This window comes from Triticum aestivum, chromosome 6B (assembly GCF_018294505.1).
Source record: "Triticum aestivum cultivar Chinese Spring chromosome 6B, IWGSC CS RefSeq v2.1, whole genome shotgun sequence".
In the NCBI taxonomy this organism is placed as follows: Eukaryota; Viridiplantae; Streptophyta; class Magnoliopsida; order Poales; family Poaceae; genus Triticum; species Triticum aestivum.
In genome coordinates, this window is record NC_057810.1 from 206,917,897 (window position 1) to 206,989,985 (window position 72,089).

Here is a 72,089-nt window from a genome sequence, read left to right on the forward strand (position 1 = left end):
CGCCATCAACCACTAGCAATCTTATGTTGTACTCATTGGCCAGAATGGTCTTGTACTACATATTATGTAATTTTTCTTGGAGTTTCTGTATCAAGTTGGTGCCTCATCAGCTAATAGTAATCCTGGGGCTGGTGAGCACAAAGGCCATTTTCTGGGAAATTAATACCCGGAAAACCGGTCGTGACATTAGTTGATGATGTTAATGTAGTTGTCGTGGCTGCCGGCGGTGGGGAAGAAGATCTAAGGCGGCGAAAGACAGCCTAGAGAGCGGATCCCTGTTGTGGTGAACCCTTTCGTCGTTGGAGCAGCTGAGCTAGGGTGGAACACAGCGCCGCAGGAGCATGACAAACCACACAAGGTTTTCTTTGACACATATCTGTAACAGAAGTAATTGTGTAAGGGATTGTTTGAATTTGAGGATTCTAACAATGCAGGGATATGAAATAGATAGGAATATTATAGGAATGCACGTGCAAAACAGAGAATTTAAAAACACAGGATTTCTGCCAATCTGGGTGTTTGATTCACAACAATTGGAAGATCACAGGATGCAAAGAAGCATGGTGAGATTAAGTCAAACCACAAGAAAATGTAGGGTTATAATGCTATTATGCTACTATCTCTTTGTCTTATGCTTCATGAATAGGAATATGAAAATGAGGACAAGTGGAAATTAGAATTCCTATGGTTTTTCTTTCAAGGAGACACTAAAGGAACAAATCCTACAGTTTTCCTTTGCTCCATTGATTTCACCAAATTCATGAAAAGTAGTACCATAGAAACTTTCCAATTCCAATGTTTTTCATTCACTTTTCCTTTAAAGCACTGGCGATTCTAGTAGGCAGGCTTGAGCAAGGAAAATCCTATACTAAAAAATGTTTTTGTGCTAGTTCTATTACTTTGGACCCAGGCCACTGCCCTACTAGCTCAACTCCCAGGACCATCGACAAATGCACAGCTCAAACACGCAGAGATAAATAATGATGGCATTCAAGAGAGTCCATCACGGATAGCTAAGTTGCCTGGTACCTCACTACTTGTCATATAGTAGGATAAAATAATCGTATTTCACGTTACTACGTGTGCTCAGTGGACAATATATATAACTTGTAGACTAAAAAAGAGATGCAACAAGTGTACAACCTCTTTGGCGAAGCCATGTCGATCTCAGCGTGATTGGGTTGGCCGGTGAGTTTGGTCTAGTTGACTTGGCTGTTGGAGGAGGGGAAGAAGATCTTAGGCGTCTCGAGATGGAGCCCGAGGTACAGCTCTGTTGTGATGGAGGGTTTCGTTGTTGGAGTAGCTCCGGTGATTTGTACGACGTCGAGGCTGAAGCAGGACAAGAGAGACAACGTTAACCTTCATGGAATTCTAATAGCATCTCCAATAGATGATGTAAAATACATAACCACAAAGTGCTAGATGTAAAATACATCAGCCCCTTATATTTGAACTTAACTGTCGAAACTGAATTTAACTGTCGAAACTGAACTTAACTGTCGAAACTGAATTTTGTTGTCAAAACTGAATTTTACTGTCAAAACTGAACGCACTAGAGGTGAGGCTACACGTCAGTCGACTGACTTTTTCATCTCTGGTCAGTCGATTTCGCAGCCGTTGGATACGAAATCAAGGGCCTGCAGTTCATCTTCAACCTCCACCCCCCTGAGCCGCCAGCCACCACCGCCAAACAGCCACCCCAGCCGCCCGCGGCTGGTGGTGCGCCACCCCGCCCGCCCCAAAAACACTCCCCACCGCCAGTCCGCCGCTGCCCCGGCCATCCCTCTAGCCCCCCCCCCCCCGCCCCGTGCCGAGCTTTTTCTTCGGCGATCCCCATGCCACCACCCCACCACCGCCGGCGACCACCGCCCCCACCCTGAACCCTAAGATAGATAGTGGGGTACCTCTCTAGCAAGCCCCCGTCCCCGCTACGGCAGGTTCTTCCTTAACTCCGACGAGCCCCCACCCCCTAAAAATCGACTGACGCAAAAGTCGATTCAGTCGACTGAAGTGTAGCTAAATTGGAGCAGCATCGCAAGCAAGAGCATGAGCGAGAGCAGCAGCGCGAGCAAGAGCAAGAGCAAGAGCAGACCAGGCAGGGGACCAAGAGCAAGAGCAGAGCAGAGCAGCAGCTCCTACTGATGTGGACGTCGCCACCGAGGGAGAGACGCCGTGGAGGAAGTGGCCGGCGATGCTGCCGTGGATGGAGCCGCACCATGTCGGCTCGGGACCGAGCGCTGATAGCAACGTGAGATCGAATCAAGAAGAAAATTCGGTGATTAGTGTACAACCTCTTTGGTGGCGCCGATTAGGCTGCAGCTTCATCCGAGGAAACGGTGATGATGATGCTCTTCCGGTGGTGCAGGTGAAGACGGTGGTGTGGGAATGGAGGTGGCGCGAAAGACAAGGGGAACATGGGGGAAGCTCCTTGGAGGTGGAGGACGGGGTGGCTGAACCGGCGATACGACGAGATCGACGATGGATCCTCATCCGGTACGATGGATGAGGGACGTCGAGGTGTTATTGTGGTCGACGTCGTCGGGGAAGAGGCTCCGGCTGGGTGGCGGATGAAGGAGGGTGTGGAGCTTCGCGGGTTTTCCCGGCCTCAGTGTACGAATGTGTGGGCAGATGGGATGGGAGTGGGGAACCATGTCTTAGGGACGCGCTTGTCCGAAATGTGGGGTAAGTTACAAAAGTACCCCCACCGATTTGAGGTGGTTCTTTCGGTTCAGGGGTACCACGGGCATTTCGTGTGTCGGGATTTCACAGGAGGTGGGAGTTTTCATGCGCGTTGTAATTTTGGAATAGCAAGGCGTGAGTTGAGATGGAGGGAGTTCTCGGAGCACAACGAGACAAAGATATATCTTCAATATTTCGGGCTAACAAGGCGTGGGTTGAAGAGGCAGGAGTTTCGCAGCACAATAGATAGAGACGCTAGCTTGAAATTTCGGCATAACAAGGCGCGGCTTGAAATTTTGGGAGAACAAGCTTAATGTGTACCCAAAAAAAGACAGTTTGCACCTCAACACGCACAACACACACACAAACACCATTTAGACTAGTAAGGTACACGTGCATTGCACGCATGAGATTTGGCAAACAAATTATGAATAAATACCACATTATAGCATATAAGCTTTGAGTCATATATGCATGACGTAGATGTTCATTTAATTCTTATAGTTCATTTCATTCAAAATCATCTAGTTTTTATAAGAAAGCTAATCTATTTTAAGATTCATGGAATTGTGCGTTGTAAGACATAAAATAAAAACAAATAATGGCAAATCATGTAGAAAAGCATTTGGGCAATTCTGATACGGAAGATTATAGAACAAAGAAGAAGTGCTTGTGTTTCGAGGTTTGTGCATTATGCTTAAGTTCAACCATGGAGTCTTCTAGATTGTACATGTGGTGAAATCTGGTGGAATCTAGATGATATCCAACGGCCAGTAGTGCTCAAATTTGCCATCTCTCCACCATCGGATTCGCCTCATCCAACGACCATCTTTCAAAGTTAAAGTTACCTGCACACAATATAAAAATATAAAATATTATATATATAGGGGTATAGATATAGATATGTGATGCGACAGCCACCCATCATCTCCAATTAGAATAGTGTGTCCATGCACGGATGCAATGTGGCCAAACGATGTCTGAAATCGGTATCTCAAATTCAAATCCGTCTGACCTTGTTCAATGTGTATACATTACAACATGCTCGTTTCCAAACCACACTGCGCAGATCTCTGTTATATTCATCCATGCATGGGTTTCAAACATCATGATCTCTTATTAAAATATTTAAATTCAACTTTACATTGATTATGACCTCACCTAGTCTTTTACACCCACATAGTCATCTTCTCTTTATAATTGTACCACTAACTTCCTCTCATGCATGCATGCACACACACTACTAGTCGGCATTATACATCACACACATGCAATCTTTTTCTTTAGGTCGGTCTCCCATGAAGGCACACACCACACACATCCCCTCTCCATCATATCGGGCATTCTTTATCTCTCACGCGTGCATGCGCAACGATCGATGTTCCTCTATGTGTGTGTGTGTATAGCTAGGTCTTTCATAGTTTTCCACACAAACCGATCAATCTATATATCTAGTGAGGTCTATATATATCTAGTGAGGTCTCACCCTCTTTCCCACGTCCACATCGATCAATCTATACCTCTCTATATAGGATTACGGGGTTGTTTGGTTTGAGACTAAGTTTTCCAATGCTTGCCACACCTAAGGTTAGGCGAATTTGACCAACTTAGGTGTGTGTTTGGTTCAAGCCACATCTTAGGCAAGCCACACTATGGTCCACATCACATACACACAACAAGTGTGGCAAGATTCCCTTAGGCTTGCCAACTTGTGGCTCTCATTTTGAAGAACTAACCTTAGGCAAGTTTGGCAACATTGTATGGCAAAGTGTGGCACTCCTAGGCCTAGAACCAAACAACCCCTATATATATAGCTACACCCACATTAATTATATATCCAACTTCCCCCTCGCATCATTCATGCCTTCCGCTTCATCTCTCAGATGCGCGCACAATGGCAAAGATAGGGGGCAGCAAGGGCCCTGCCCCCCCCCCTAACATCACTATATATCGAGGCTAATCTGAATGTGATCATTAGACAATTGCTGGTAAAAATTGTTTAAGTTCATGAATTTGCCATCCTCGTAAAGGATTAGCAATGCTTGGCCTAGCTCATTTATTTTTCATGGCTCCGCCACTGCGCACAATAGCGCACGTTCTCGCCCCCTCTCTCTAAATATCGATCCCGCACTTGTGCAATCCTTCATAGTCTCCCTCCACTCGGCCCCTCGCACCATCTTCTAGCCCCCTACTGGATTTTGCCACATGTACAATCTAACAGACTCCATGGTTGAACTTAAGCATAATGCACAAACCTCAAAACAACAGTGGTTCTCCTTTGTTCTAGAATCTTCTGTATCATAACTGCACAAACTTTTTTTCTAGTTGAATTGCCATTATTTGTTTTTACTTCATGCTTTACAATGCACAATTCCATGAATCATAAAATAGATTAAGGGCTTCTTTGATTCAAAGGATTCTCAAAGGAATTTTGGAGGATTCTAATCCTTAGGAATTTTTCCTATCTTGGTTGTTTGAATCATAGGATTGTAAACCATAGGAATTTTTCCATATGATTCATTTGCACTAGATTTCATAGGAAACAACCCATCCACTCAAACCTCTTTGAAAGAATTCTGCGTTTTTTCTATGCACAATCAAACACACGTACAATCCTGTAGGATTCAAGACGAGATTCCACTATAATCCCATGTTTTTCCTATTCCCGCGTTTTGGAAATCCTACGAATCCAAGAGGCCCTAGATTTTTTATAAAAACTAATTGATTTTGAATGAGATGAACTATAAGAATTAAACAAAGGTCTACATCAGGCATACATGACTCAGAGCTTACATGCTATGGTGTGGTATTTATTCATAATTTGGTTGCAAAATCTAACGCGTGCAATGCACGTGTACCTTACTAGTACTTCGAGTATGTGCAAAACACGTAAATTAGAATTCCAGTGGAACGCTACACAGTGTCTCTCTTACAGTTCATGGAGCCATGTTGCACATGTGGAGGCGTTGTCGTGACCTCCTTGTGTGGATTGATCACAGTGACGTGCTGCTGGTTCAAGAAGAATGTATTCGTTCTCCTTGAGCCACACTGGCGGTACATGCACGAAGCGAAGATGTGCACACACGCCACGCACGCACTCATTCCCTCGCACGCACACGCGGGTTCACGGGCGGAAGCAATTTTTTACCAAGATCTACCCCATGTGATAATTTGGCATGTGTAAAGTCCTTCACTTCATTGATGGTCAACTAATACAGCGCATGCAAATTGAGTGGACATGAGGGCGGAAGAAAGACATTACTACTCCACTGCGTGCATGCGAGTAGTTAAATCATGGGTTGCTAGTAGTACTATCATTGGTCTCCTTCGTATTTTGTGCCAATTTTCAAGAGTAACATAATATTTACGCATTTGAGCAGTGTAGTCTACTTGAAATTTAGGTTCCACTAAACTCATTGGGAGCCGTTTCGGGCCTCGAAACCAAAACCATCAATTAATATTTACCATGTTCCCATCACATTCGAAAGCTTGCTCACACCTACTAGTACGTACCAAACCTGAACGTGTTCCCACTATGCAGGTATTAGTACTAGTGCTAGTACTTAGGTTATAAAAAGGGGAACTACCTAACCGAAAATTACTCTACCTTTCCTCCTCATAAGTGCTTCTTCTTCGTCCGTCCTTGCCATGGCCGGTGAGCAGAGCTCTAGGTCGAGAACTACTCGTAACAAGGGAGCGGCAACCAAGGCTGCGGAAAAGAGAGGGCTAGCCACCACGCAGAGACCTCGAAAGATCTCTCATGGGCAGGCGATGGCTCCCAGGAGCGACCTAGCCGTGGAGGCGAACAAGCTGAGCCGACGGCGCTGGAGTCGTTATCCCTCGACGGCATGCCCGATCAGCTCAATAAGGACCTCAATAAGCAGAAGGAGTTCATCCATGACTTGGTGGAGCTGCTGAAGGAGAGCCTCGACGACATGCCCGCTGAGCTCAATAAGCAGGGGGAGTTGACCGCCGGCTTGGTGATGCTTCTGAAGAAGAGCATTGCCTCGGAGAAGAAGGCGACCGGCGAAATCCTGCAACTTCAGGAGGATAAGGCGAAGCTCTACCACGAGCTCGACCTGTTGAAGGAGAAGAACGTCGGCTGGAAGAAGCTGCATGAGAATAGTAGTTCCTCGATTAAGATGTTGTAGGCCCTCGTCATGGAACAGAAGGAGGAGTTGGCGAAGCTCAGCATCGAGCACCCGGTTGCTGTCAAGGTACATAATGCGGCCGTGGAACAGATGTTGAAGGCTCGCGTCGAGAAATCCCACGTCATGGACAGAATGAAGAAGATGGCGGAGGAGACGCGCAATGAGATGGAGGTCGTGGAGGCGATGAGGAAGCAGTTACGACTCCACGACAAATTAGATCATTTGGGGTGATAATCTTCCTTCTTATTTTGCTCTTGTGTTTCATCTTTTGCTTCGGGTGTTTCGCCGCACGTGTCACATTCTCTGCAAGGCATGAATAGAAAAATGCTAACAATGAGATGACTAGCAAATTAGATCATTTTTTATAACCATATGGCACTGGGCTGCTGTGTTTCGTGCTCCCCCATCGTAGTACTACTCAAGTGGAAAACTTGACTATACCGCACGGTTCTTTGCTCCTGCTCGGGTCGTTGGCACATTTATATGAACAGTAAATCACAAGGCCCTGCCTTCCAGCAGTAATGAGCCGTCAAATCACAAAGGCCCTCGCCTCTCGTGAAACCAACCAAGCTAGACTACCCCGCCCTCTAGCCTTTAAAAAATGTATACTTTTGTACAGTAGTAGTATCGATGGATTGCGCCATGGAGCAAAACTTGAAATTAAAAAAAGGTGGTACATATAGAGAGCGCTCGTCGCCAAATTATGCATATAGTACTATTTAAAAAGCTACTCACAATAATGGTGTCCAGCACAACTCACCCCTAAAATAAAACTAAGCACCGTGAAATTCTTTGACAAACTAAGCACCCTGAAATTCTTTGACAACTAAACTGCTGGCTATATGATGTTGGCCATATATATTGTACCTATATAATGTGAAGAAATGAGTGGTAGTACTATACCAACTAAAAGATGAAATGTAAGAAATACTAGTATGTACGTACTAAAGAGTTAAAGTAACGAGAAGAAACATAACACAGTTCTGCTGGGGGCTCAGCACAACACACCCCTCAAATTAAACTAAGCACACCTGAAATTAAACTATGCAATAGAACCACCATGAGCAACAACACTACCACCTTACTCGGAGTCCTCGTCCACGTCCTCGACTTCGTCCTTGTCCCTCTTCCTCTTGGCCGATACTTGTTTGCTTGAACCGCACACTTGGCTCTTGCTCTTCATCCAACCCTTGTAGATATTGAAACAAAGGTAGCCATCCATTGCAGCATAGTGGATGTGGTCTATATCTAGTACATTCCTCTACCATGCATGACAATGAAACATGTAATGAGGTTTCTCCAGTTTACCATACGAAGGATGAACCATGGCTCCTGCCAGGGTCATCATTGAAGGCTGACCACTAGAGGGCAGCAACCGATTCTTTTGGAGGTCGAAGGGGTTACCTACAACGAGGCCTATCCGACCTAGGACTCTTTTGTCGTTCGTAAAGTCTATAGTGACGAATTTGACTAGGTCGCTCTTGAGGAAGTTCTTAAAATCCTGGCATTCAACGTCGACATGGCATATGTGGTAGACCAAGCATAAGTCATGCATGCAAACCTGGATCACAGCGGGCTTCTTCCTCTCTTTCTCCTTTAGATCCTTCTGGCGTCCCAGGACTGTGGTGTACTCAATGTATAGCCCAGCGACCCACTCATCATCTGAGTTTTCGAACATGCATCTAAAGCGAGCAAGGCATCCTTTCACCGTCGCGGAAGAACGGGTCTAGATGACGTCGAACTCATCACTGGTGATGGTTCTAACCTTGTACTCACCGCCGATCATTGAGATTTGGGACGCCATGGAATGTTAGGATTAGTGGAACTGCCGTAATGTGAAAGGACGGGACGACTAGGAGCGAACCGCTGTAATATTAAAGGACGTGTGGGGACGAGTGGGAGCGAACTGCCAGCGTGCGAACGGCGGGGTAGTGTCTTTCCGTTCTCCCATGATACGGGCTTCCGAGAGCCCTTGGATCTGAGATCGAACGGTTGCATAGCGTGATTGTAGACCTATGGGTGAATATCCTATCCTGGAGGGTTATTCTGCAAATTTTCAGCAACTTAGCATGTGACCATTCGATCTCAGATCCAAGGGATGCCAGCCGCTCGTATCATGGTCGCGCCTACCATGACCATCGCGTCGCTCGCGCGGTCGCGTCCTTGAAGATTTAACACGGTGCGTTAGGCTATCTGATGTTGGCATGTCATACATAGTCATCACTTAGTGACTCATACCACAACAAGGTTAGCTATAAGGTTGGTTGTAAGTGTATTTTTTTACTTCTCTCTATCTCTTTCTTTGTACTCCCTCCATCCCATAATATAAGAATGTTTTTGACACTCAAAAACGTTCTTATATTATGGGATAGAGGGAGTAGTTTTTATTGCATTTGCCAAGGAGTGACCTCTTCCAATGAAATGGTGCTTAGATGAGCTGCTAAGGGCATTAAATGGCTTAGCAATCAAGTCCCCAATGCATAGGTGCTTATTAGTTTTTTGTTGCTAAGTTTGCTTCATTTAATTAGCTATAGACTCAAAATTGTGTTTTCACCTAGGTACACAAGCTTAGCACCGTTTCTTCCATGGGTCACCAAACTAGTCTCTCTCTTCTGAATTAACTTGCCACATCAGACTTTATGCCTATGTGGCAAGCTTAGCACATGTAGGAGCAAGTAAGTACAATAGTGGGCTATAAGCCCGCTTTACATGGCATTTTTGCATATGTGGAAGAAAGAGAGGCAAGGAAAAAGTGGAGAAGTGGGCTCTCATGCAAGAGCCAGCCTCTACTACATGGTGGAGCTAGCATTGGGAGAGGCACCTGTATGGAGGTGGTTAAGTATCAGGAGACTCACGTCAATCGTAGCGTCATAGTTAAAATGATAATGGGAAGTCAAATCACGGGGCGCCACCTGTCCAGCAGTAACTCGCTGTCAAATCACACAGCCCAACATTTGCAGTAGCCTACTCCCTCATCTTCTCGCGTCTTTGTCAAACCGACTAGGCGGAACTGCCCCGCCTACCGCGCAGGAAAAGCCCCGCCCTCGACTTTCAAATAGTACATCATCCATGGATTGCGCCATGGAGCAAAGCCTCAAGAAAACGGCGGTACACATGTACGAGTATACAACACGCCCTCGCGTTCGCGTCGCACCCCAGACAGTCGATCGGTCTGGCACGCTGCTCTCCGAATGGAACACACGTCATATTGTGTTTGCACACACATGTGGGACCACAATTGAGAACCGACCATAGGAACACTCCCCGGCCGCGCAAGTCGGGTGACTTAATAGAAGAAAGAGGCGAGCGATAGTACTAGATAAGTGTTGTACTACGTTGGTGCCTGAACGATCCCTACAAGAAACGGAAGATCAGTTCATCCATGCATGTGACCAGACTCCAGCAGACACGTCTGGATTGGCTATCGTCTACATATCGTGCAAGCTCTGTTGTACAGGGCTGTAGTTCTTGTGATAAATCTAAAAAAAGGTTTCTTGTCATCTCGCAAAATTAGGTGTCATGTGCTTCGGATCACTGCGAGGGTTAAATAGCGACAACTGAGTTGGGCTAGTCATTGGGGGCACATGCATGAAGACTACTCGGCTGCCATCTAGGTTGAGCCGGCTATGTTAATTAGGACATCTATCAACGGACCCTTTTTATATAAGCTTATCTTTAATTTGAGCTTTGATCCTCGTCTAGTTTGTCCGTCGGGATTCATGTTGTCTCCTTTGGGCAGTGAGGTTATGATTTCTTATCATGTGGCATTTTTTTCATGTTATATGTTATTATCTGGTGCTTCAGATCAAAATGACGACAACTGCGCCTACGGGCCACGTGCATGAAGACTTCTCGACGGTCATTGACGAGGTCAAGCCAGCTCCGGTAGACAAAAGAAAACTAGTACTCCACTATATAGGCAGGAGCCTCCGCGCTTGCTTGCTAGTGTTGCTCTCTTCACACTGTCTCGTCCTCTCCAGATCTAAACACGACAGCGGTGGCCACACACTCTCTCTCTCTCTCTGCTCACCGCTGGTCACAGATCTAGCCGGACCCTCTCCGTCGGGGAAGGTGAGAAGGAGCAATGTTCACGCGGTCGTCCTCGACAACGGCTCTTACCCACTACCGGCGCGTCCCGATCAGCATGCCTTGCAGTTCTCTCCCAAGCACCTCTGGCAAGGGAGGGCATCCGACCCCTTCTTCCTCGCTGTTGTAGTGTGGGCAGATCTGGCCTCCTGCTGCCCTCCTAGCGACATCCTGGCGACCCTCGGGTATAACTTCCTTCGAAACCGGCCTTGCTCTACTTCCGAGCTCCTGACATCATTGCATTTGTATCTTTTACTATTTCTCAGGCCCCCTCGTAGATAGGATCGATCGGTTGTTCGAAAACCACCTAAATGTTTACGGTTAAGAGGTAAAACTAGTTCATGCACTCGAATCTAGTACTACTTGGTTCAAAGAAGGAGGAAAGGGGGTGGGGGTGGGGGAAGATTTGTTACCTAAATCTAGGACTTGGTCAAAATAGGAAATAATAGGGGCGAAAAGTAGCGGCAACTGGCTATCCAACTGGTCTCTAGGTCTAATAGGGAAATAAAGGGAAATGCAATACAAACTCAATATAAACCCGGTCTATTGGTTGAAAAAGGAAAGAAAGTGGGGACTGGGGGACAAGTCAACAGAGTAAGTCCAGCACTAGATTTGCTAGCCTCACACAGTATAAGGTGGCTATACCGAACAAAAATGGGACCAACCCAGATATCCTGTTCTGATGTTTGTTGCCTCGAAACACTCTTATGTAATACCACTGGTAAAATGTAGGAGTCGCAGATTTAAAAGTAAGGACACGTTAAACCAATGTTGTTTTCAATGTAATGCCCCCAGTAATATGAATCAATGGCACTTTTTTACATGTCCTGCTAAATTTCTCGTTAAGATAGGTTGCTTCTTTTCGTTAGAAATGCAACTGTCCTAGTCCGCCTACTCTCCCGTGCCCAAATACCGACTCTGTAGAAGCTGTTAATGTAATGTTGCTGGTAAAATGAAGCAATGACACCATTAAAGTAATGTCATACTAAACGGTTGTCATAGTTAATCCTAATGCCCACACTAATATCTAGCAGTGTTGCTGCTTTAGAAATTGCTACTGTCCCTGTAGGATTGCCATTCAGATAAGGAACATGCTTCTTTTCATTTGATGCATGTTTCATCACTTGTTAGTCACCCTCCTTTCCACCTTTTTTGTGCAAACAGAGATATACATTTCACGCTCGATCTTAGTTGAACTGCACAAATGATATCCAAATTATAGTTGAACATTCCAGGAGCTTCACAACCAACCTTGATGTTGCTCAATTTTATTGCAACTAATGAAAAAGAAGCTCTATGGGTTTCGTTTTCTGATGGAAATGGACCCGGGGCTAGAGCCTTTTTCTTAAAAAAATGAAGAAGAAGCTGCTAGTTCACGAGACATTGCTTCATTTTAGGTGAACTGCACCAAAAGGTCCCATGAATTGAATCATCCATGTTGGTGACTGAAAGAGACAGTTTCAGCATCCCAGTCTAAGCACCCCCAGCCTCCATCCTTGCGATGCACGGTATACCTCGTTTGCCACCTGCTCGACCCTAGTGTCACTGATAAAAAAGTGCTTCTCTTTGTTAATGTATGTTTCATCAACTAGTCCAATTGTTAATGTTTAAGCGTTTCTGCAAACTGGGGTGCTTAATTTTAGTTGATCTGCACAAAAATAGATATTTGAATGTGTCAAGGCGCCTCCTTGTTCATCACTGGCAGAAGGTATATCTGGGAGACTTGGGATGATTTCCAGTATGAGACGTACCGCATGAGGCATCACAGGGCCCATCTCGCCCTCGCAGCATGGCATACTATGATACTATCGCAATATTTTCTTCTATTTATTTTGTGTGTTTCATCAACTAGTGCCACTATAATGTAATCACGCTTTTTCATTATCTGTGCAAACAGGGTTATTCAGCTGCATTTTGGTGGAACTGCACAAATGTACGCATGGAAACGGCATATATGCAGGGCCCAAGTAAAAATTACCGACACCAACCATGCTCCATGCACGCATTGGCATCCACCACCACCAGTGGGATGTGTGGCGCTCTCTGTGGATGGATCTTTCTCGGCAACAAATCCTCTTAGCCAAATACTAGTAGCTTATATTGGCAGTTTTCTAGGGAGTACTCTTTTCTGAAAGAAGCACCAATCTATTTTTCTTTATTTGTACATTGTGTCACAACTTTGACCCAAAGGTCCAGAGCTATTTTAGGGTGATTGGCGTAGTACTCGGAGACTGATTGTAAGCATGATTTTCATTAGCTGTCACACTGATTGTAGGCATGAGCAGGTGGAAGATTAGGTTAGTGCGAAGCTTACCTTAAACCCTACCATTGCCGTTGAAACGAGGCAAACGTCGAGGGAACCGTGGAGAATGGCGGGAAAGCGACGTCGCGCCATCCAGCCTCCTCTTGCGGTGGGAGAACGAATACTCCTATGCTCCAGCTGGCTCTGCACCCTCACGAACGGCACACCATACTCGATCGGTTCTTTATTCATGTTCGACCTTCGACCTGTATGCCCACCACCTCCGCCTGACTGTCGCCTCGGGCGAATCTGTCTGCTCCATCGCCCAGAGGAGATACTAGACGAACTCGAAGGACTGCGGCATGACTGCCGTCGAGGAGTACATGTACATCGCCGCCCTCATCGCCGTCATCTCGCTCTTTCGCATACATTGCCACATGGACCTCACGGTCCTTGAAATCTCCCACTCATTGTCAAACCAAGTAAGGATCTCCTTCAACCTGGCTAACTTTGCCTGGTCGCCGTCGGTGATCTGCCTGATTCGCTGTTGCATCCTCTCCATAGATGTCCTTCTGAGTGGTCTGGTGCTAGCTTTGGAAGATGGAAGGAGAGATGGTGGTCTTGCAATAGAGAAGAGGGAGAGGCGAGACAGTGGTTTTGGAATGGAGATGATGGAGAGGAGAGGAGGTGGTTTTGCAATGGAGAAGAGGGAGAGGCGAGATGGTGGTTTGGAATGGAGATGATGGAGAGGAGAGGAGGTGGTTTTGCAATGGAGAACATGGAGAGGAGCGTGCGGCAGTGATTTAGGATTGAACGAGAGGGCCGGCGTGCAGTGAGTGGATCAAAATCGAAATCAATTTACCCTTCAATTAAGAAAGCGACCCCACATTAACTAGTCTCCTTTTATTCTGGGTCATAATTGACCATGATTTTCGCAAATAAAATATATGTTATACGTTGCAAAAATAATATAATTTGAAAGTACATTCAGATACGAACCAAACGATACAATTTTTGGTGACATGCATTCACATTTTTCTTGTCAAATACAGTATGTGGTCAAACTTTGACCCAAAATACGCAAACAAAAAAAATACTTAGAAGACCAGCGCCGCTCTTCCGCTCTTCTCCTCTTAAACCACCGCCGCTCCCCTCCTGTTACAATCTAAATCCAGCGCCGCTCCTCTCCTCTTCCATTTCAAAACCACCACCCCTCCTCTCCTGTTCCAATCCAAAACCAGTGTCGCTCCTCTCCCATTCTAATCCAAAACCAGCGCTGCTCCTCTCCTCTTCCATTCAAAAACCACCGCCGGCGAGTGAAGGTGCTGTGGAGAAGTAGATCGATGGAGGAGTACAACCGATACGTGAGGATCGTAGACGGCGACCCTGTGAAGCTAGCTAGGATGTTGGAGATACAGTCTTGGTTTGACAACAAGGACCAACTAGCAGCGATGGCGACATCCATGGCCAAATATCTGCTATAGAGCGAAAAGGCGGCGATACTCCCGGAGGGAGTCGCGCGGGAGTACATAGAGCTGCTCCTCTGGGCCATGGAGCAAACAGTTTCACCGAATCCGGTCGTGAGGGAGCGGTTGTGGGAGTATCGATCCCAGATGGAGCATCCATCAGATATTGAAGGATCGAGCATCTACAGGGTGCTATTTGTGAGGGTGTCATGCCAGAGTGAGCCGGTGGAGTCTTTGTCGACCGAACCCAACTGCAGGAGAAGAAAAGAAGTTGGCCCGATGACGCTTCCCCGCCATCCTCTCCCTCACCGTTCACATCGTCTCACGGGGCGGCTGTCGGCCGCCGAGGAATAGGAGAGGACTCCCCCCCCCCCAGCCTAATAGTCGGGTAGGTTGTGAATTGTCAGGAGGAGCTTAGGGTTGTCAGTATTTGCAGGTTGTGAATTGTGTTTTGTGTTGTGTATTTTGAGAGTACTTTCAGATATGAATGCCTTTTGAATTTCAGATTTGCAGTATTGAGCATATGAAGTATTTTATGAATTATAGAGATCTATTTTTAGCACTTAAAAATGTAGTTTCATAGGAGTATAAAAGTGCAGACAATGTGATTCTCAGAGAAGAAACTGCAAGTTTCAGTTTCAGCTAAGAAACTGCAAGTTCAATTTCAGATAAGAAACTGCAACTTTCAGAGACAGAGCATTTATATTAACACGGCCTTTTCAAACAGGGTTAACATCATGTTGGAAGTTTTATTCATGGTCGAAAATGGAACTACCAGCCAGTTAACACCATGTTGATCAACATTCATGCATAGCACATCTTCATATGATGCACAGTCAAAAAGATATGCTATTTTTAAAATGCCCACACAATGTCGAGTGTGCAAAACATAGAGAAAACGAGGGATGAAGTTTTGGCAAGCCCATCGACCTGGTGTGCATACATGACAATGGGGACCCACATGTCAATAAAGGCAGAGGCAAAAAAATTTGAGATATTTTCCCTGCACAGGTGGAATAGAACCCGGGTGGAACAGCTGTTAGGTAGTGTCACTTGGCCACCAGGCTAGTTCAGTAGTTTCATTAATAATAAGGCACTTCCTCAGGTGGTCGGATCCCCTCCTGCGCCTTTGTGCGCTCACCGCGACGCCGCTGTCTGCCGTTGTGAACATGCTGAACAAACGAGAGGAATCTGGAGAGGACTGTACGTGGAGAGGCGGACAGTCGGGACCCACCAGGTCTATGGACGTACGCAAGCAAGTGCCTCATCAAAAAAATACTTCCTCCTAATGCAATACTGACGTTGGGGCCCACGGGTTTGTCAACATAGCTACATTTTTTAGGTGCTTCAACATAGTTACTATAGGAGATAAATTCACAACGAAGCCGGGGAGCTTTTTTTTTAGGGGAAAGCCAAGTTTTATTCATCAAAAACCACAAATTGTGGGATACATCTTGGATCAAGAGGTTGGCCAAACCAAACGTGGCGCGCCGAACCCAGTGAAAGCGATGACTTGGTTGGACTATGTGCCTCCATATTGGATGCACGAGACTCGAAAATGAAATTACAATGGAATGAGTTTGCTAGAATTTGAATTTCGCTAATGACAGCTCCAGTACTGCCTCTACAACCCTTGTTGATGTTGCTGATAACTTGCTTGGAGTCAGAAGAGATCACAAAATTTGGTAGTTGGAGATCTGCCGCCAGTGCCAAACCCTCTCGGCAGGCGATCGCTTCCAGAGCTTCCGGGTCGTCCAATCCTGCAATCACCAAAGATGAGCTGCTAAGATACGCGCCGGTTTCATCCCTGCACACCGCCGCAGCTGACCCCCTGTTGCCCCTATGGACCCCAGCGTCCACGTTGATCTTTGCATGGCCTTGAGGAGGGGCTTTCGGCCTTCAGCTCCTTCTCGTTGTTCCCGCTCTAGTCACCTGGGGTGGTTTGACCTTCAGTATGTCTAGCTCATCAATAAAACTGGTGATGAAGCCGTGTGTAGAGTGAGGCTTTGAAAAATCCCTTCATGAATTGCCTTCCGTCTCGCTGCCCAGATTGCCCATAGCATAACTGTGAGCCTCACAAAAAGCTCGTGTGACATTGTCTCCATCAAAGTGAACAGCCATTGTTTGGCGTTTGGTTCAGTTATCGCTGCAAGATTTTCCGTGATCTCCACGTCCATCAGTGACCATATGCATCTGGACATTGAACACTCTATTAGGGAATGCCTCCAGGAGTCTTGCGCGCCATGAAGCCGGGGAGCTGGCAGGTATCATTTATTATCACTGGGGCAACAAGTATTAGTTGGGTTTTGGGCTGCCCCGTCTAGGCTTTCTTTTTTAACATGCGCAGCCCACGACCTCGGATGGGAGGTCCATAGGCTTGTTTGTATTTTCTTGAGGGCCGTCATGTATCAACCAGCCTATGGACAGCCTATGGACCTCCCATCCGAGGTTTTATTTTTCCTGAAACATCGGCATCCCAATTTATGTTTTTTTAAGAAAACGCACAGGTTTGTTCTATTTTTCTATATAAGAATAGGAACGCCTGGTCCAACTTATGTTTCCCTTCTAACTATATTATATATATTTAAATTATTTTATATATTATTATATATTATTTTTATTGTCATCATATATTTAACAGATACTTACATATGTAAGAAAACAATATCCCACATCTAATTAACTTATAAAAATAATTTCTTAACAATAAAATCCTCGATTGTTTTGGCACGAAAATCCTAGTTATTGTGTACAAAAGCTTGGTAAGATTTAAGGATGAATGTAATAATAAATCACTTATTATTTAAATATATTTATAACAAAATGCTCAGCCCCTGTTTATTTTTTGATAACATTGCTGGCCCAACCCAACATTATAATTAGAATCAGCCCAGCAAAATCATGTATTTTGAGAAAGTGTAAATGGCCTGTAATTTTTTAGGAAAAAAATAAATGGGCTGCATGGACGCTACATTATTTGTTCACCCAGCTCAGCTAATGGACTGTAATTCAAAAAAAGATCAAATTGACTGTAAATTCTAGGTTTCTTTGCCCGTTGAGAGCGCATCACCACATTGTCAGCGATCTTGTCCAAGATTCTCATAGCAACATACTCATCCAACACTTCACTTGAGGACAAGGTATGGAAGTCTGGCCTTTGACGGATGATGGATGGCATGGCCTTGTGGTAGGGCATCATGGCCTTGAGAAACTTGTGCTTGATCCAATTGTCATTCATATCCTTGCTCCCATGATCTCGGAGTGAGATCGCGAGAGTGGTTAATCTCTGGTAGAGCTCACGAGGTTCTTCATCTTCATTCATCGCAAACTCATCGGCTTCATCTTGCACCACTTCATAGTTGGAGCGTTGAATGCTTGCGCTTCCATTGTAAATGGAAACAACATGTTCGCAAGCTTCCTTGGCCACGGTGAAGGGTCGGAGATGAGCAATATCTTTGGGTGGAATTGCATCTTGAATAATGAAGAGAGTGGACTCGTTAAATTGATTATCCGTGGCTTCTCTAGGGGTGAAGTTGCTTGGGTCATGAGGGTAGAAACCTTTCTCAATAATTCTACAAAGGTTAGTGTTACTATGATTTAAATGACATGTAAAGCGATAGAACCAAGAGGCAAAATCTTCATTTTTCACAAACTTAGGAGGAGGACCAACATGATTTAAATGAGTGGATGGAACCGGTCCTCCATAAGTAAGAGGTGGTTCAACATGGGCAAAGATGTCGTTACCACTTCTACTACTAAGCAAGGGAATTTTATCACTGGAAGCTTCCCCCTTATTGGAGTTAGCATCCGCCACCTTGTTAGTGGGAGAGACCACTTCCAATAGTGTGGTGGATAACTTAAGACCATCAAGAAACTCCTTGAACATGCCTTTGACCTCAGTCGTCATGGAGGTTTTCAATGTGTCTAAAGCCGCATTGAATTCCTCACGTGAGACCGGGAATCCCCAATCGGCCGTAGACGAAGAATGATTCACATCGAGATGCTCCTCCTCACCGTCTATGGTGTCAACCATACTCTTAGGATGGTAAAGTCCTTAATTAAGAGACGAGGCTCTGATACCAATTGAAATGATCAATATAGTTGACTAGAGGGGGGGTGAATAGGCAACTAACATTTTTTTGCTTTTCTTTACCAAATTAACTTTGCATCAAAGTAGGTTATCTAGATATGCAACTAGGTTAGCAACCTACATGATGCAACAACAACAAGCACTCAAGCAAGCAAGGGATACAACACAATAAGCTTGCACAAGTAAAGGTGAGAGAAAACCAAGAGTAGAGTCGGTGGAGACGAGGATGTGTTACCGAAGTTCCTTCCCTTTAAGAGGAAGTACGTCTTCGTTTGAGCAGTGTGGAGGCACAATGCTCCCCAAGAAGCCACTAGGGGCACCGTATTCTCCTCACGCCCTCACACAATGTGAGATGTCGTGATTCCACTATTGGTGCCCTTGAAGGCGGCAACTGAACCTTTACAAACAAGGTTGGGGCTCTTTCCACCATGAAATTGGAGGCTCCCAATGAAACCACGGAGCTTCACCACAATGGAATGTGGCTCCGAGGTGACCTCAACCGTCTAGGGTGCTCAAACACCCAAGAGTAACAAAATCCACACAAGAAAGTATGGGTGAATAAAATATCCTTTGGTGGAAGTGTAGATCTAGGTCTCCTCCTTCAATCCCTAGCAAATCAACAAGTTTGAGTGGCTAGAGAGAGAGATTGGGCAAGAAAGCTTGAAGGGCATTAATGGTGATGAGAGAGAGGCAAGAGGTAAGGGTGGTAGGTGGAAGAACCTCCTTTATATAGCAAACCCTAAAATCCAACCGTTACTGGGAAAGCAGTACTACAGCGGTACAACCGCTCCTTGTCCCGGTACAACCGGGGCTCACGGGTATACTGCAGAAACCTAACAGGCGGCACAACCAGGCAGACAAGCGGTAGTACCGGTTGTGGAGAACAACCGGAACTACCACTCTGACACCGCTCAACCACCACCTTGAAACCGAAGGGAGTCACCCTTGTGAGCGATGATCGAGCGGTACTATTCCGGTGCAACCGCCTGGCCCTGGTAACCTGGGTGGCTAAGTCCCAAGCAGTAGAACCGCTTAGAGTACAGGTGGTACCGTTGTGCAGAGCACGACCGGAACAACCGGGCCACCACCGTCTGAGTACCACATCAAAACAGAAACCTGACCGGTTGTTGAGCGGTACTTGGGCGGTATAACCACCAATGACACCCCACAATCATTTTTATGCATGGTGGCGGTACCACTGCTCGGGGACAGTGGTACAACCACTTGGTCATGAACTGGGATTGAGGGAGTCCTGGATTGGGGGGTGTCTGGATGGCCGGACTATGACCTTTGGCCGGACTCCCGGACTATGAAGATACAAGATTGAAGACTCCGTCCCGTGTCCGGATGGGACTTTCCTTGGCGTGGAAGGCAAGCTTGGCGATACGATATGAAGATCTCCTCCCATTGTAACCGACTCTGTGTAACCCTAGCCCTCTCCGGTGTCTATATAAATCGGAGAGTTTTAGTCCGTAGGACGAACAACAATCCTACCATAGGCTAGCTTCTAGGGTTTAGCCTCTCTGATCTCGTGGTAGATCCACTCTTGTACTACCCATATCATCAATATTAATCAAGCAGGAGTAGGGTTTTACCTCCATCGAGAGGGCCCAAACCTGGGTAAAAACATCATGTCCCCTGTCTCCTGTTACCATCCGCCTAGACGCACAGTTCGGGACCCCCTACCCGAGATCCGCCGGTTTTGACACCGACATTGGTGCTTTCATTGAGAGTTCATCTGTGTCGTCACCTTTAGGCCCGATGGCTTCTTCGATCGTCAACCATAATGCGGTCCAGGGTGAGACTTTTCTCCCTGGACAGATCTTCGTATTCGGCGGCTTCGCACTGCGGGCCAACTCGCTTGGCCATCTGGAGCAGATCGAAAGCTACGCCCCTGGCCATCAGGTCAGGTTTGGAAGCTTAAATTACACGGCCGACATCCGCGGGGACTTGATCTTCGATGGATTCGAGCCACGGCCGAGCGTGCCGCACTGTCCCGATGGGCATGATCTAACTCTGCCGCCGGACAGTGCCCAGAGTGCCGCTCAGGTGTCCGCTCCGATCATTAGCTCGGAGCCGACTGCGCTAGTCGGGGATGGACGGTTGGACACCACCCTGGGAGCCGCAATCTCTACGGCGATAGAGCCGAATACCAGCCTAGTCCTTTGCAAGGCCCGTGACTCCAAGGTTCCGGACTCCGCTCCGGACTCCGTATATTCCGCACCTCTTCCGATCGAACCCGATTGGGCTCTGATCATGGAGTTCACCGCCATGGACGTCTTTCAGCACTCGCCCTTTGGCGATATCCTGAATTCACTAAAGTCTCTCTCTTTGTCAGGAGAGCCCTGGCGGATTACGGTCAGCATGGTTGGGATGCGGACGACGAAGAAATTCGAAGCCCCAGGTTTATCCCGAACACCCTTGTGGAGCTCGACTAGCTGCTTCAGCTAGTCGCTCAGGGGCACCGGATGTTCGGCCTCAGCACACTGAGACCAGAACACCTTTTCCGTCGAGCTCCCCTCTTCGGCTTGGTAGAATGCGGCAGCATCAGACACACTACGGGGCAGATCGGCGAACGCTCGTGGAGAGCTCCGGATTCGGGTAAGTAACAGATAATTTACTTTTATATTCTTGCTTTGCATAAAGAATGCCTTACCCGCCGCTATCTTCTTCATCGCCTCGATCTCCTGGAGGGCCTTCTCGGCTTCGGCCTTAGCGGTCTTGGCACTCTCAAGAGCCAAGGCGAGCTCAGACTCTCGAGTCTTCGAGTCACGCTCCAAACTCTCGTGTTTTTCCACGAGAGCCTGGAGCTCTTGCCGCACCTCCGCCACCCACGCCTCCTGCTTCTCTCGCTCGGTGCGCTCCAAGGCCGCACTGTTTTCGGCTTTGGACACCGCTTCCTTCAGGGTCGCCACCTTGGCCGTGGCCCCTGCAACATTTATGTTGGTCCTGTCATTATTTGCAACCAAGTATTTCTATATACATTTATATATGGTACTACATACCCTCCTTGTCCTCGAGCTGCTTCTTGGCACGGCCGAGCTCGTTCTTAGACCGCTCGAGGTTCTCCTTCAAGGCATTGACCTCCGCAGTCAGTGCGGCAGAGGTCAGCAGCGCAGACTGCATTCCCATATTGACATATTTTTGTTAGACTCATGTGTATATCTTTTTAGATCCTCAACTCGGCTTTTCTTTCCGAACGTCGAACTGAGCATCAGGGGCTACTGTCTATGCAGTAACATTTTTATATATGTTTTCGAACACATACCTCAAAGCCTGTTAACAGACTTGTACAGGCTTCTGTCAGCCCGCTCTTGGTGGACTGAACCTTCTGAATCACCGCACTCATAACAGTGCGGTGTTACTCGTCGATGGAGGCGCCGTTAAGCACCTCCAGCAAATTGTACGGCGCCTCCGGATGGACGGAGGTCACTGGCGTCGTAGGCTTGCCCTTCTTACGAAGGCGCCGCCTGTCGGACTCTGGAGCCGTTGATGGCTCCGGAGCAGTGTCCGGCCCGGGGCCGGACTTGGATCCCTCCGGGGCTTTACCCCCTTTGGGCCTGGAGTCCGGGAGGTCGCCTTGTGGCGCCTCCAGGACCACCTCCTCCTAGTTTAGTCCATTTTGGGACTCCACCTCGGCGTCGTCCGTAGGGAGAGGGGAGGAGGCCGTCGGAAGTGAAGCACTATTCACATCCGATGAATCCAAGGAGCCACTCGTCGAATCGTCGAGCTGAGCTCTGGGCGGACTGCATAATTAAATTCGCCGTCAGAAGCTACCGAATAATAGAGGAGCGCCATAAGTCATTCGGGTAACCGGACACTTACGATTTTGCCAGGGGCTTGACCCTGGATGGCCATTCCTCCCCACCGTCTTCGGCATCGGAGGCGTAGTCCGGCAGAAGGGTCTTCCCCTTCTTGGACCCTCCGGCCTCCCTAGTTGGGGCGGCCTTCCTTTTCTTTCCTTCCCCCGTTGGAGGGGGAGAGCCTTCTTCTTCTTCCTCCTCCTCGTCCTCAGAGGCGGAGGGTGCTTCGGGGTTGTCTGGCAACGAATAAGCAAAGGCGGAAGAAGACGTAAATGGAAAGGGTAGATTCTTATCCCCTTATATGGGCGGCCGAAACTACGAGCCCTCACCAGTCTAATAAAACTCGCTTATCTCCCAAGCGCCGCGGTTAATGGCGCGGTTGGGTTACCCACGCCCGTATTGATGAGAATCCCGGAATAAGGGGACACGATCTCTGCTTTGACAAGACATGGCAAGGAAACCGCCTCGCTAAACGCGCTGAGGTGGAACAGTAAAACGATTCGAATAAAGGCTTGGCCGTGGCGTGATGTCACGCTGCGGAATACGTCAGCAGATTAGATTTGTGCAGATATTATTCTCTCTACGGTGGTATGTGGAACTTATTTTTGCAGAGCCGGACACTATCCTTGTGTTCAACATCTTCTATGAAGTATTCGGAGTAGGAACCCGCCTTGCAACGCCGAAGACAATTTGCGCGCCGGACTCGTCGTCATTGAAGCCTGGTTCAGGGGCTACTGAGGGAGTCCTGGATTAGGGGGTGTCCGGATGGCCGGACTATGACCTTTGGCCGGACTCCCGGACTATAAAGATACAAGATTGAAGACTCCGTCCCGTGTCCGGATGGGAATTTCCTTGGCGTGGAAGGCAAGCTTGGCGATACAATATGAAGATCTCCTACCATTGTAACCGACTCTGTGTAACCCTAGCCCTCTCCGGTGTCTATATAAACCGGAGTGTTTTAGTCCGTAGGACGAACAACAATCATACCATAGGCTAGCTTCTAGGGTTTAGCCTCTCTGATCTCGTGGTAGATCCACTCTTGTACTACCCATATCATCAATATTAATCAAGTAGGAGTAGGGTTTTACCTCCATCGAGAGGGCCCGAACCTGGGTAAAAACATCGTGTCCCCTGTCTCCTGTTACCATCCGCCTAGATGCACAGTTTGGGACCCCCTACCCGAGATCCGCCGGTTTTGACACCGACAGGGATGTTCAACCCCAGGGTATCACCCCTGACGTGGTGGTTGGGTCGGTGCCAAGGGCCAGCGGTACAACCGCTCGAGCGAGAGGTACAACCGCTGAGGATACACATCAACATTTGAAAAGGAGGAGAGCTCTCTCTCAAACAAGAAATGGAACACAAAGGTGGGTGAGTAAAATGTGTACGTGCAATGATTCATCCAACTCCTTCCAATGTGGATTCCCTCTTAATAGTATGGGTTTCCTACGACCAAAGAGATAAACACATAGACAAACACCGTCTTCGATCTTTTCCTTCTAGAGAGAATAACAACTCGATGCAAGCCTAATCCCGAGAACCTGAAGCACTAAACACAAGATTAGACCAACAAGGAGTTGTCATCATCATCCAAAACATAAACTAGGAAAATGAACTAACAGCGTTGCTAGTAACTACCACTAGCACATTCCTAATAAAGCGCTACTGCTAAGTAGGGCTAGTAGTAGCGCGGGTGAACCAACACTACTGCTAGACTTTAGCTGTAGCGCTGTAGCAGTAGCGCGATCCCCCCGCGCTAATGCTAGCCCAAAAACCAGCGCTATTGCTAGGCTTTTCCCTAGTAGTGATGGGTGCCTTCTGGCAAGCAATAGAAGCCTATGAGATACATAGGGAGGGAAGAGAGGCACACATTGATCAAACGGACCCTACCCGCAGTCGAATTGTACCTCCCCTCCATGGCATAACACGATTGTGAAGCTTAGAGACAGAGAAGTTGAAATCCTTGGAAAGAAGCTTACATGGGGAGATAGGCGTCCCAAGATACTTAAAAGGGAAAGAGCCCAGAGAACATTAAAGAAGGGAGGCAACCTGCATAGCCTCCTTAGGAGAAGCACCCAAAACTAAGACCTCGCTCTTACAGAAGTTAATTCTAAGCCCAGACATTTCCTCAAAGCACAAAAGAAGAAATTTTAAATTAGCGATGCACCAATCTGTGTTTTACACCATAATAATAGTGTCATCAGTGTACTGAAGGTGAGACACGCCAAAGGGAATAAGGTGGGATGCAACAAGCAGAATATGACTAGTCGCAGACGCATGGTTCAGGATACAAGAGAAAGCATAGGCCACAAAGTTAAAGCAGGGTCGAAATCGGATCTCCGTGACGTAGGCCCCGACCATTTTTAAAAAAAGGGCTCACAATACCATTCACAGAAACCGCGGTATGGCCACCACAAACCAACTGCATAATACGATGGATGAACGCGCCATCAAAACCCTTGGCTAGGAGAATATCACGAAGGAAAGGCCAGCTAACCGAGTCATATGCCTTTTCAAAATCCAACTTGAGCACCACAGTGTTGTTCTTTCTAACTTTTAGATCGTGAATAATTTCATGGAGACTAAGAAACCCGTCCAAAATGAAGCGCCCCTTAATAAAGGACGTTCGCTGTTGACCAATGACCTTATGAGCAATCGGCGAAAGACGTGTGGCAAATCCTTTAGAAGAAAATTTGGCAATATTGTTAATCAAGGCGATGGGCCTGAAGAGTTTGATGGAGTCCACCTCTTTAACCCTGGGAAGAAGGGAAATGACCACGTAGTTAATCCTATAGATGTCAATCGTGCCCAAACAAATGCCAGTGATAATGGCATAAACCAGATGCTTGAGGACCTGATGGAATTTTTGAAAGAAAGTGATCGAAAACTCATCAGGCCCAGGGGCAGAGTTAGATTTGGACGAGGAGACCACCAGGTCAATCTCCTCATGAGAGAGAGGTACCATGAGCGCAGCATTATCCGTGTATGAAACCGATCCCCTAAAGCCCAAAGGTTGGGGCTAATTTGAACATCAGGATGGTGCTTGGCCGCCAACAGAGTGTTGGGCTAATAAGCCGCGGCGATGCACCGGACACGACCAGCGCGTGTATGGGCGCGAGCTGGCCGGGTCGGGCATGTCGGGCATGCGGCGAGTAGTGTGTGTAGGTGTGCGTGTGGTGCATGGGCGTGTCCGTGCAGGTGAACACCGCACGGGTGTGTGTGTAGACTAGGTCAGTGCGTGATCCGAGCGCAGCGGGAGCGCGTGATCGTTGAGGGCTCGGCGCAGGGCGCGCGCGTGGAGCGCGTCGCGGGGCGTGCAGAGCGGGCCGATCGGAGTGCGCGAGTGGGCAGGTGCGAGTGGGTTGGAGCCCAGCGTTGCCCGGGTATAAAGGCAGCTGCGGTGATCATTGTAATGGTGTGGTGTTGTGCTGAGTTCGTGCTCAGGAAGTGGCGTTCGTGCGCCGGAAAATCCACCGTGTCCCCGTGTCCTTCTCCTTCCTCTAATCTTCTTCTTCGTTGGTTCGTGCCACGGCGTCTGAGAGAGCTAGGAGGAGTGCGGCGAGGGGCCGGTGGTTCCAACATTTGGTATTAGAGCCTCGTCCTGGTCAGGGCGCGCCGGCGATGTCGATCGTCCCGTACACCGGCGGAGCGGGCGGATCATTGATGCAGACGGTGCCGCAGCTCACCGGCGAGAACTACACGGCGTGGGCGATCAAGATGGAGGCAAACCTCGACGCGGCCGGGCTGTGGGAGGCGGTGGTCGTGCCGGATGACGCGGCGGCGGCCGTGATCGCCAAGAAGGACAAGCCGGCGAGGGCGTACTTGCTCGAGGCGCTCGCGGAGAACCTGCTGCTGCAGGTGGCGGCAAAGAAGACCGTCGCGGAGGTATGGGCTGCCCTGAAGGCACAGTTCGTTGGCGCGGACCGTGTGCGGGCGGCGCGGCTGGGCACCCTGCGCGGAGAGTTCGAGCTCCTGCGCATGGCGGACGCCGAGACGCTGGACGACTTCGCCGGCAGGCTCGGAGGGATGGCGGCGCGCTACGCAGCGTTGGGCTCGACCCTGGAGGACGCCGCTCTCGTCAAGAAGTTGCTCGACTCGGTGCCGAACCGCCTGTACCCGGCGGTGGACGGCATCGAGCAGTTCTGCGACGTCGACGACATGGTGTTCGAGGACGCACTGGGACGGTTGAAGGCCTTCGATGAGAGGCTGCGACGGCGCGGGCAGGACGGAGGCAACCAAGGCGGCGAGCAGCTGCTGTATACCGCAGCACAGTGGCGGGCGCGCGAGCAGCGTCGGGGCGGCAGGCGTGGAGAGGACGACGACGATGGGGCGCGTAGCGAGGCGTCGGGCTTCGGCGGGAACCGGCGCGGCCGCTGCTACAAGTGCGGTGACCGTGGGCACTTCAAGCATGAGTGCCCGCAGTGGAAGAAGGGGCCGGCACCGGAGCGAGCACTGTTGGTCGACGGCAACGTCGAGGACGGCGGGCTGCTCTGAGCCGCGGCTTAGGGCGCGAGTGTTGGGCTAATAAGCCGCGGCGATGCACCGGACACGACCAGCACGTGTATGGCCGCGAGCTGGCCGGGTCGGGTGTGTCGGGCACGCGGCGAGTAGTGTGTGTAGGTGTGCGTGTGGTGCATGGGCGTGTCCATGCAGGTGAACACCGCACGGGTGTGTGTGTAGACTAGGTCAGTGCGTGATCCGAGCGCAGCGGCAGCGCGTGATCGTTGAGGGCTCGGCGCAGGGCGCGCGCGCGGAGCGCGTCGCGGGGCGTGCAGAGCGGGCCAATCGGAGCGCGCGAGTGGGCAGGTGCGAGTGGGTTGGAGCCCAGCGTTGCCCGGGTATAAAGGCAGCTGCGGTGATCATTGTAATGGCGTGGTGTTGTGCTGAGTTCGTGCTCAGGAAGTGGCGTTCATGCGCCGAAAAATCCACCGTGTTCCCGTGTCCTTCTCCTTCCTCTGATCTTCTTCTTCGTTGGTTCGTGCCACGGCGTCTGAGAGAGCTAGGAGGAGTGCGGCGAGGGGCTGGCGGTTCCAACACAGAGTTGCTCTAAGTAGACTTGGCCGCCAACAGTGTGCTTGGCGACTGCAGATATGGCAACTTTGTTATAGTTGCTCTAAGTAGACTTGTCATTTTGTTGTAGTAACAAGCTTCTAGCAGGTGTCGTTTGCTTCGTTACTCGTTCTCTCTATTGAGGTAGAAATTCTCTGTCTAGACCAAGATCCCTCCGTCTCTGCTCGTTACGTGGCTGCATGAACGGTATTGAAATTTGCGTTGGTCTAGACTCTGGAGGTAGTATGGTATCATCAGGCATGGACCTGGCTGCAAGGTCACATGCATGGATGAACTTGGACATTCTGTTGGGATATGTTTGGTTGCCTGCATACACCTTGACCAGGCCAGCGCGGAGAGAATCCGGTCTGTTTGGTTGCCTGTATACACTGTTAGGCCTGCATAGCACGGAACTTAAAGCACCTCTGGCCTGGCTCACAGGAAACGCTCAGATCGGCAATTTCTTGCGAGCCAGGCCGAGGCGAGCGCAAGCAAGCAGGCCGTTGCACGAGTGGAGACAGGAGGGATGTGAGGTGATTGTGTGAGGTCTTCTTCAACCTCCAGTAAGCTTTTATATCTAATCTCCTCTCTTCCTTGTCCCTCTGATCTACACAACGGTGCTTCGATTCGAGGTAAGCTCTACACGAAAAAGATGCACCTCGATGCTACGGTTCCATTCAGACGATCGATTCGTACTTTCGTCGGCCATAAGTTCTTAATTTCATGTTCCCGTTTGGAGCTATTCTGAATGAATTTTGTTAGATTCGTCGCGCATGATCGATCATTTGAAATTTTCTCTGACTAGCAGCCTAATCTCGCAGTCCCTCACAACATTGGTGTTGTAACTTTTTGGTTTCGATGATCGTAGCTTCATCTCTCTTTAAACAACAGTCTATTGCATTGATGCCGCCATGTCGAGCTCCTCTGTCCTCTGCTCAGAGCCCTCCTATTCGTCCCTCTCGACACCGAAGTCGTTCCCCTTGATCTCCTTGCCCATATCCTACTACACTAGAGTCGTTTCCGGTGTCCCTCATCTCGGCCTACTCTCTGTCGTCCTCCTACTGCACTGACGCTGCAATGGCGCACACACTGCTTTCTTGTGTCCTCTGCCTTTATGCACACTGCAGTTTGCCACGCCGCCGACGCGGTCGATCATCTTGGCCACCTCTCTCTCACCCTACTACACTGGAGTCGTTTCCGGCGTCGGGTCGATCATCTCGGCCTCATCTCTCGTCCACTGCACTGACAATACCGTGGCGCGAGCACTGCATTCTCCTCCTCTGTCGACTGTCTTTGCGCGAGCACTGCAACTAGTTCGCCCACGGTGTCGCTCGCCGTACCGCCGACGGGGTCGCTCGCCCACGACTCCATGCTCATCATGTCGGACACGACGCCACGGCCACTATCCAATGCAATCGCCATGGTCCGACGCACACTGCATTTCTTCCCCTCTTCCTATGCTACCTCTTAACCCTGTGTGCTAAGTGCAAGTGCTAGCTCTTAATCATACCTCATGCGTTCAACCAAACATCGTGATGTGCCGCTTGGGCCAATGCAGGCAACCAAACAAAGTGCACTTACGTATTACCTAGTGCAGAGACCCTAGATGCAGCCAACCAAACAACTTGTAGATGCCGCATTAGGGCCTGTTTTTGCTCAACCAGACTGGATTGAAAAGTGTATGCCATGCAGGTACTGTTTACAATTTGAACCAAACACGCCCTTGGTTGTAGTAAACCAACCTAACAAGTGTGCTTCACTCACTCATTCTGTCGTCTGTGGATCTCTGACGCCAAAGCATTTGCATTGGCGTGGTCGTACGATGGCATGGCCCTAGCTACCCCAGCTCCAGAAAATTAATTAAAGGTTGTGGTCACGGCGCGTGTACGATGTGGAGATCGATGGCATGCACGACAAGGATAGCAGCCGCTTCTTCTTGCGGCGGGCGAAGAGCACAAACGTAGTAGTACATGTTAGTAACATTCAGATGTCGCCATGCATACGCAGGCAATCGAAGTGCATGCTCGTACGCGTGGTTTCTCGCTTCACCGCTAGCCAAGCCCCATATCCCCGTATGAATAGTCATTTACTGTACATATGCTCCCCCAGTTAGACCAACTACTGGGCTTTGAAAGTTTGAGCTCTTCGTTACTACATGGCTTGACACAATGGCACGGGCGTACGTGAAAGAAAGCTCGTTTTACTACTACATTTGGGTAGAGTTAGGGTGGCGCATCCAAGGTTAAATTAGGATAAAAACTGAGGTGACATGGATCTCACTCTTCAGGACGTACAAATTGGAAACCCCGCACTGTTGACAAGGTCGACACACCGTGTTTAATTTTCGCACTAATAAAAGCGCTGAGATTCGATATTTACGTCCGTAGGTAGTACACGCTTAAATGTGTAGCCATGGCTACTAATTAACATGTACCTCTCCTGACATAATTGCCACCATTTATGTAATCAAATCGAGTAAGGTTACCATTCATTAATTCCTAAGCAGTTAACCACCCCCCCCCCCCCCGCGCGCAAAAAAAAGCAGTTAACCCCGCAACAAATGCTCAAGAAAAAATACTGCTAATTTACTCCCTTCGTCCAAGAATAAGTGTCTCAACTTTGTACTAACTTTAGTACAAAGTTGTACTAAACTTGAGACACTTATTTTGGGACGGAGGGAGTATAATATAAATAAAAACTATGTAAGCCATAAGCTACAAATGCTAAGAATGTCACATACGCAATAAAAAAAACTGATGTGACAAAGCAATTAAAGAGGAGAGAGCAATTTGATGACCCTGGAAATAATTTAAACAATGCCATGTGGACCCACGCAAAAAGACATACCAATCAATGCATTAGGCCCTTCCCTATAATACATGGTGTACATATGTTAAACATGCCATAAGAAATATTTTTTCTTTGCAATTAAGGAGGAGATAGAGCACTTTGGTGACCCAAAAAGAAACAATGCCTGCCATACGAACCTAGGCAAAATACTTAAATGAAGGAAACTTACTAATGCATGCAATAGTTTACTTGCTAAATAATTAAATGAAGGGACCTTAGCTACTACAACAAGTTAAGCACATATGCATTAGAGACTTTAGTTGCTAAATTCTTTGATGTGCCTAACACATCATCTAACCACCTATGCATTAGAAAAGGCCTTAGTGAGTTTAGTTGCTAAATAGTTAAATTAATGAAGCTTAGCTACAAAAACTAAGCACCGACGCATTGGGAGATTAGTTGCTAAGCTTATTGATGCACTTGGCACCTCACATAAACATCAATGCATTGAAAGAGGCCTAAGAGCATGGCTAATAATATAGCTAGCAGCTATATAAACAGTCATATCATTAAAAGTTAGCTTTACTATTATTAATTACACATATAATAGGGTTGGTTAAAAGATTAACTATAATGATAGGTTTTTTTGGCATCCGGAGCCCATTTTTTCTTCTCTATCCTTCACATAGGCAAAAGTGCCATGCAAACTTGACAGTAACTCCCCCCTCCCCCTACTATACTTGCTCTAAGCAATTTGAATAGACTAGCACCATGCGAATACAAGACTTTCACCATCACTCGAATTACATGTTCCAATATGTAGTGTAAATCCAATCATCTCTCATACAAAACTCAAGTGATCCTGTTGCGGACTTGCGGTTGGTTGAGCATGTTGGCTTTGTTTTCTTCATTATTTTTGTATGAACCCATAAAATTTCACAATAAAGGATGTGTGTGTACCTCTTTTCGGGAAAAGAACTCATGTAATTAAATAGAACTAGCAAAGTGGCCCGCTCTTCACACGGGCTAGTATTTAATATAGTTTGGTTGAAATAAGTTCATATTTACATGTTCTTTTGTGTTGGTCGTGAAGTGGTGATTTTGAGGATATAAGAGTTACCCCGTTAATGTTTTGCAGAAATATCTGAAGGCTATGTTGTTATTGAACTTTTTTTAGTGCTATGTGCTAGAATCCATCGATTTGCTTGGCTTGACAATCCCGCTGATGTGTATTAGAGTATTTTATTTTTAGTATACTAATGTTTTCCTAAGAAGTATCATATGCATCAAGTTTGAGTCATATGGGTGATTTTGTAACGATTATAGTTTTTGTTCTATTTCCATCAAGTATATTTATGATGGATTTATCTTTAAAAAAGTTTACATCACCAAAAATTACATAATTTACACTAACAATAGGTATATGCAGTGTACTTTTTTCCCTAGATGATGTACATTAATCATAGGTGTTTTTATATTTCATAGCTAGTTTTTTTTTGAACAATTTATAGCTGATTATTTGTGCTGGTAGTAAAAAAAAACTTTCGTACTTGAATGATTAGTTGGGATTTTAGCCCAACAGGCTCATGTAGATGCACATAGCGTTCAAGCATCTCTCACACTCCACAATCCACAGCTTCACACAGAGCTTAGTATTGCCAGATTCCTTTGTCCGACTTTTCTTTTCCTTCCTTCCTTCATTGACTCCCGGGTTGCCGCTGCTGGCTGATGTCTAGGTACTCATAGAACAAAGACACGCTCCATTTCTCCGTTGACTCCCAGATTGATTCCGCCGGCTGACGTCCAGCTACGCAAAGAGGAACGTCAGTGTTGTTGCTGATTCATTGTGGCCTTCTGGGCATGGATCTCATCTCCAGCCATCTTGGATCTAGACCGAGCCCATTCTCCAGAAGACACATCCACATTAGTGAAAGTCAAGGCCAGCCGACACATTGTCTTTGTCCTCCATAGCGGCTGCCATCTTCCGCCTGTAGGTCCAACTTTTCTCCCTTTCCTGTTTCATGTCATGTTTCCCCTTCTTCTTATCCTTTTCATGTGTATGTACTGTTGAATATATGTAATTAAAGTAGTGAAAATATTAATTTGTTTACGCCTATCCGCTTTATTCGTGCTTGGGATTGACATTGGCGGTTGCCCCCGTACCCCTGTTCATATTCAAGCTCTCAATTATGTAATGGCCCTCAAATATCAAATAATATGTTAAGTATGAATGGGCTATTTTCATTGAATGTTGATGCACATTTCCGTTACTTCTGCATATCAGTAGACCATATCCATGCTGACATATCATGTTAGCTTTGATATGTTAGTTATTATTTTGAAGATAGTTTGTAGTATATAAATATTTCATGCATGTACTTATTCTCGTCCAATAGAAGGTGAGTAGCAACATTTTGTTGAAGAAGAACTATAGTAAAGGTGGTTTTTCCATACTAAAGGTGGTTTTTCCATGCCGTTGCATATTAATCTATATAATATTACCCTTAGTCCACCCCTTTATTGTGACTCTTCAGAATGGCACGTATAGTTCCCCATGTGTAAACACATTTTTAGACAGAGATAGGTCTAATTTTCTGATCTGTGGGTCTCACTTTCCCTTATTTTTTTCACCATACAATTGAATGAATAAATTAATTAAGGTAGTTTTTATTAGTGCCTAACCTTTCAGATTATGTTTTTGTACCACTCTGTATGTTGGTTGCTCTTGATCTTCAGTCGATTGACATACAACCAAGTAACAAAATGGCGATAGTAAGTTTTGAAGGTCAAATAGAAAGGTGTATTGTTAATTTGTTTATGCTCCATTCACTTTTTTCTGGTCTTGGGACCAACATTGTAGTGTTAGGCCCCCTACAACTATTATTTTTTAATAAACTCCGAGAGACATGTTGTGATTTAATAATTGAATAAGAAAACATGTTTGATTGCATTCTATATATAAAATATAACAATGTCCAGATGCTCTTACTGTTGGTTGCACTATATAGAAAGCTTGAGGACTCAGATATCACACATATAGTTTTGTCAACGTTTGAAACCGATGAACTATTTCCACCAATTGTTACTCTACGAGTTGTTGCTATATATAAATATTGTTCTAAAGTAACAAATGCCATCCGCCTCATGCCTAGAAGGCCAGTACTCGGTGGCACCACCATCACCGTAATATTACAACAGCTGCTGCCCTCCATATACATCAACTGCCGTAGGATTCAAAACCTCCCGATGTGACTACTCCGGCGGCAACAACCTTGCGGTCAAGATCGTGGAAGTTGGTGGATCACAGGCTTGTACGTTTGGAGGCAACAGCCTGGTAGCCAGGATCGATGAAGCTAGTGGATCGGAGGCTTCGACATGGAATGAGAATAGTGGCCGGAGAAGAGTTTTTACTTCAGAGAAGGAGATCAGAAATGATGCCTTAAGCATAGGTTTTCTTTCTACAAATATAGACCTTGAGTTGATAGTTTTACTTTGTTGCTACTTTGATTAACTTTGAGGCAGTGGGCCTGAAGGAAGAAAACACCTATGTTAGGTGGTTAGGGTACGTGAGTACCTGAGGTGAGAGAGAGAGAGAGTACGTGGGCCCAGGTTGCATATTTAATCAGGATAACATTAGTCATGCTACTATGTATGTAGCCCAGGTCATGCATGTTGCTTTTTTAAAAATAAATTCCAAGCATGCACGTCACCTCACGTTTTTTTTAGAATCCACGTCGCCTCACGCTACAATATGAACGAAACATTTTTTAGCTAATTTTTTTGAACTGCACGTAATAGATCGAATAGTCGATTAATAATGTACGTACAGGCTAAGGACAATTACATTTTTTCTTTCTTTTTGAGATGGAGCGCTTCTCTTAGAGTGGTAATTTTTAGCTTAATTATCTTTTTTTCTAATTAATCCATCAAATACTTTTTATATATAACAATATATACTAGGCACCAACCTCCATATAAGTGCTGCATTTGCCTTCTGAACTAAAAAATAGGGTGAGTGAAATCTGTATTAGTACTTCGCTGCAGCTATACACTAAATATTTGGATGGACATGCTTGGAAGGTTAAATTAACACCACTTGAATCTGTAGAAATCCTGTTCATCAGAGTTATGAGCAGATATAACTACAGAATTGAATGGTAATAAATGTCTTCAAGAGAGCTTCTTATCTTCACTAAATGGTGAACAGCGAGCACACACTGCGTACATCCTCTGCAGTGCATGGTATTATAATAAATGTTACACGACGATGTGTCATGCAATACAACAAATAAAGTCATCTCCAAAAATTAACTTGTAATATTATGCACTATCAAGATAATATTATCACTACTATCATATGCATGATACTAACTTATGATGTGCTGACGGGATCATTGTCTGGATGCATGCATGGAATGATCATCTTCATAGTTCGTACAACAACATGTAGGTGACTTAGAGCATCTACAGCCGCGCGCCTTAGAGCATCTACAGCCGCGCGCTTTATATTATTCACTAACTGGTCACAAAAACTGACCCAACCGAAGCTCCCAAACGGGCTTCAAACGTCTGGGCTGACAAGCACCCCTCATATCTGTCCCAAATGTAGGGCGGAGATGAGCCAGCCCGGGCAACACCCGGGCACGTCCGTCACATCAGCCCGGCCCACCGCTGGCCCACCCCGACCCCATAAAAAAAACCGTCCGGCAAAAACCCTAACTCACTCCGCTCCGCTCCATTCCCAGACGCTCTCATTTCCCCAATCCGCTAAATCCCTAGCGCCGGCAAGCATGTCTAGCACCGGCAGCTACTCCGACGGCAGCTCCTGATATGAGGAGGAGCTAGCGTTCCGTATCGCGCTCGAGCGCTCGCAGTTTGATACAGGCAGCAACTCCGGGTCCGGTGCGACGCCACCTGCCGCCCGTCGCCGCAGCGCCAACGCCGGCGCCGACCCTTCCCGCCCCACGAGCTAATCTGCGAGGCCTGCCCGATGTGCTCCTCCCGCCCAACGGCCTCCTCCACCTCCGGCCGCTGCTCCACGCGGGCAGCGCTGGGTTCTATAGTGCCCGCTCCGCTGACGCCGCGGATGCGGACTCCGGAGTCGGAGGCACATTCCGCCCGCCGCGAGAGGCAGAGGGCAAGGGAGATGGAGGGCGGGTCCGACGCGCCTGCGCAGTCCACCTGCCGCCGCTGGGTTCCCAACGAGGAGGACCGCCTCCTCGAGTGGGTGTGCCGCCGGTCACTTACTGAGGCGGAGATGAAGACCCGACGACTCCGGAGGATCAATGCCAAGCAGCTCCGGCTCGGCATTGAGCAATCCAAGCGGGAGTCAGCGGAGGCAGCGGCAGAGCAGTGAGGGTGGCCAAGCTCAAGCGCAAGCAAGACATCGTGGTCTGACGCTTGCAAAGCTACATCGTCATCTCCGGTTCCTCCGATGATGATGGGCCCGATGGCTCTGACGTGGACCCACCTCCTGCCGCGGACTCCTACAACTGCACCGGCGACCAGATGGGCAAAGGGCTGGCAAGGAAGTGCTGAAACTCGCCCTCTCCTGTTTATAATCTAGTTATAGTATGTATTTACAATGTATCGGATTGTTGAACTATGTGACTTACGCATTTGGTGATCTTTTGGGTGATGTTTATGTGAATTATGCCCATTTGGTATCAGTTTATATGTTTGTTTCATGTCAATTTTGATCGTTTCGTGATCTACATACTAGTTGCATGAATTTGTATGGATATAGGGTTCGAAATATGAGATACGCGGGTGTGGAGGCCCGAATTTAGAGAGTGCCCGGTGAATATCCACGGGCATGCACGGACGCATCCGCGGACATATAGGGCTCCGGATTTGCCAACTCCGCCTGTAGATGCTCTTACGTTGATTGAGCTAGCCCTTTTTTTTCTTTCAATTAATACAGCGTAACCAGATTGATGGATGAGCAAGCAGTATACTACGCACAGGCAAGGGCGTTACTGTTCAGTGGATGCCGTGGATTCCAGGGAGGGTGAAGTGAAGGATTTGACGGCACAGAAGGCGGGTATTGAAGGCCGCAAGTACTTATTACCTAACTAATTTACTGTTATGTGGTCATGTGCATGCGGATGCAACGGAACCTGGTAGTATGCATGCAAAGGGGAGCTAGGCATGGTAATTGGTAAATACAGAGTAGGGAGTTTTGGAGCTCGGCCTCCACGGCGGCCAGTTTTTTTTTTTAAAAAAATCAAAATTCAAACTTCTCAGTCTAAAAAGAAGATCTGAAAAATTGAACAAATATACAAGGATAAGATGTATATATGTGTAAAATTTCAGGATGAAATGCGAGTTGTGCAAAAAAAAAAACATGGACTTTGAGGATGAATAGTGCATGTACTAAAAAGCTACAGATTTATATTTTTGTGTAGCACTCATTTTACTTATTTCTTCCAAAAAAATTACAAACTTGTACATTATATCTTTAACTATATGTGTATTTTTTTTTCAAATTCGGCTTCCATGGAGGTCAAGCTCCATTCAGCATTTTCAGTAAATACATGTGTATGTATAGAACCTTCTGTGAATCCAATATAAGGTGAAAACCACATGAATACTATGTTTGGTTTTTAAAATCTTTTTGAAGACCTTTCTACCTAGAGAATCTTATTTCATCGCTTTTCAAAATTCGTTCATATATTTCTGACAGCAAAAACCATTTTATGATAAATTGTTCATCTAGGGTAAAAAAATACCATATTGTCTCAATAAATTGACAAATCTTCTTTCCTAGTTGACAATATTTTTTATACTGATCTAGAAACATAGACCCATTATTCTAGTAATTGATTTATTTAGGCTTCCTCTGGTTTGTAGGAATTCTATAGGGTAGGAATAATATAGGAAATTTTCCTTTAGAGCCCTTTGGTCTGTAGGAGTGGATTTCTATTCCTATGTAGGATTGATTCATATCCTTCACATTTCAAAACAAGAAAAAACATTAGCTAATTCCTCTTGAAATATAGTAGCCTATGAATCAAATGACATCTCTTCTATTGTAGGAACTGAGACACATGCCATGTTATTTCCTAGGACTTCCGTATTTTTATGATATTCCTATCCTATGAGCCAAAGGAAACCTTAGAGGGAAAATAATAATATGAGCTATTAGAATTCAAAGAAATATAGTGGAATCTTGCATGGATCTCAAGGTCGGATCGTTTGTTCTTTATGTTAAAATATGCTTAAATAGTATGTTCAAGATGTTCAATATTCTATTAATATATTATTTCTATGTTTCAAGCTTGTAATTATTTTGGAAGGGATCACTAATTATTGTTAACATAACTTTAAATTCTCCCGCATAAAACACATGAGTTTTACTTATAATTTTGCGTGTCTATAGAAAAACACCAGTAAAATAATTTAGGTTTCTAAGATTCTTTTTACTCTTTAAAACAGAGTTTCATGGAATTTTTAACAAAATATGTTCTCCACAGGAACCTACTGGCTCATGCACCCAGTTAGAAAATTTGTTTACATAGAATTATGAGAAAATTCATGAAACCATGTAAGTATATTGTCGATGATGTATCGTGAACTTCCTAATTTTATGCAAGAAATATGCGCATTTGGGGTTTCTAAGAGGAAACAGTACAGTATGCAAAAAAATCGAAATGGAGGCATAAGCTTTGCCTCATCTATTAATTAAGAGGAAAATAGAGTTTGTTTGTTCTACAACCAACCCTCATACTCCCTCCGTTCCATAATACATGCCTTCCATTTGTTAAAATCTAGATGTATCTAGACTTGTTTTAGTATATAGGTACATCCATTTTTGGACAAGTGGAAGTCAAGTATTTTGGAACGGAGGGAGTACATCGCATGGCGATTCCTCACACACTATGATTGCCCCTAGTTTCTAAGCCCCTCCGGTGCTCCAAAGTTTATCTGCGATTAGACTGATGTTGAGCAAGATCGTTGGCGGATAGTCCATAATTAGGAGTGACGCCGAACTATACTAGTGATATACAATTTGAAAAATATCTTATTCAATTATATTATTCTCCCATTTGCATCAGCAGGTGCAAACAACCCTAATATTGTTGTGTAAAGTTCAAATGAACTAGGACAAAACATGTGACACAGAGTACATGAAACTGAAAAGAAAGGTAGGCCGATAACAAGATGTGAAAAATGAATATACACCTACGACTATGTTCTAGTTTTCCACAACAAATGCCTTGGAGAAGAGGATAGACACACACGTCGATGTCTTTGGCTCAATATTTTAATGGTAGGATAAGAATTTTCATCCTTGATGTGGGATCCAACCGATCAAGGGTAGTAAGGGAGTCCTGGATTAAGGGGTCCTCGGACGGTCGGACTATGTAGCGTGGTCCGGACTGTTGGACCATGAAGATACAAGACAGAAGACTCTCTCTCGTGTCCAGATGGAACTCTCAAGGCGTGGAAGACAAGCTTGGCGCCCGGATATGAAGATTCCTTTCTCTGTAACCGACTTTGTACAACCCTAGTCCCCTCCGGTGTCTATATAAACCGGAAGGCTTAGTCCGTAGAGGCAATCATAATCATAATTATACATGCTAGACTTCTAGGGTTTTAGCCATTACGATCTCAAGGTAGATCAACTCTTGTAATACTCATATCCATCAAGATCAATCAAGCAGGAAGTAGGGTATTACCTCCATAAAGAGGGCCCGAACCTGGATAAACATCGTATCCCCCGCCTCCTGTTACCATCAACCTTAGACGCACAGTTCGGGACCCCCTATCTGAGATCGCCGGTTTTGACACCGACATTGGTGCTTTCATTGAGAGTTCCGCTGCGTCGTCGCCAAAAGGTTTGATGACTCCGTCAATCATCTACAACAATGCAGTCCAGGGGGAGGTTTTCCTCCCCGGGCAGATCTTCGTATTCGGCGGCTTCACACTACGGGCCAACTCGCTTGGCCATCTAGAGCAGATCGACAGCTACGCCCCTGGCCATCAGGCCAGGTTTGGAAGCTTGAATTATGTTGTCGATATCCGCGGAGACTTGATCTTCGACGGATTCGAGCCCATGGCAGCTACTCCCTGCCACCATGATGAACATGACCTAAATCTTTCATCAGACCGTGCCTAGGGGACAACACCTGTAACTGCTATGGCCCTGGATCTGTAGCAGATTGCGTCGTCCGAGGACGGGAAGCTTAACCCCGCCGCGGAAGCCGCAGACTCAGCGGCGTTAGAGCCGCACACAGATCTAACCTCGAGCGGGGCCTGTGTCACCGGAACCTCGGATTCGTCTCCGGCCATTAGTTTCGAACCGCGTGCATCCGCGCCCATCGAACCTGATCGGGCGCCGATCGTTGAATTCAGCTCCGCGGACATCGTCCGGCACTCACCTTTAGGCGATGTGCTAAACTCATTAAAAAACCTCTCCTTATCAGGGGACTCTTAGTCGAACTATATCCGGTTTGGATTGGAAGCTGATGACGGAGAATTCCGCTTCCCACCCACCACCCACTTCATGGCCACTGTCGAGGACTTAACCGACGTGCTCGATTACGGCTCCGAAGACATCGACGGTGTGGACGCCGATGCCGGAGAGGAGCAGGCACAAAAACCACCGTCTATAGAGCGCTGGATAGCCATCTCCTCGTATGACGTATACATGGTGGATACACCCAAAGAGAACAACGGTGACAATGAAAAGGATCCAGTCGAGGAAAGGCCTCCTGAGATACAGCCAAAACGCCAACGTCAACAGCACTGCTCTAAAACACGCCGTGGAAAAAACAGCAATACCGGCACAGGAGAAAATAATACTCCGGACGATGCCGAAGGCAACTAAGACCCCGTTGAGCCAACCTCCGAACAAAACGAACGGGAAGATGGGCGAGTTAGCCCTGATGAACGGGCCATGAACGAAGACTCGAAGGACAGTAACTACCTTCCGCTCTCCGAGGACGAGGTGAGCCTCGGCAACAAGGATTTAATCGTGCCTGAGGAACCTCTCAAGCAGGAGCACTTTAAGCGCCAGCTAATAGCCACTGCAAGGAGCCTGAAAAAGAAGCAGCAACAACTTCAAGCTGATCAAGATCTGCTCAATGATAGATGGACTAATGTCCTAGCAGCCGAAGAATACGGCCTCGAGCGTCCAACCAAAAGTTACCCGAAGTGCAAATTGTTACCCCAATTCGATGACGAGGCGTTGGAGCCCGTCCTACTAGCGCATAATGCGGCTGACCGACCACCACGTGGTCGGGACAAAGCGGCAACTCAAGCCGAACACCAGCCCATACCTCGCGGTAAGGGCAGAGACATAACAACTCAGGGTCATACATATGACCTGCGGTAGGACCTAAACAACAGAGCAGGTCAGACCAGATCGATCTACAGATCATGGGGACGTGCCCGGATGCACAACGACGGCCATCTAGCCGGACATGACAAACACAACCACTTCCGGGTCAAGCACCGCAGACGAACTCCATCCGAGCTACGTCGCGACGTGGCCCGACATAGAGGCGCCGCACACCCCCTTTGCTTCATTGATGAAGTAATGGAACACGAATTCTCGGAAGAGTTTAAACCCATGAATATCGACCCATATGATGAAACAACAGACTCCACAGTATGGATTGAAGATTTCCTCCTCCATATCCACATGGCCCGCGGTGATGACATCCACGCCATCAAATACCTCCCACTAAAACTAAAGGGGCCAGCGCGGCACTGGCTGAACATCCTCCCTAAGAACTCCATCGGCAGCTGGGAGGACTTGGAAGACGCCTTCTGCAATAACTTCCAAGGTACATATGTTCGGCCTCCGGACGCCGATGACCTAAGAGCATCTCCAGCCATTGAGCCCCCCAAGAGGCATTTTTTTGCCGCCTGGGGGGCTGCCGGTGAGAATTTTAGACTGCGTATGAAAAACTCTCCAGCCGTTGAGCCTCCCAAGTGAGGTCGTCGTCATCACCACGCCCGCGCATGGCCGCCACCATGCCGCCCCGTCCGCCCCCGCTCCTGCTGCTCGCTGCCGGACCTGTTGCCCGCGCCTAGCCGTCCGAGACCGCGCCTTGTCTCCACTGCACCGCCCCGTCCGCGCCCGCGCCGGCTGCTCACGGCCGGACCTGGCCGCGCCTGCTGCTCGCTCGTGCTGCACCGTCCGAGACCGTGCCGGATGCCACCGCACCGCCCCGTCCACGCCTGCGCCGCCTGTGCTCATGCTCGCGCCTAGCCGCCACCGCGTTATCTCGTCCGAGGCCGCGCCGGCTGGCACTGGACCAAGGTGGGGGTGACGCGTGGGCGCTCTTCCGAGCCTGCGACAAGGACAGCGAGGAGGAGTAGGAAGGGGGCGCCAAGCTCGCCATTGTCGGTCTCGGGCAGCAAGTAGTTCATGAGCGGGGAGTCATGTGCTCTGCCCGGCCGCTAGCTCCGACCCGGCCACGCTCCTGCCCGGTCACGAGCTTGCTCGCCCTCAGAGTTTCTCACCCTGGAGTCCATCACCCTCACCCCGTCCATGCCCGGCCAGGAGCTCCGCTCCGTTTCGTCGAGGGCGGCCACGACACGCAGGGCGAGCATGGCGAGCAGGCGGGGAGGCAAGTGCATGGTGGGGAGAGAGAAGAGGCAAGCGCATGGAGGGAGCACGTGGGTGGGCCAGCGCCCACAAAGTGAGTTATTAACAGGAGAGAGACGCTAGCTGGTGGGCCAGCGCCCACAAAAGGTGATATTAGGCCTCCCAGGAGCCCCCCGGTGCGCTGGGTGTGGTATGGGGTTGCCGGCGGGAATTTTTGCTCTTACCCGCGAAAAACAGCGAGTTGGGGGCCTGACTGGGGCAGTTTTTGCCCGTCGGCGTCCAAGAAGTGGCTTGGGGAGGCTTCTTGGGGGGACTAGTGGATATGCTCTAAGTCACATCATCCAGCAGCCCGAGGAGTCTGCCAGGAAGCTCTAGACTAGGTTCTTAATAAAAAGAATCAAATTCTCGATTGTCCGGACGCCGAAGCCCTCGCAGCCTTTAAACATAGCGTTGGAGATGAATGGCTCGCCCGCCACCTTGGTCAAGAAAAATCAAGATCCATGGATTCCCTTACCACTCTGATGACCCGTTTTTGCGCGGGAGAAGACAGCTGGCTCGTAGAAGCAACAATACCGTTGATCCGGGTACTTCCAAAGTTCGAGACGGCAACGGCAAGCCACGACACAATAAACACAAGGCGTCACAATAACAATGAAGGAACGCAAGACACATCGGTTAATGCCGGATTTAGTGGTTCCAAACCTGGTCAACGAAAAAAGCCATTCAAGGAAAACAGAGACGGACCATCCAATTTAGACAAGATACTGGATCGGCCCTGCCAAATTCATGGCACCCCGTTAAACCAGCCAATCTCACCAACATGAGTTGTTGGGTTTTTACACAAGTCGGCAAGCTTAATGCCAAACACAAAGTGAAGGGGCCGCCCAGTGACAGCGATGACGAAGAGACTCGCCAGCTGAACACCGGGGGTCAGAAGCAATTCCCCCCTGAAGTAAAGATAGTGAACATGGTATACGTGATGCACATCCCTACATGGGACTACAAGCGCACGCTACGGGACGCTGGCGCCATAGAGACAGCCACCCAAAAATTAAGCCAATGGGTGACCCGCCCGATCACTTCTAATTGCAAGGACCACCTGTCGTGGTTCTAAGTCTGACAGTAGTGTAGGGGGGTACTAAGGATAGGCAAGATCCTAGCTATGGAGTAGTTGTACACACGAGGGTTTAACGAGTTCAGGCCCTTCTCAGAGGAAGTAACAGCCCTACGTCTCGGTGCCCGGAGGCGGTCGACTGGATTATGTGTGTGAGAGTTACAATGATGCGAACCCTTCTGCTAGTGGAGGGGGGTGGCTTATATAGAGGACGCCAAGACCCCAGCCAGCCCACGTAGCAGAGGGCTTAAAGTACATTAAGGCCAGGCGTTACTGGTAACGCCTTACATAAAGTGTCATCATGACCATAAAGACTACTTAATTACAGACCGTTTGGATACAGAGTGGCTCTGGAACTCCTGGTGGTCGAGTGAGTCTTCATGGTCGAGTGTCTTCAAGTCCGTCGAGTGGAATCCCTCTAGGTCGACTGGAAGACGATTTCTTCTAAAGATGTCCTTGGGGAGGGTACCTTGGACAGGTCCATGACCCTACCCTAGGTACATGACTTCATCATTAGCCCCCGAATGGATCGAGGTTTGAGTGAGGAAGGAGTTGATAATCTTTCCGACCTGTTTTCTGGTGCTATGAATGTGTTTTACTCTGGATCAATGACTTTTTAGCGATGGCGTCAACTTCTCTTTCAATCGCCTTGATCCATTCTTCATATCTGTCGAGTGAACTTTATGAACTTGGAGATTTCCGAGCGACGGATCGCAGGAGATCTTCCGTCTGACGAGTTGCCCTGCGGTTAGCGGATTTAGTGGGATCCGAATTTCGGGAAACGCGCGAAGCAGAGAAGGCCGCGGTACTCGGATGGGATAAGGCAGAGATGCCTCGATTTCTGTGCCGCCTTTTTCGCCACGTATCGCTCGCGCGACTGTTTCGTGATTTGACAGGATTGCTCGGGCCTACCAGTCAGCCACTCGGAAGCGACTCCATATAAGGCACCGGGCGGAGGTTTTTGTACAGTGCTCCCTCATTTTCCCCTCCCCCGTCTTCAGATTCATCCACTGCGCTTGCTATTTGTTTAGCGCCGCTGCTCCGTACCAGCCTCGTCGGCGACAATGGTGAAGGAGAAGACGACGGCTTTGGACCGGGCGAAGAAGGCGATGGCGAAGGCGAAGGGGAGAGCGACCAGTCGGGGTGGATCCTCGTCGCGGTCCCGCCTGCCGCAAGGTTGGATCCAGGGGGATTGGATCCGATCGACCATCACCCAGAAGGATCTCGACGACCTGGCCAACGAAGGGCTGGTCGAGCATGGGGCAGCTAGGCTTCCGGGGACGGAGTGGCAGCCGCAGCCTCAGGAGGGTGAGTGTGTCCTCTTAGCGACCCATGTCGATCGTGAGTTTTCTCTGCCGCCGCATATTTTCTTTCGGGGGTTTCTGAACTTCTTCGGGGCACAGCTCCATCACTTCACACCCAATTCCATTGCCTATCTCGCCGCTTTCGTGTCTTTGTGCGAAAACTTCTTGGGTTGTCGGCCGCACTGGGGCCTTTTCAAACACATATTCACTTGTCGCTCTCAGACGGTGAAAAAGGCTAATCCGAATGACGAGAGAACCCAAGTAATCCAGATGTGCGGGGGTCTTGGGGTCCAGATGAGGAGTAAGAGTGCTTTTCCAGCTATGACCCTTCCCGAGTCAGTTAGAGGGTGGCACTCGACCTGGTTCTATTGCCAAGACCAGTCGACGCCAGGGCAGTTGACTGGGCTCCCTCCCTTCTCCATCAGTCGAGTGAACAAGCCGTGTTCTCTGAAAGTGCTACCGGAGGAGAAGGCTCAGGTTAAAATGTTGATGGAGCGTGTAGTCCAACTCATTCGCGACGGTGTGACTGGCATGGATCTTCTGGAGGTTTTCCTTCGACGGCGCATCCAGCCACTCCAGTACCGGGGCCACCCAATGTGGTTGTACTCTGGTACTGAAGACACCAATGGGTCCACCCATAGGAGGTCGACGACGTCACACTGGAGAGGTGGATGACTGCCATCACAGGGAACAAGGACAACCCTCGTGGGGCCAGGAGGATCCCGCCACTCGACCAGTCTTATGAACCAGACAAGGTATGACCACTTATCTCCGACTGTAATCATGTTTCGTCCATTCTGTTTTGCTGCGGATCAGTCGATCGACTTTTGTCTTGTTTGTTGTCTTTCAGGCTACCACTGAGTTGTATTCGATGCCCAACGGGGCGCAAGCACAGACCGAGGAGGAGGAAGGAAGTGGAGGTGAAAGTCAAGAGGAGTGGGAATCGGATGGCGATGAGGGTGATGAAGATGCTGGCTCCGATGAGGAGGAGGAGGAGCAAGAGGAGGAGGAAGTTGCGCCTCCCCGTTCTGAAAGAAGGTCCAAGCTTGCCCATGACCCTGCAGTCGAGCGCGGCAAGGCGACCGCGCCTATTGTGCAGTCGACCAAGCGTCCTCGGACGACCTCTCCGGCGCCGACTGAGAAAGCGCCGAAGCAATCTCGAGTGGTGCCGTCAAAGCCGACGAAGGCCTTGCCGAAGATGAAGATGGTGATTCCCACTATTTCTGGGTAATGACATAACTTGTGTCCTCTTGTTTCTCATGGATTTATTCTTGGTCGATTCGTTAGCTGACCGACTGATTTCTGAAACTGCAGTGCTGCTACTTCTGATAGCTTGGCCAGACCTGAAGATCAAGAAATGGAGGATGCCGTCACTTCCAACCCTGGTATGACTTTTGAGGTTTCGTTTTCAGTCGGTGGGATCTTCGTTTTTAACTTTGACTCTTTTCTGCAGCTCCATCTAATATCATCATTGATCTTCCTGACGATGATGAAGACGAGGAACCACTGAGGCAGAGGAGGAATAGGAGAGCGTCTGCTGGCGAGACAGCTCAGGTCGTATCAGCACCTGAGACGTTGGTTGCGGAGGGGGACAACATCACTCGGCCTACCGTATCCTTCGCGGTGCCGCTGACGAGTGCTCGCCCTTCGTCATCGAGTGCTGGTCAGCCTTCACTTTTCTCTACCCACCACGTCCCCGAAGACCAAGCAAGCGCTGCTAAAGAAGCCATACGCCAGGCGGGGGTCATGATGGAGCAAGTGAAGGCGATCCAAGACGCCAGTCAAGCGGCTTATGACGCCAGTTCAGCCCTTCAGAGCAATGTCCAGGTTGGTCGGTCACTACCTGTTCTGTTAGGATATGGTACCTGAAAACTTTTCTTTCTAAAATCTTAGTATCTGTCGTATGCTCACTGGGTGTGTCGATTGAGATTCTGGATTGGTGGGGGCACGCTGAGTGCACCCACTGGGTGTAGTCCCCAAGGCTATGGTCGACTGCTGGCAGTTGACCATAGTCTTTATGTCTTGAGCTTTTTTCTCATTACTGTCTTCACTCGATCTGGTCGAATGGAATCATAAACCGGTGGGGGCACGCTGAGTGCACCCACTGGGTGTAGTCCCCGAGACTGTGGTCGACTGCTGGCAGTCGACTACGGTCTGAAGAATACCCTCTCTTTTTTTGGGGGGGTCGACTGACCGACTCTAGCTGATAGAACTAGTGGGGGCACGCTGAGTGCACCCACTGGGTGTAGTCCCCGAGACTACAGTTGAATGTTTAGATTCAGCTGTAGTCTTAGAAATACTACGATTTTTCTCTTAGTCACTCGGAAGTGACCTATCTTTGACGTCTGTCGATTGGTTCTTCGCAGAAATCTTGCGAGCTTACAGCTCGTTATACTGAATTGGAGAACAAGCATATCCAGCTCGAACTTGATCTGAAGCTTGTCCAGGAGAACTTCACGAAGGCGAAGGAGGAGGCAAAAGGTATGTTTGGTGAGAATCTTGACGAACTGCCTTTGCTTCTTGTCCATCCCCGAGTCTGATCTTACTTTGATTTTACAGATAAACTGAGGGATTCTCTGAAGAAGAAGGATCTTGACCTCGCTGAGGCGCAGAAAGCAGCTTCCGAGAAGACCAGGCTCGCAGAAGAAAAGTTGGCTTCAATCAGCAAACTTGAAGAGGAAAATACTAATCTGAAAGCTGCTCTCGACGTGGCCAACCAGGAGGTCACTCGACTGAAGAATGACAAGATGGTCCTGAGTGACAAAGCTAGCGAACTGGTAGGAAAGAAGAATGATCTGGAGGCTTATCTGGGAGGACTCGCCAAGAAGCTATTCCTCATGCCTGAAGGTAACCCTTTGTATCTGACAGGCTTTTTAATTTGGCCTCACCACCAAACTGCTGCCTTAACTTTGGGGTTGTGTCTACAGAGTTCTGCCAGAACTTTGAGGAGGAGACTGGTCGACTGGAGACGAGCCTAGATCCCATCAACTCTCCTGTGAAGGATGAAACTGCCATGAACGTGCTCCGACTCGAGTCTCGCGTTGCTGCCATTGTCGACTATCTTGCAAGGCTGAAGGTTGGGACGTCACGCATCGACACGGTGCTCTGGCCAGTAGAAGCACTTCAGAATGACCTTGAGTGTTTGATGACTCAACTGAACGAAGTTCCAAGCCGAGTGCAAGAATGGAAGAAGTCTTCTGCCAGGTGCGGTGCCGACGTTGCTCTATCTCTGGTCCGTGTTCACTACAAGGATGCGCGAGAGGACAAGCTGGCAGCTCTCAACGTGGCCAATACCAAGAAGCATGACTTTCGATCCTTCATGGAGACCTTCATCGCTGCTGCCACTCGGATCGCAGATGGAATCGACCTGGATGAGTTCGTTGCGCCTTCCATCCCTCCACAGGAGGGGTAAAAAACTTCTATGCTTGATGCTTTAAATTTGCCTCGAAATGCCGAGTGGTTTTTGTAACCGATAAACTTTAACAGGCTTGGTGCCTGAGCACTTCTGGATCTGTAAGACGTTATCTGAACTTAGGTTTGCCGTTGAATATGTTTGCTTCTGCCTTCGAACGATCATCATCCTTTGCTTGGAATATATACTAGTGTTTGTGATGCTCTTTTGCAGGTGGGGACGAAGCACAAATTGCAATCGACTTGTACTCGTCATGCTTAGGCGAGCACTGGGCTGCAGCTAAGCCCCCGAGTGGGAGGTTTGCTCACCACTCGGTAGGATTTTCAAAAACTTAGGTGAGCATTGGGCTGCAGCTAAGCCTCCCGAGTGGGAGGTTTGCTCACCACTCGGTAGGATTTTCAAAAACTTAGGCGAGCACTGGGCTGCAGCTAAGCCCCCCGAGTGGGAGGTTTGCTCACCACTCGGTAGGATTTTCAAAAACTTAGGCGAGCACTGGGCTGCAGCTAAGCCCCCGAGTGGGAGGTTTGCTCACCACTCGGTAGGATTTTCAAAAACTTAGGCGAGCACTGGGCTGCAGCTAAGCCCCCGAGTGGGAGGTTTGCTCACCACTCGGTAGGATTTTCAAAAACTTAGGCGAGCACTAGGCTGCAGCTAAGCCCCCGAGTGGGAGGTTTGCTCACCACTCGGTAGGATTTTCAAAAACTTAGGCGAGCACTGGGCTGCAGCTAAGCCCCCGAGTGGGAGGTTTGCTCACCACTCGGTAGAATTTTCAAAAACTTAGGCGAGCACTGGGCTGCAGCTAAGCCCCCGAGTGGGAGGTTTGCTCACCACTCGGTAGGATTTACATGGTGTACCTCCGAAGGAGAGGATAGCCGTCGACCTGCGCTTCTTCCTCCTTGCGGAGTGCATGTTGTATTTGTGGCGTAGCTCGGAAGGAGAAGGCAGGAGTCGACCTGCACCTCGTCCTCCTTGCGGAGCACACGTTGTATTTGTGGCGTAGCTCGGAAGGAGAAGGTAGCAGTCGACCTGCGCTTCCTCCTCCTTGCGGAGCGCACGTTGTATTTGTGGCATAGCTCGGAAGGAGAAGGCAGGAGTCGACCTGCGCCTCGTCCTCCTTGCGGAGCGCACGTTATATTTTATACTTAGGCGAACACTAGGTTGCAGCTAAGCCCCCGAGTGGGAGGCTGGCTCACCACTCGGCAGGATTTTGTTTAAACTTAGGCGAGTACTTGGACTGCAGCTAAGCCTCCGAGTGGAAGGCTGGCTTACCACTCGGTAGGATTTTGTTTAAACTTAGGCGAAATGGATTCGCAGCTAAGCCTCCGAGTGGAAGTCTGGCTTACCACTTGGTAGGATTTTGTTTAAACTTAGGCGAGTACTTGGACTGCAGCTAAGCCTCCGAGTGGAAGGCTGGCTTACCACTCGGTAGGATTTTGTTTAAACTTAGGCAAAACGGATTCGCAGCTAAGCCTCCGAGTGGAAGGCTGGCTTACCACTCGGTAGGATTTTGTTTAAACTTAGGCGAAACGGATTCGCAGCTAAGCCTCCGAGCGGGAGGCTGGCTCACCACTCGGTAAGGATTTTTTTTTACAAACTTAGGCGAAACGGATTCGCAACTAAGCCACCAATTGGGGGACTGATTTGTGTGAACAAAAGTAACAACAATCACTAGGGAAATTATGAAACTCTTGTCTTTGATAAATAAACTTCAGAAGTACTTTTATTACAACTCATCCGAGTGAATACTTAAGTATAAAAGGGGTGGAGCAGATCCGCATTCCAAGCTCGTGGCTCGTCAATCTGGCGATCGACATTGTAAAGACGGTATACTCCGTTGTGGTGAACTTTGGTAACAATGAAGGGGCCTTCCCAAGTAGGGGCGAGTTTGTGCGGCTTCTGTTGGTCCACTCGGAGGACCAAGTCTCCTTCCTGGAAGGCTCGGCTCTTCACATTTCTGGCGTAGAATCGGCGCAAGTCTTGCTGATAGATGGTCGACCAGATCATGGCCATCTCTCTTTCTTCTTCCAAAAGGTCGACTGTGTCCTATCGGGCTTGTTCTGCTTCGACTTCAGAGTAGAGCTCGACTCGCAGTGCATTGTGAAGCAGGTCACTTGGCAGAACCGCTTCAGCTCCGTAGACTAAAAAGAACGGAGTTCTCCCAGTCGACCGATTTGGAGTAGTCCTCAATCCCCAAAGAACTGATGGAAGTTCGTCGACCCACGCGCCTGCTGCGTGCTTGAGGTCACGCATCAACCGGGGTTTCAGTCCCTTGAGAATTAGGCCGTTTGCTCTTTCTGCTTGTCCATTCGACTAGGGGTGGGCGACTGAAGCGTAGTCGACTCGAGTGCCTTGAGAAGCGCAGAAGGCTTTGAACTGATCGGAATTGAAGTTTGACCCATTATCAGTGATGATGCTATGCGGAACTCCATATCTGAATATCAATTCTCTGATGAAGCTGATGGCAGTGCCAGCATCAAGATTTTTAATGGGCTTGGCTTCGATCCACTTGGTGAACTTGTCGACTGCCACCAGTACATGGGTGAAGCCGCTCCTGCCAGTTCTCAGTGGTCCAACCATATCTAACCCCCAAACAGCGAAAGGCCAGACGATTGGAATGGTCTTCAAGGCTAAGGCGGGCTTGTGTGACATATTGGAGTAGAACTGACATCCTTCACATTTGTCGACTATCTCTTTCGCCATTTCATTTGCTCTGGGCCAGTAAAAGCCTGCTCGGTATGCTTTAGCCACGATGGTCCGAGAGGACGCATGATGGCCACAGGTTCCCGAGTGGATATCGTTGAGAATCATTCGACCCTCTTCCGGTGTTATGCATTTCTGGCTGACTCTAGTCGCGCTTTCTCTGTACAACTGTCCCCTCATGAAGGTAACGGCCTTGGATCGATGGACGATCTGCCGAGCCTCTTCTTCATTCTCTGGGAGCTCTTTCCTTAGGATATACGCGATGTAAGGCACTGTCCAGTCGGGAGTGATAACCAGAACTTCCATGATTAAGTCAACCACGGCTGGGACCTCAACTTCAGTCGGATCCGTGGCACTTTTTGGCTGCGGGGCTTCTTCGGTGAAAGGATCTTCTTGAACTGACGGCGTGTGAACATGCTCCAAAAATACGCCACTCGGGATGGCTTCTCTTTTGGAACCTATCTTCGCCAAGTCATCAGCTGCTTGGTTTTTCAGTCGGGGAACATGATGGAGCTCTAATCCCTCGAATTTCTTCTCCAGCTTTCTGACTGCATTGCAGTAACCAGTCATAGCTAGGCTTCTGACGTCCCACTCCTTCATCACTTGGTTAACCACCAAATCCGAGTCACCGTAGACCATGAGGCGCCGGACGCCGAGTGAAATGGCCATACGCAACCCATACAAAAGTGCTTCATATTCTGCTTCGTTGTTGGAGGAGTCAAAGTGAATCTGGAGTACGTATCTGAGCTTATCTCCTCGGGGAGAAACCAACACTACCCCGGCACCGGAACCATTCAGCATTTTAGAGCCATCAAAGAACATAGTCCAGTGCTCCGAGTGAACTTGAGTCGGTAACTGCTGTTCAGTCCACTCGGCGAGGAAATCTGCTATTGCTTGGGACTTGATAGCTTTCTTTGCCTCAAATCTGATATCAAGGGGAAGGAGTTCAATCGCCCATTTTGCCACTCGACCAGTTGCATCTCTGTTGTGCAGAATCTCTGATAAGGGGGCGTCGCTGACGACTGTGATGGTATGGTCAGAGAAGTAGTGAGCAACTTTCTTCGTGGTCATATAAATCCCATATACAAGCTTCTGATAATGAGGGTATCGTTGCTTTGATGGGGTCAGGACTTCAGAAATATAGTATACTGGGCGCTGAACTTTGAAGGTTTTCCCTTCTTCTTCCCGCTCGACCGTAAGTACTGTACTGACGACTTGTCCTGTGGCTGCAATGTAAAGCAGCAAAGGCTCTTTGCTGATCGGGGCAGCAAGCACCGGCTGGGTGGAAAGCAGGGTTTTTAACTCTGCAAACGCTGCGTCAGCTTCAGGAGTCCACTCGAACTTGTCTGACTTCTTCATCAGTCGGTAAAGAGGCAATGCCTTCTCACCGAGACGAGAGATGAATCGACTTAAAGCGGCCAAGCAACCAGTAAGCTTCTGAACATCGTGCACACGCACAGGTCGTTTCATTCGGAGTATAGTGCCCACTTTCTCTGGGTTTGCATCGATTCCTCGTTCGGAAACGAGAAAACCGAGTAACTTTCCGCCAGGAACTCCGAATGTGCACTTGGATGGATTAAGCTTGATATCATACCTCCTGAGGTTGGCAAATGTTTCAGCGAGGTCAGTCAGCAGGTCGGAACCTTTCCGTGACTTGACCACAATGTCATCCATGTATGCTTCCACATTCCGACTGATTTGAGTGAGCAAACACTTCTGAATCATCCTCATGAACGTGGCTCCGGCATTCTTGAGGCCGAATGGCATGGTGACATAACAGAAGCACCCAAATGGGGTGATGAAAGCTGTCTTGATCTCATCGGGTCCATACAGACGGATCTGATGGTACCCGGAATAGGCGTCTAAGAAAGACAGTCGCTCACATCCCGCAGTCGAGTCGACTATTTGATCGATGCGGGGAAGAGGAAAATGATCTTTCAGGCAGGCCCGATTGATATGTTTGAAGTCAATGCACATGCAAAGTGAGTTGTCCTTTTTGGGGACCATGACAACATTGGCGAGCCACTCGGAGTGATAAATCTCTCGGATAAACTCTGCTGCTAGGAGCCGAGCCACCTCTTCGCCAATAGCCTTCCTTTTCTGGACGGCGGACCGTCGCAGATGTTCCTTGACAGGTTTTGCCTTTGAATCGACTCGCAGACGATGCTCAGCCAGCCCCCTGGGTACACCTGGCATGTCAGAAGGTTTCCATGCAAAGATGTCTCAGTTCTCACGGAGGAACTGGATGAGCGCTTCTTCCTATTTGGGGTCGAGTGTTGTGGAGATATGAGTCAGAGCAGCGTTGGGGTCGGTCGGGTGGATGTGAACTGGTTTTGTCTCACCAGACGACTGAAACGCTGATTCCGTCGCAGGCTTCTTGGCTCGCAACAAATCACTCGGGTCTGCATCCCTCTGGTGTTCCTGCCACTCTTCTGCCACCATCTGAGCATCGGCAATCTTTGAGCCTTTCTGGAAGCACTCTTCTGCCTTCTTGCGATTACCAGTAACAGTGATCACGCCTTTAGGGCCAGGCAGCTTCAATTTGAGGTACATGTAGCATGGTCGAGCCATAAAACGTGCATAAGCTGGCCTGCCCAAAATAGCGTGGTAGGCACTCTGGAAATCTACAACCTCAAATGTCAGCTTCTCTTTGCGGAAGTTCTTGGAATCACCAAAAACCACATCAAGAGCAATCTGGCCGAGTGACGTGGCCTTCTTGCCAGGAATGACTCCATAGAAACTCATGTTGCTTGTGCTGAGTCTGGACATCGGAATGCCCATCCCTTTCAGCGTCTCAGCATATAGTATATTCAAACTACTGCCACCATCAATCAACACTTTAGTCAGTCGAGTGCCCTCAACGGCTGGGTCGACCACCAGAGCTTGCCTCCCAGGGGTGGCTATGTGCGTCAGGTGATCAGACTAGTCGAATGTGATGGCGGTTTGAGACCACTTCAGATAATTGGGCGTTGCTGGAGCAACCATATTCACCTCTTGGTTTATAACTTTCAGTCAACTTTTGCTCTCAACGTCAGCAAAAATCATCAGAGTAGAATTGACCTGAGGGTATTCCTCGTCACTATCTCCCTTGTCCTCAGCTTTGTCTGACTCCTTTTCCTTATCCTTGGGATGTTTCCCCTGGAACTGTTGTATCAGAAGTCGACACTGTCGAGTGGTATGCTTCAGGTAAATGAAATTACCCTCTTCATCTCTCTTCATGTGGATGTGACACGGCAAATCCATCACGTCATTTCCCTCTTTATCCTTCACTTTCTTGGGGTTCCAAGGTCCTTTGGGCTTTCCTTTGAACTTTCTTGGCTCGGCTTTCCGCTTTTGCTTCCGACTGGAGTTCCCTCCTCCGGTTTCCTGGGCGACTGACTTGTGCTTGCCGCTCTGGAGCTGATCCTCTTCCTCACCATTGGCATATTTGGTGGCTATCTCCATCATTCGACTCAGAGACATGTCTCCGATTCGACCAAATTTCAGGCTTAGCTCTCTGTACTTTACGCCTTCCTTGAAGGCGCAGACTGCCTGGTGATCAGATACATTCTCTACTGTGTGATGCAATGTGATCCATCTTTGGATGTAATCTCTCAAAGTCTCATTCGACTTCTGCACACAAGATTGCAGCTCTGTCAGTCCTGCTGGTCGCTTGCATGTTCCTTCGAACATTCTGACAAACACTCGGGAGAGGTCTTCCCACGTGTAAATGCTGCTGGGTGTCAACTGATTCAGCCATGCCCTGGCTGACCCTTCCAACATAAGAGGCAGATGTTTCATGGCCACCTCGTCATTTTCGCCGCCGATCTGGACAGCCACTCGGTAGTCCTCAAGCCAAGTATCGGGCTTAGACTCACCGTTGAACTTGCTGACTCCAGTCGCCAACCTGAAGTTGGGAGGAATCACCGCGGCTCTGATGGCTCAGCTGAAACACTCTGGTCTGGAGACATGCACTCGGCTGCTGGTGGGTACATCTCTGTCGTTACCCTATCTATGGGCTCTGTTCCGGTCGACCAGACCTTGAATGATGATGGATCTCGCATCAAAGCCTGGCTCTCTGGGGTCAACTGGGATTCTTCGTCCGCCACTGTGCTGGCGCCTATCATCCTGCTGTCGAGGCACATAGGATCCACCCCTTAGAGGAGGAGTGGGCACTCGATGTCGATCGTTGCGATCGAATCGGTGATCATACTGCTCATGGTTCATGTACTGATCGTGCCGGTCACCACGCCCTTCATGCCTCGGGGGCGATCTGGGGCTATGAGCCGACTGGACCGTATTTGCTGCCACGGATCTGCTGTGAATCCTGTTCTGCGACTGCGATACAGTTGAATTCTGATCTCCTGCTGCCCGGAGCAAATCTCTGATCTGCATCAAGCCTCTGCCAGCCTCTGACTGGGAAGGCTGAATTGACTCTGCTATACGGGCTGCAGCTGCTAAATTATGAATCGGACTTCGATATACCTGGGTCGGAGGTGGAAAGAGTTGGCATCGACTGGAGTCAGGAATCCGTTGCCGCGCACGCTCGTCGAGTGCTCGCTGAAGGTTCTCCAGTCGAGTGCGCTCAGCCAAGTTGTCCAAGCGCGCGTCCTCCAAGGCGCGAGCCTCAGGGGTTTCTCCAACGATTGGAGTGTGGAGCGCATCCATGTTCCGGCGGCGATGTTCTTCCCTCTGCAGCGAATTGAGGCGCTCGGGGAGGTATTCCTCATGGACGTGCGACGGATCGTCTCCGCCGTTTCCTCCCTCGGCACCGGGAAAGCCAGGGGGACCGTGTAGTCCATTGACCATCAGGACTTCTGCCGCTGGATCACTGCTATCGCACTCGGATGCAGTCTCTGTGGAGCCAGTCGACATGTCGAACAGGCCGTAGAGAGATTCGTCGGGCTCGATTGCCGTGACTTGGGCGGTGGTCGACTGGCGGGCCACCACGTGCCTTACCCACCGCTGAAGCCTCGATCGACCGGAGCGCTTGCGCCGGCGGGAAGCTGGGAGGGAGGATGGCACAAAAACCGGCCGATACTGGGTCGATGGTTGCCGCAGAAGGACGCCGCGGACGCACACTCGAAAGTGCGTAGCTCCGCGGACTGGGAGCACGTCGACGTCGAGCGGAGCCTCCTGCAGCCAGGCAGAGTCGTCGGCGACGAACGTGAGCGCGCCGAGACGGATCTCGCGGCCCTCAACCAAAACTCCGCCTGAAACCATGATGAAGGGAATCGGAAAAATTGCAACTTCTCCAATAAGTCACTAAGACACCTGCCCCACGGTGGGCGCCAACTAGCGTGGTTCTAAGTCTGACAGTAGTGTAGGGGGTACTAAGGAGAGGCAAGATCCTAGCTATGGAGTAGTTGTACACACGAGGGTTTAACGAGGTCAGGCCCTTCTCGGAGGAAGTAACAACCCTACGTCTCGGTGCCCGGAGGCAGTAGACTGGATTATGTGTGTGAGTGTTACAGTGGTGCGAACCCTTCTGCTAGTTGAGGGGGTGGCTTATATAGAGGACGCCAAGACCCCAGCCAGCCCATGTAGCAGAGGGCTTAAAGTACATTAAGGCTAGGCGTTACTGGTAACGCCTTACATAAAGTGTCATCATGACCATAAAGACTACTTAATTACAGACCGTTTGGATACAGAGTGGCTCTGGAACTCCTGGTGGTCGAGTGAGTCTTCATGGTCGAGTGTCTTCAAGTCCGTCGAGTGGAATCCCTCTAGGTCGACTGGAAGACGATTTGTTCTAAAGATGTCCTTGGGGAGGGTACCTTGGACAGGTCCATGACCCTACCCTAGGTACATGACTTCATCACCACCCAACCAGTATTCTTCACGAAGGTCTGGCAGCTCTCATCCTCGATCTAATTATCGATGGGTTCCATCTTACGAAAGTCCTTATGGACAGTGGCAGTAGCCTTAATCTACTCTACCAAGACACTGTCCGCAAAATGGGCATTGATCCTTCAAGAATCAGGCCCACCACAACTACCTTCAAGGGAACAATATCCGGCGTAGAAGCTCACTGCACGGGCTCGATTACATTGGAAGTCGTTTTCGGCTCGCCGAACAACTTTCGAAGTGAAGGCTTGACCTTCGATATCATCCCGATCCGCAGTAGCTGCCATGCACTACTCGGGCGTACCGCTTTTGCTCGCTTTAATGCGGTCTCACATTACACCTATCTCCAACTTAAGATGCCCGGTCCACGCGGCACCATCACGATAAACGGAAATACAGAATGCTCCCTCCGTACAGAGGAACACACTACGGCTACTGCGGCCGAAGTACAAAGTGGCCTTATCAAGCCACACATTTCGTCGGCCATCAAGCCGCCGGTCTCCATTAGACAGGACCAATCAATCTCAGAGCTGAATTAGTAGTTCGGCCTCCGCCGTCCGCCCCATATAGCCGCGAAGCCTGTCCCACGCACATAATTATACACTTAAAATACCCTGGTCACCGGCGGAGGCACAATGCGGACAGACCTATAATACTACGCGCACTCTCAGTCTTTTTATTTTTCTAACCATTTTTTATCTTTTACCACATGTGACTATATTTGCTCAGAAGTCCTTTAACCAAGGAAAGGTAGTGCAGACGTGCGACAGGAGGTCCAAATGTTTTTTGTAGACCGCACTCTTTATTTCAAACCTTTAAAGTGCCCTTTTTCTCAGTTTTCAACCCTCGGCATATATTGCCAGGGGCTTGATATGGCAACACATGAGTTGCTGACAAGTCCGAACAGCTTTATAGCACACTTCGGCATCACGAGTTTGTCCTTATATGCATCAGCTCCGAATCATGTCTTTGGTCAATAGTTGGGTTGCCCGGCTCCTGTGCTTACTACCTTACGTTCCGCTCTATCGGCTAGGATAGTAAAGGGAGAACTACTGCGATTGTGTCCTGGTTTGTCCGAATGAGCACCTCAGTAGAGAAAGCCGAAAACTGACTGTCATGATGTGGCGAGAGCTGGTCAACCACTCGATGACTCACCGGAATCTTCGCAATTCCTTCTGTATTACACGAAGGACCGCTCTTCTGGTCACGTATGTAAATGCACCGTATTTGGATAACCACATACATACCAAGGGCTATATCATAGACCCACCGTCAAACTCCTATGGCTAAGTGAAAGTGTTAAAGCCCTATAGTCTGATTGCCTGGTTCGCCACATTGACACCTCCTTAATGGACCAAGACGTTGGGTCAAGAGTGATCAAGTGCTTTTCCGAACACCCCCGTGTTATATGCGAGGGGGCCGAAGCCGACGACTGGTAAACTTTCAAATTATACAAAAAGCGGCCGCACAGGAGGCACCAAAAACTTTTTAGGCAAAAGTATAAAAAACATAGCCCTAATATATCATAATATTGTTTTTACAATTTCGGTACACTTCACTTGAACATAATATCTTTCGAGCACTAACCCTCTATCATGCGGGCACCTACTAGGACATCCTCAAAATAATGCTCTAGCGTGTGATGGTCCTCGCCCTTGGGTGGACTTTTCGCTGCAATATCGGTGGCCTTCATCTTTGCCCAGTACGTCTTGACACGGGCAAGGGACATCCGTGCACCTTCTATGCACATTGACCGCTTAACAGCATCGATACGCGGCGCCACATCAACAAGTCGCTGCACCAAACCAAAATAACTATTCGGGATTGGCTCAGTCGGCCACAGTCGGACCACGACGTCCTTCATGGGAGATCCAGATATCTTGTGGAGCTCGGCCCACTGGGCCATCTATTCATTCAGCAACAGTGGACGCTTTGGCATGCTGAATCACGACCAGAAAAGCTTTTTCGTTGCATGTCCTTCTTGCGCTTGGAAAAACTGCGTCGCATCAGAGACACTCTTCGGCAAGTCCAAAAATGCGTATGGAGAACTCCACATTTGATTAAGTGGGGCATACTTCGGATCGCCTAATTTAGTTCGTAATAAGAAGGGCTTACTGATAACCCACAAGTATAGGGAATCAATTGTAGCCTCTTTCGATAAGTAAGAGTGTCGAACCCAACGAGGAGCTAAAGGTAGAACAAATATTCCCTCAAGTTCTATCGACCACCGATACAACTCTACGCACGCTTAACGTTCGCTTTACCTAGAACAAGTATGAAACTAGAATTACTTTGTAGGTGTTGTTGGATAGGTTTTCAAGAATATAAAGAGCACGTAAATAAAAACTAGGGGCTGTTTAGGTAAAGAAGCAATAAAGTTAGTATAGCGAGTGTAGAAAAGTGGTGGTAGGAGTTGTGAAATTGTCCCTAAGCAATTGACTACTTTACTAGACCGATAGCAAGTTTTATGTGGGAGAGGCCACTTCTAGCATGTCATCCCCGACTTGGAATTCTATGCACTTATGATTGGAACTATTAGCAAGCATCCGCAACTACTAACGTTCATTAAGGTAAAATCCAACCATAGCATTAAGATATATTGGCCCCCTGCAACCCCGTATGCATCAATTTCTATGCTAGGTTGAAGCTTCTGTCACTCTTGCCCTCCAATACGTAGTCCTATGAACATACAACTAACCCTATGGTGTGATCCACGCGCGCGCTCATATGATGGGCACCAAAGGACAGCAACATAACCACAAGCAAATTAAACCAATCATAACAATTCACCAATTACCGATAGGATAACGAAAATCTACTCAGACATCATAGGATGGCAACACATCATTGGATAATAATATGAAGCATAAAGCACCATGTTCAAGTAGAGGGTACAATGGGTTGCGGGAGAGTGAACCGCTGTAGATAGCTGGGGGAAGGTGATGGAGATGTTGGTGAAGATGACGAAGATGTTGGTGTAGATCGCGGTGATGATGATGGCCCCGGCGGTGTTCCGGTGCCACCGGGAGAGAGGGGGAGAGAGCCCCCCTTCTTCTTCTTCTTCATTGACCTTCTCCCTAGATGGGAGAAGGGTTTCCCCTCTGGTCCATGGTCTCCATGGCATGGGAGGGGCGAGAGCCCCTTCGAGATTGGACCTGCCTCTCTGTCTCTCTGTGTTTCTACGTTCCAGATTCTGACCTTTCACCGTTTCTTATGATCCCGTAGATCCGTAACTCTGATTGGATTGAAACTTTGAAAACGGTTTTTCTCCAGATATTAGCTTTCTTACGATGAAATAAGGGTAACAACCGCCTTACGGGGTGTCTACGAGGGTCAGGGGCGCGCCCATTCCCTGGGGCATGTCCCCCTGCCTCGTGGGCCCCTTGAGCATCGTCTCGCATTGATTCCACTTCTCAAAATTCAGATATATTCCAAAAAATATATCCGTCCATTTTTATCCCATTTGGACTCCGTTTGATATGGATTTTCTGCAAAACAAAAAACATGCAACAAACACGAACCGGCACTGGGCACTGGATTAATATGTTAGTCCCTAAAATAGTATAAAAAGTTGCCAAAAGTATATGAAAGTTGTATAATATTGGCATGGAACAATAAAAAATTATAGATACGACGGAGACGTATCAGCATCCCCAAGCTTAATTCCTGCTCGTCCTCGAGTAGTTAAATGATAAAAAAGATAATTTTTGATGTGGAATGCTACCTAGCATAATCTTGACCATATATCTAATCATGGCATGAATATTAAGACATAAGTGATTCAAAGCAATAGTCTATAATTTGACATAAAGACATCAATACTCAGGCATCCCAACAAACAATCATGTCTTTCAAAATGTCAATGCTAAAGAATGCTATCCCTACAAAATCATATAATATTGTCATGCTCTGTCTTCTTAACACAAAGTATTTATCATGCACAACCCCGATGAAAAGCCGAGCAATTGGTTCATACTTTTTAACGCCTTCAGCTTTTTCAACCCTCACGCAATATATGAGCGCAAGCCATGGATATAGCACTACGGGTGGAATAGAGTATCACGGTGGAGGTTGTGTGGAGAAGACAAAAGGGAGAAAGTTTCACATTGGCACGACTAATCAACGGGCTATGGAGATGCCCATCAATTGATGTCAATGCGAGGAGTAGGGATTGCCATGCAACGGATGCACTGGAGCTATAAGTGTAAGAAAGCTCAAACTGAAACTAAGTGGGTGTGCATCCAACTTGCTTGCTCATGAAGACCTCGAGCATTTGAGGAAGCCCATCATCGGAATATACAAGCCAAGTTCTATAATGAAAATTCCCACTAGTATATGAAAGTGATAACTCAAGAGACTCTCTGTTTGAAGAACATGGTGCTATTTTGAAGCACAAGTGTGGTAAAAGGATAGTAACATTGCCCCTTCTCTCTTTTTCTCTCATTTTTTTGTTTTTTTGTTTTGGTGGGCTTCTTTGCCTCTTTTTTATTTGGGCTTCTTTGGCCTCTTTTTTTTAGTCCGGAGTCTCATCCCGACTTGTGGGGGAATCATAGTCTCCATCATCCTTTCGTCACTGGGGCAATGCTCTAATAATGATGATCATCACACTTTTATTTACTCACAACTCAATATTACCACTCGATACTAGAACAAAAATATGACTCTATATGAATGCCTCTGGCGGTGTACCGGGATGTGCAATGATCTAGCATAGCAATGAAATCAAAAAACAGACAAGCCATGTAAACATCATGCTAGCTATCTTACGATCATGCAAAGCAATATGACAATGAAAGCTCAACTCATGTATATGATGATGATGGAAGTTGCATGGCAATATATCTCGGAATGGCTATGGAAATGCCATGATAGGTAGGTATGATGGCTGTTTTGAGGAAGATATAAGGAGGCTTATGTGTGATAGAGCGTACCATATCACAAGGTTTGGATGCACCGGCGAAGTTTGCACCAACTCTCGAGGTGAGAAAGGGCAATGCACGGTACCGTAGAGGCTAGCAAATTGTGAAAAGGTAAGAGTGCGTATAATCCATGGACTGACATTAGTCATAAAGAACTCATATACTTATTGCAAAAGTTTATTAGCCCACGAAGCAAAGTACTACTACGCATGCTCCTAGGGGGGAGGTTGGTAGGAGTTAACCATCGCGCGCCCCCGACCTTCACACAAAGGAGGACAATCAATAATAAATCATGCTCCAACTTCTTAGTATAGCGAGAGACTATACGTGCATGCTTCGGGAATCACAAACCTTAACACCAATATTCTTACTAAACACAACCATTTACTAGTACCTCCCACATATTATCATCTCTGTATCGCAAAACTATTGCAAGGAATCAAACATATCATATTCAGTGATCTACAAGTTTTATGTAGGATTTTATGACTAACCATGTGAATGACCAATTCTTGTCATCTCTCTAAATAGATATAAGTGATGCAAGAGAGTTTAATTATTTCTACAAAAGATATGCCCACGCTCTAACAAATATAAGTGAAGCAAAAGAGCATTCTACAAATGGTGGTTTTCTATGTGAAGAGAAACAGGCAATCCAAACTTCAAATGATATAAGTGAAGCACATGAAGCATTCTATAAAGCCATACTCAAAGGATTTAAGTGAAGTGTAATGAGCATTCTATAAGTCAACCATGGACTATCTCATACCAGCATGGTGGATAAAAGAAAAGTGAAAACTAAATGCAAAAGACGCTCCAAGATTTGCACATATCACATGAACGAAATGAATCCGAAAACATACAGATACTTGTTGAAGAAAAATGGGATGCCTTTCAGGGCATCCCCAAGATTAGATGCTTGAGTCTCCTTGAATATTTACTTGGGTTGCCTCTTCTTCTTCTTCTCACATCGAGACCTCCTCGGTCTTCGAACACTTCATCCACACAAAACTCAACAGAAAGCTCGGTAAAATCCGTTAGTATAATAAAGCAAATCAATACTCTAAGTACTATTGCAAATCAATTCATATTTTAGTTTTGCATTGTAGCTACTGTAATATAACTTTTCCATGGCTTAATCCACTCATAGAAATCGATAGTTTCATCAACAAGCAAACAATGCATCAAAAACAGAATCTTTCTTAAACAGGACAGTCTGTAGTAATATGAACATTAACCATACTTCTGGTACTCCACAAGTTATGGGGAAATTATCAAAAATAAACAATTTGTATAGAAAGACAGTGCAAAAAGTTTTAGAACCGTTTGATGTTCTAGTAAAAAATGAAAAATCGCGCATTACAGCCAAAGTTTCTATCCTGCATCGCACAAACCAATAAGCATTGTAAACATCCTAAAGGGAAACCTTGGCACATTAATTTTATTATATAGTGGAATTGTACAAGGGGATGATTATTTTTGTAGAAAAGTTTCTGTAATCAAAATTCACAAAGTTTCCGTGAGCATGAACAAAGTTCAAGGCTAGCTCCCACTTTAACAATGCTCGTCTTTCTCACTTTCGCTTTTATTTTTGAAAAGGTTTTGGGTTCCCCTCTTTATTTTTTTTTGTTTTTAAACTTTATGAAAGCACACAACAGAAATAAATGACTCTCTAAAACTTCTGGGTTGTCTCCCTGGCAGCGCTTTCTTTAAAGCCATTAACTAGGCATATAGTGCTCATGTAATGGATCCACCCGGATCCCAAGGTATATCAAAGCCAATTTTAGTTAACAATGATTTGTGATTTAATAGTGAGCACAAAGTAACATATATCATGCAACGACGAAGTCTAACTCTCTTCCTATGCATCGGCATGTCATAAAAGAACAATTCCTGCACACCAAGTAAAGGCCAATGCATAGTATAAGCAAATTCTTGCAATTTTATCATATTGGAAACATAAAGAGGCGGAGATGTAGTTCCTCTCTCATAATAATTGCAAGTTGGAGCAGCAAGCACATGCATATTATATCTATCAAAATCATCATGTGCAACGGTAAAGTGCAACCCATCAACATAATCTTTAATAAGAGCAAACTTCTCCGATATAGTAGAGTCTGGAAAATTCAAAAAGATAATAGGACTATTAGGTGTGGGTGCAATAGCAACAATTTCATGTTTAACATAAGGAACTATAGCAAGTTCATCTCCATAAGCATCATTCACATTGGCATCATGGACACAAGCATAGCAAGCATCATCAAAAAGGGGTATTTCAAGAGAATCAACGGGGTCATAACAATCATCATAGCAATCATCCTTTGGTAAGCACGAAGGGAAATTAAACAATGTATGAGTTGAAGAGTTACTCTCATTAGAAGGTGGGCATGGGTGATCAATTCGCTCTTCCTCCTTTTGTTCTTCGCCCTCCTCCTCATCTTTTTCATCCAATGAGCTCACACTTTCATCAATTTCTTCTTCCATAGATTCCTGCAAAATATTAGTCTCTTCTTGGACAGCGGGGACTTTCTCGATAAATTCATCAATATCATAATTGTATTTATAATTCTCATAGCAATATTTAAGGATAGCTAAATTTTCAGGTCTGTAAGCAGCATCATAATGATTTTCACACACTTTAAAAAAAGATTCAATTTCATAAGCACCCATAAAAGCAACAAATTCTTCTATTTGTTCCACATCATAGTAATCATATATACCATTAGCATAAGAAGCTAAGGTTTTATTATCATTAAATTTGCATGAAAAGGGAAGGTGTGGAGCCTTCATCCTAGAGCAACAAGTATAATCATATCTCAAGCACAGTTCCCGAGAATACCAATGCAACATATGAATATGATCCCATAATAGTTTCCCTTTTTGAGTCAAGCGATAATCCCTAAACTATTCACGTTGATCCAAAGTTACTCCCATTATAAAGTTGAATGGGATTTTCTCAGGATTATCAAAGTAGTACATAATATCTTTTACATAATGAGCATCGAGGGTTTTAGGAGGTTCCCCATCTCCATGAGTAGCAAGTAAACCTAATTTTTTTGGTATTTCGTGTTCCATATCCATAACTAAAGATAGAGAATAACTTAGAACAGCAAATAAAAATTACTTAGTGATAAAGCAAACAAGCACACACGAGAATATTCACCCCATGATATAACTCCCCGGCAACGGCGCCAGAAAAAGGTCTTGATAACCTACAAGTATAGGGGATCAATTGTAGCCTCTTTCGATAAGTAAGAGTGTCGAACCCAACGAGGAGCTAAAGGTAGAACAAATATTCCCTCAAGTTCTATCGACCACCGATACAACTCTACGCACGCTTAACGTTTGCTTTACCTAGAACAAGTATGAAACTAGAAGTACTTTGTAGGTGTTGTTCGATAGGTTTGCAAGAATATAAAGAGCACGTAAATAAAAACTAGGGGCTGTTTAGGTAAAGATGCAATAAAGTTAGTATAGCGAGTGTGGACAAGTGGTGGTAGGAGTTGTGAAATTGTCCCTAAGCAATTGACTACTTTACTAGACCGATAGCAAGTGGGAGAGGTCACTGCTAGCATGTCATCCCTGACTTGGAATTCTATGCACTTATGATTGGAACTATTAGCAAGCATCCGCAACTACTAACGTTCATTAAGGTAAAACCCAACCATAGCATTAAGATATATTGGTCCCCCTTCAATCCCGTATGCATCAATTTCTATGCTAGGTTGAAGCTTCTGTCACTCTTGCCCTCCAATACATAGTCCTATCAACATACAACTAACCCTATGGTGTGATCCACGCGCGCGCTCATATGATGGGCACCAAAGGACAGCAACATAACCACAAGAAAATTAAACCAATCAGAGCAATGCACCAATTACCGATAGGACAACAAAAATCTACTCATACATCATAGGATGGCAACACATAATTGGATAATAATATGAAGCATAAAGCACCATGTTCAAGTAGAGGGTACAGTGGGTTGCGGGAGAGTGGACTGCTGTAGATAGATGGGGGAAGGTGATGGAGATGTTGGTGAAGATGACGGAGGTGTTGGTGTAGATCGCGGCGATGATGAGGGCCCCGGCGGCGTTCCGGCGCCACCGGGAGAGAGGGGGAGAGAGCCCCGCTTCTTCTTCTTCTTCTTCTTCCTTGACCTTCTCCCTAGATGGGAGAAGGGTTTCCCCTCCGGTCCATGGTCTCCATGGCGTGGGAGGGGCGAGAGCCCCTCCAAGATTGGATCTGTCTCTTTGTCTCTCTCTGTTTTCGCGTTCCAGATTCTGGCCTTTCACCGTTTCTTATATTCCCGGAGATCCATAACTCCGATTGGATTGAAACTTTGAACACCATTTTTATCCGGATATTAGCTTTCTTGCAGCGAAAGAAGGGCAACAACCGCCTTACGGGGTGTCCACGAGGGTCAGGGGCACGCCCACCCCCTGGGGGGTGCCCCCTGCCTCGTGGGCCCCTCGAGCATCATCTCGCGTTGATTCCACTTCTCAAAATTCCGATATATTCCAAAAAAAATCTCCGTTCATTTTTATCATGTTTGGACTCCGTTTGTTATGGATTTTCCACGAAACAAAAAACATGCAACATACAAGAACTGGCACTGGGCACTGGGTCAATATGTTAGTCCCTAAAATAGTATAAAAAGTTGCCAAAAGTATATGAAAGTTGTATAATATTGGCATGGAACAGTAAAAAATTATAGATACGACGGAGACGTATAACTTACCAGTCGCGATCTCCCCAGCTTGTCGGATCTCCTCCCGAGCCGCTCTAGACTCTGACCGTGCTTCCCTCGCCTCTTGTAAGGCCTTGTCAAGATCGGCCACTCTGGTTTTGTTATCTTTCTCGAGAAATTCGCATCAGCTAGTGGCATCCTTTAGCTCAAGCGCCATGGTAGATATTCTCCCCTTGCACTGGCGCCGAGCAGCCTGTTCGGCTTTTAATTCAGTAGCTGCCTTTTCGGCAGCCGCATTACTCATCCGGGCTAGCTCCTTGGCACGGGCAAGCTCAGCCCGAAGGGTCTCAACTGCGGCAGCACTATCTACAGTTATGCATATCTCAGTATACAATTCTCAGCGTCATGCTCATAATATATTACTTGCATATACTGACTGCCCCAAAAACATACCTTGCACCTCATCGAGCCTCCTGTTAATAAGCATGATGTCATCATCCGCCCCATCATGTTTCTGCTTCAGAGATGCAACCTCTGTAGCTTGGGCAGTAGCCAGTGAAGTAACAACATGTGTTCCAATTAGTCAGATTATTTCCTGGGCATATCTTTCTTGATCCTTTGATCGCTTCCCTTTGGACGCCAACCAGAGTCTCAGGGGCTACTATCTATAAACGGGCGCATTTTGCGTTTATAGCACAATTGAAAATATCACATTACGTACCTTGAAGCCTCCTAGCAGGCCGGTAAAGGATTCATTTGCTCTAATTTTTGCGGATAGAACCCTCTCAACCACCGTACCCATCAAGGTACGATGCTCCTCTGAGACGGGCGCATGTTGCAATATGTCCATCAATGTATCCGGCGCCTCGGGATCCCTGGAAGCAGCTGAAGGGTATGGACTCCCTTCGAAGGAATATATTTACTCAACCTTAGAGTCGTCTCTGGCTGTAAATCGGATAGTCCGGGGACTTTATTTTTAGTCCCCGTAGGGGGCGCACACCTCAGACCATGGACGGACGAAGTGTCACCTTTGGTCCTAGTATTCATTGTCCCTCGCACCGCTTGTTGATTGGGAGAGATCCTCCGAGACGACACCTCGGGGTCGTCTGCCCTATTAGGCGGGGAGATCTGTGGAGGCGTCTCTCTCTCCATCATCTCTGGGAGAAGATCCCCTGAGGAGGAGGACTGCTGAGGAAGGCTGCATGCCGGACTACAAACATATATTTTAAATATTACCCTTGCAACCAGGAAAGAACATGATATGTTTAAAACACCCTTGTTCACTTACGATTCAGCTAAGGGCTTGTCCTTAGGGATGAACTGCGTGACAACATCGCCTCTCGAACCAGAACCCCCTGACAGGGATATCTTCCCTCGCTTAGAAGCCTTTATCGTCAAGTCTTCGGAGGCGGTCCTCTTCTTCCCATGGGGAGAAGGGATGTCAGTTTCTCCTTCCCTTTCATCGTCGGAAGAAGGAATTCCAATCTCCCCGGACGAGGTGTCTGGTGTACCTCTAGAATGGGGCCACCCTGGGCCTTCTTGCTCTCCTCTTTGTCTTCCTTCGCCGGCACTTGATATGGTGCCGGAACCAGCATCCTTATTAACACCGGATCAGCTGAGTCTTTGGGAAGAGGGGCCGAACACCTAATTCTATCCGCCTTATTTATCCAGCCCTGGCCGAGTATGGTTTTCTTAGTATATTGTTATGAGAAACTTAACTAAGCTGTATTCAGGAGTCGAGTGCTTACCGAGGTATCCGGATGGTTGCAGTCAAGGCCGATGTCCTCTGTAGTATCCGGCCATTGTTTTCGTGTCCCGAAGAATAATTCCCACATTCCTCTGAGTGTCACGCCAGAGAAGTGTTGAAGGGTTCGTGGTCCTTACGGATTGAACTCCCACATGCGGAGAGGCCGTCGCTGGCACGGTAGGACCCGACGGACTAGCATTACTTGAATTACGTTGATAAGACCGGTGTCCTTTTCAATGAGGCTCCGAATGCGGCTTTGCAGCGTCCGCACTTCATCAATTGATCCCCAGTCCAGCCCCTTATTAATCCATGATGCAAGCTGTAATGGAGGGCCAGATCGGAACGTAGGTGTAGCTGCCCACTTGGTACCACGGGGTTCAGTGATGTAAAATCACTCCCGCTGCCATAGGTTGGAAGTTTCTGTGAAGGAGCCTTTTGGCCAAGGAGTATTGGTGAGTTTTCTCACTACAACACCACAACACTCCGCGTGTTTCCTGTCGACTACCTTCGGCTTCACATTAAAGGTCTTGAGCCACAAGCCGAAGTGTGGGGGAATATGGGGGAAGGCCTCGCACACGATATGAAGGTCGAGACGTGAAGAAAGGAGTCCGGAGCTAGATCGTGAAAATGTAGCCCGTAGTAGAACCTGAGCCCTCGAACAAAGGGATGAAGAGCGAACCCAGCTCTCGGAGGAAGTGGGAGATGAATACGACCCTCTTGCTGGATGTGGGAGTAGGAATAACCTTCCCTTGAGCAGGAAGCCTGTGGGGGATTTCCGCAGTCAGGTATCTTGCCTCCCGGAGCTTCACGATATCCTCCTATGTGACAGAGGAAGCCACCCACTGGCCTTGAGGGCTGGGTCCGGACATGACTGGGAAGCGTGAAGCGATTAAATTGAACCTTGGGTGCTGGAACTCGAGGTGGGAGAGGTTAAGGAAAGGATTGGCGTACGGGAGAAAAGATGGGTCTTGGCCCCTTTATAAAGGCAATGAATATCAAATGCCCCCCTAGGCCTTAAAACCTGCATATTCCCAAGGAATCATGCCGACAGAATGGTTGGGTTACCCACGCTCGTATTGATGAGAATCCCGCAATAAGGGGACATGATCTCTGCTTTGACAAGATGTTCCAATGAAACAACATCTCGAAATATGGAGCGGCAGGCTAAAAAATGGTTCGAATAATGGCTGGGCGGCGACCTGATGTCATGCTACAAAATGTTATCATCAGATTGGACTCGTGAAACACTATACTCTCTGCGGTTGTGTGTTGTATTTGTTTTGCAGAGCCAGACACGTTTTGTGTATTCGAAGGATACTTCCGAGTATTCGGAGGAGGAACCCGCATTGCAATGCCGAAGACAATCTGCGTGCCGCACACCTCGTCATTGAAGTCTGGTTCAGGGGCAACTGAGGGAGTCCTTGATTAAGGGGTCCTCAGACGGCCGGACTATGTAGCGTGGTCCGGACTGTTGGACCGTGAAGATACAAGACAGAAGACTCTCTCCCGTGTCCAGATGGGACTCTCCTTGGCGTTGAAGGCAAGCTTGGCGCCCGGATACGAAGATTCCTTTCTCTGTAACTGACTTTGTACAACCCTAATCCCCTCCGGTGTCTATATAAACTGGAGGGCTTAGTCCGTAGAGGCAATCATAATCATAATCATACAAGCTAGACTTTTAGGGTTTTAGCCATTACGATCTCGAGGTAGATCAACTCTTGTAATACTCATATCCATCAAGATCAATCAAGCAGGAAGTAGGGTATTACCTCCATAGAGAGGGCATGAACCTGGGTAAACATCGTGTCCCCCGCCCCCTGTTATCATCAACCTCAGACGCACAGTTCGGGACCCCCTACCCGAGATCCGCCGGTTTTGACACCGACAGGTAGAGCATTGGCAATTTTTCCGGATCTAATTAACAAGTCATGGTGAGATCAGTGGTTTTCACCTAGGATATGTAGCAGAGTTATTGTCATAGTATTGATGGTTGATGTTCTATGGGTTGTCCACCGATTACTCTGAGAAATCCACCTTGGTGTCCCACAGATAGAGTCGTCTAGTTTATGATTGGAACTCCTCTGACTCCGCATTGACTGGCCAAAATCATGTCCTACTAAAACGAATATGTAGTCCTTCACCTCCAGTGATAGATGTCCACCTATAAGCAAGGAGAAAAGAATGAATGACCGTCGTACCATTTCACAAGGCTTCAGTTGTGGGCACAACCTCTAAATGCATGTGGCAACTGTGCAAATCCTCTCCTTGTATTGACTCACAAATACCACATAGGACAAGAGCAAGCCACTACCCCTACCACCTTCATTTGAGTAATGCTCCGTCACCTTCAGTAGAAACAGTTGGTGTAGTGCCCAAGATGCATCGAATATGACCATGCTGATAGGTCTTCACGATTGATCCATGATCACAGTGTGATCATCCATGTTGTGGCATACTCACTTAGTGCAAAAAAAGGTGCCATCATGGTGCCCATCACACATGAAAATACTAGCTAGACATGTGTTGCACTTGCGCGTCAGCCAAGCGACGCCACTTTGTGCACCCAGATGGAGTGCGGCCACTGCATGTGCATCAACCTCCTTTGACTAAGAAGACGATCTTCGTCGGGACATACACCGAATAGGCCAACATGCACCAGGCAAGGGATTGGGTCCCGCGACCACTTTGGAGAAGGGATGTGTAACATCCCAAAATTCTATATTTTGGAATGTTAAATTAAATATATAAATAGGATTGTTTGTTTGATTGTTGTGGTCATGGATTGTGTGAAATTATTTTATTTCTTTCACGGGAATTAAAACCTTTTGAGTTCTTGTTTAAAACTTTTTCTAATCATGTTATAAAAGTTGGGTAACATTTTGTCTAATAAAGAAAACTATGGTTGGGGAAGTTTATTCAAGAAATCAGAGGGCTTTAATTTCTGTTTGACTTTTTTTTGAAATATTGGAAACCACAATCACAATTTTGGAGTGAGAATAAGATGACTTTTCCAAATGTGGTGGATGAATATTTCATATGGAGTTTGTTTGGATTTTGGAGTTCCAATTGAAATATGATATTATTTGGAGTTTTACTGTCGTTTTAATATTTCCAAATTAATCAAATAAAATTTATGAGGAGAGATAACATGACTTCTCCAAAATTATATTTGGAAATATTTAATACGGTAGAATTATCCTTTTATGAATTTGCATTACTCAACATCGATTTGTTTTAGTAAATTCAATTATGTCCATAAAGCAATAATAGTAGTTTGTACAAAAAATGTATAATGTTAAATGCCGAAACTAATCTTACTAGACTATAAATAACATTTAGATTAATGTAAACAATTTTAATTTCCAACATAACTAAACTTTTTGTCCAGTTATTAATTAACTCAATAAATTCTAATCTAAAGTCTAACATGGGCTAGGCCCATCACGTGAGCAGCCCAACTCCTCACTGTCATCTTCTTCTTCATGACAACCTACAGATACTGACGAGCAGCAGAGTTGCCTCTGCGTCTCGACTCCTCCCCTCCCCCGGCACCCATTAACCCCAGAATCGGTTCCCCTCACCTCCGTCGACCGTTCCCACCCCCTAGTGCGCCTCCTAAACAGCCATAATGGCCACCACGAACGCTTGAAACTGCAGCCATTAGACACATTAATCCTGGCGACGCCCCGCTCAACTCCGGCTCACCCCTGCCCTATAAAAGGTACCCAGATGAGAGCCTCGAAGCCACTCACTAGTCCATCCGAAAACCCCTCTCTGAACCTCCTCCTCTGCGAGCAATTGCTCGTCAGAGTTCGGCAACTCCGGCGACCGCTCCACACCGTCACGGGACAAGTCCGAGCCTGTGATCTTATCCAAAGGACTCCCCTTGTCGACCTCTTCGCCGATCTGCTACTACTTGACGTTGGGGGCCTTCTTCCTCAACTCCGGCGACCTTATTCCGCAACTCCGGCGACTAACTCCGGTGAGCACTGCGTAAATCTCGTAATTGTTTTTCAGAAAAATACTCAAACTTCGGAAAATCATATCTCCTAAACTGTATGCTCAAATTTGACAAATTTTATATCCCCAGATTCCTTGGAACATCTAGTTTATTATAAAAATTCGAGATCTCAATTTTTGGCAAGTTAAATTTTAGTTCTGTTTTAAATATTAAATTGAGTATTATTGCTATATCTTCTAATCTATAAATCATATAAAAATGTTTATTATATGAAAGTTCGACCTTAGGACATCACCTTTCTGTTGGAACTCATGGCATAATTTTTTTTTCAGCAAGATTTAATCACTGTTTTAACATCAACACCTTAATTTGACCTTCTCGGTCATTGTTTAATAACTTTTGACACGAAGTTAAATCTCTTAGATTGATCCCTAGAAAACCTCTCTGGTCACATGCCATCATCATACAAATTTGGACTTAGGAAATGTTACATAAATTTT

At 47.4% G+C, this 72,089-nt stretch overlaps 1 protein-coding gene across 1 annotated transcript; it reads left to right on the plus strand.

Moving 5' to 3' along the window:
* The first annotated feature begins 26,495 nt into the window (after positions 1-26,495).
* LOC123137043 (uncharacterized) lies at positions 26,496-27,011 on the plus strand. Its single transcript, XM_044556586.1, has one exon. It carries the CDS (start codon positions 26,496-26,498, stop codon positions 27,009-27,011), a length of 516 nt encoding a protein of 171 aa, XP_044412521.1.
* The last annotated feature ends 45,078 nt before the right edge of the window (positions 27,012-72,089 follow it).

Excerpts from the sequence above, each read along its gene's own strand:
- LOC123137043 (XM_044556586.1), top strand. The coding sequence starts at position 26,496 with ATGGCGGACGCCGAGACGCTGGACGACTTCGCCGGCAGGCTCGGAGGG.